Source organism: Musca vetustissima, unplaced genomic scaffold, assembly GCF_032173495.1.
Source record: "Musca vetustissima isolate MV318-11 ecotype Yass unplaced genomic scaffold, APGP_CSIRO_Mvet_v1 utg100715, whole genome shotgun sequence".
NCBI classification, from domain to species: domain Eukaryota; kingdom Metazoa; phylum Arthropoda; class Insecta; order Diptera; family Muscidae; genus Musca; species Musca vetustissima.
Genome location: NW_026884975.1, coordinates 1 through 62491, shown reverse-complemented (window position 1 = coordinate 62491; position 62491 = coordinate 1). Strand labels below are relative to the sequence as shown.

The 62491-nt window shown below is 34.6% G+C and overlaps 1 protein-coding gene and 1 pseudogene across 1 annotated transcript; both read right to left on the bottom strand.

Annotated features, from left to right (window-relative positions):
- Nucleotides 1-12703: 12703 nt before the first annotated feature.
- Nucleotides 12704-36285, bottom strand: LOC133332091 (octopamine receptor Oamb-like; annotated as a pseudogene).
- Nucleotides 36249-37320, bottom strand: LOC133332092 (octopamine receptor Oamb-like). The gene has a single exon (XM_061540471.1). It carries the CDS (start codon nt 37318-37320, stop codon nt 36292-36294), a length of 1029 nt encoding a protein of 342 aa, XP_061396455.1. The 3' UTR covers nt 36249-36291.
- Between the last annotated feature and the right edge of the window lie 25171 nt (nt 37321-62491).

Sequence of the window (62491 nt, the reverse complement as noted above, 5' to 3'; positions counted from 1 at the left end):
TAATTTATATAACATCAGTACGTTGTGTCAATCGGCCTAGCTATGAATCTTTTCACGAAGCTTAGTAATATCATTCTAAACTACCAAAATTCGTGCAAATCGAAAGATATATAGGGTCTTTGGTGCACCAATTACCTTAAATCGGATGAAAATACATATGGCAGCTATATCTAAATCTGAACCGATTTTCACAAAACTTGGCAGACATCATTCTCGATCTTAGTCATAACTCTGTGCCAAATTTCGTGCACATCCAAAGATTTGCAGGGACTTTAGTGGAATATTTTCCTAAAATCGGGCGAAGCTATATATGAGAGCTATATCTAAATTTGAACCATTTTCACGAAACTTTGCACACATCATTCTATACTTAATTTAGTACGCTGTGCCAAATTTCGTGCAATTCGAAAGATATATAGGGACTTTGGTACACAATTAACCTTAAATCGGAAGAAGGTATATATGGGAGCTATATATAAATCTGAAGCGATTTTCACGAAACTTGGCAAACACCATTCAAGACCTTATTCATTACGCTGTGCCAAATTTCGTTGAAGTCAAAAAATTTCCAAGGACTTAAGTGGACTATTTACCTAAAATCGGGCGAAGCTATATATGGGAGCTATATCTAAATCTGAACGTATTTTCTCAAAACTTTTCATCCATCATTGTAGACTTAATTCAGTGCACTATGCCAAAATTCGTGCAAATCAAAAGATTTCCAGGGACTTTACCTTGTGCCAAATTTCGTGCAAATCGAAAGTTATATAGGGACGTTGGTACACCATTTACCTTAAATCGGACGAAGATATACATGAGAGCTATATCTAAATCTGAACCGATTTTCGCGAAACGTTGCACACATCATTCGTGACCTTATTCAATATGCGGTGCCAAATTTCGTGCAAATCTAATGATATATAGGGACTTTGGTGCACCATTTACCTTATATCGGACGAAAATATATATGGAAGCTATACTTAAATCTGAACCGATTTTTCCCAATTTCAATAGGGTTCGTCCTTGGGCCAAACAAATGAGCTGTGCCAAATTTCATCCAATTCGCATCATAAATGCGACCTGTACATTGTTTACAATTTAACATGGACAGACAGACGGACGGACGGACATGCATAAATCGACTTAGGAAATGATTCTATGCATATTCTCAAAAGGAACCATGGGTCTATCTCTATTATTTTTGCCTGTTCCAAACATATACACAAAGACATAATACCATGTACCACAGTGTGGTGAAGGGTATAAATACGGAATACCATCCCTCTCGGTTGGAAAACGAGGATAAAACATTCAAAATTCCCAAAAAGGAGTGGGTCTTTGATAGCCATAGCCCTCATAGCAAAACATAGACCGATAAATCCCATTTACATTACCCTGCTAAGAGTAGTAGCAATGGTGTGGATCTCTATCTTAAAAATCGGTTCAGATTTAGATATAGCTCCCATGTATATTTTCGTTCGATTTAAGGTAAATGGTGTACCAAAGTCCCTTAATTTCTTTCCGTTTGCACGATATTTGGCACAGCGTAATGAATTATGTCTAGAATGATGTGTGTTAAGTGTCCTGAAATCGGTTCAGATTTATATATTCTATATCTGACCAAATGAAAAATTTAGTATATGTTGCAGAATTAAGTTCTCCTGGATTAAAATGGGGTCTTTATATATGTACTATGTTAAAAAATATATTGATTGAATATTTTTAGAGAGGAATTTGAAAATATAGTCGAGGCGAAAATTGATGCTCTCATAGGCCTTAGTGACCTCTGTTCGTTAGTTTTCCAACGATTTCCAGGCTATTATATTTTAGCAGAGATTTGCGGCGCTTATCTTAGACTTCGTTGCTCCTGCAATAAAAAAGAGGTTATTCATGGACTGCAAATATCATAACGCTATATAAATTATGTATATGGAATTTTAAGATTTGGACGTTCCAATGATCGGTATGATTGCCAACGGAAAGAAGATTTTTTTAATTACAAAAAAAAACGACAACTTAAAGTTGGGACCGAATAAATACTTGTTCGTTATATCCGTAGTTCACGATAAGAATAAAGATTTATATGAAAAATGTGTCTTAAAACTTCGAGGAAAAGTGTTTGCTACAAACATAGTTCGTTATAACTGGTATTCGTTATAAGCTTAAAAATATATGAGCAAAAAAATAGTATAATAATAGTATATCGGCTTGTTCACTCTAATACCTTCCTCTCAAAGAATCAACGTTTTGAGCATTTGTATGCATCATATCAAGCCAATTTCGGAATATCGGAATTAACACAAAATTTACTAACATAAAATTAATAAAAGGTCCATTTGTACAAGCCTTCTGGTACCTTTCCCCCAAAATGTAGACATTTGAACAATTCTAGGTAGTATATGTTTGGAATATGTTTGCCTAACCTATATATATTTCTTCATTACACTTTAACAGCTAACAAGTATTAAGTCTCAGTGAAGTTGTGGTTCAAAATAAATCGGGTTTCGTAATTAGGAATTCATCGTCTTTACAAATTAAAAAGTATGTAAAGTATGTACAATTTCAGGTAAATGAATGCAATTTAATATTTCATTAAAACCCTAACTATATGAAACCAGGCAAAATAATGCATTTGTCTTCTGTTGTACATCGTCGTCTTTAAAATATTGCAAAAGAATGCCGTCGATTATATTTACATATGTTTTACTCCGCTGAAAGTAAATATGCACTTGACAATTCTTAAGAAATATTTAGCTGTGGATAAGTATGAACATTTGTGGATAAAATGATGATGGTGTATATAAATTGCTAAATCCAAGTCTGGTTTTCGAGATGGCCATTTTGAACACAGACCTTAAGTCTTTGATGTATATGTAAGCTATGTTAAAGACTGAATCGAAAATTGCTACAGTTAATAGACTGAATTTGTGTATGTGAAAAATACAAGTCAATAGCCCAGAAGAATCAAACATGTCACACGTCATTTCAAACTCTGTACATAAAATGTGTGAGAACTATATGGACGTTAAATCTAAATCGGGTTTGTGGAACCGGATTCCAAAGTAGCATAAAAAGATATATTTTCGTTGCATTGACCTTTTAAATATCTAAAAGCCTTTCATTATCTGGAAATGTTAAAAAAAACAGCCATGTTGGTTAGAAAAAATGTCCGCCTGGGAGCTAAAAACTTATTTTGGGGCATGGCCACAAATAAAAAACGTTTCTTTTATAACTAATCTTTCAAGGATTGTTTGGACTTCGATATACGCATATATTAATAATTCGTCGGCTCTATTTCTGTTCCCTCCATTTTAATTATATCCTCAGCCTTACTTTCCCCCACAAAATGGGCAAAATTTCACCTAAATTTAATTTGTTATGTAAGATCCAAGCATTGCAAATAATATTATTTTTACCAAACATAGATCAACTTCGAAGTTAAGACTTCTCGGTCTTCTCGTTCTGTTACCTTCTCACAAAGGGTCAATGGTTGTTTCATTTGCAACTCTTCGTATTATTCTTATGTTCTTGTTAACGATAGATATTTCATTTCATTAAATTTGGCATTATAGATTCCAGGAAGGGATATACGCAGATAATTAATTTTCTTCATACAAAAAAAAAAAAAAAACAGTAAGGAACGTAGTAAAGTCGGACTGGGCCGACTATATGATACCCTTCACCATTTTGGGTATATAACGAACTTAAATATTTGATCTTTATCTATATATGAACCGACAAGCATTAATCTCTACACATCTCATTCTGCAACCTATGCTAAATTTTGTAAACCGATGTAAAGCATACTTGACACACGCTATTCGGTATGCTGCACTGTTTATACTTTAATCTCAATCAGACACTCATTGATTATTTAATGTACAATTAACATGAATAAGTCGAAATTATATATGGAAGCTATGCTATATCTATATCTGAACCAATTTCAAGAAAACTTATCAGAGACTATTTTATATAAACTTCAGTACGTTGTGTCAATCGGCCTAGCTATGGATATTTAGTGCACCATTTACCTAAAATCGGGCGAAACTATATATGGGAGTTGTATCTAAATCTGAACCGATTTTTACGAAACTTAGCACACATCATTCAAGACTTAATTCAGGACGCTATGGCAAAATTCGTGCAAATCAAAAGGTTTTGAGGGGCTTAGGTGCACCATTTCCCAAAAATCGGGCGAATATATATAGGAACTATATCTAAATCTGAACCGATTTTCACAAAACTCAGCACACGTCTTTCTAGACTTAATTCAGTACGCTATACCAAAATTCGTACCAATCGAACGATTTTCAGGGACTTAGGTGCACCATTTACCTAAAATCGGGCGAAACTATATATGGGAGCTATATCTAAATCTGAACCGATTTTCACGAAAATTGGCACACATCATTCTAGACATAATTCGGTACGCTATGCCAAAATTCGTGCAAATCAAATGATTTTCAGGGACTTTGGTTCACCATTTACAAAAAATCGGGCGAAACTCTATATGGGAGCTATATCTAAATCTGACCCGATTTTCACGAAACTTGGCACACATCATTCTAGACTTAATTCAGTACGCTATGCCAAAATTCGTGCAAATCTAATGATTTTCAGGGACTTTGGTGCACCATTTACCTAAAATCGGGCGAAACTATATATGGGAGCTATATCTAAATCTGAACCGATTTTCACGAAATTTGGCACACATCATTCTAGACATAATTCAGTACGCTATGCCAAAATTCGTGCAAATCGAACGATTTTCAGGGACTTTGGTGCACCATTTACAAAAAATCGGGCGAAACTATATATGGGAGCTATATCTAAATCTGAACCGATTTTCACGAAACTTGGCACACATCATTGTAGAGTTAATTCAGTACGCTATGCAAAAATTCGTGCAAATCGAATGATTTGCAGGGAGTAAAGTCCGTAAATCGGACAAAAATATATATGGGAGCTATATCTAAATCTGAACCGATTTTTCCCAATTTCAATAGGGTTCGTCCTTGGACCAAGTAAATGAGCTGAACCAAATTTCAGCCAAATCGGATTATAAATGCGACCTGTACTTTGTTTACAATTTAACATCAACAGACGGACGGACAGACAGACGGACGGACGGACATGCATAAATCGACTTAGAAAGTGATTCTATGCATATTCGATTCCCTTTGCCTGTTACAAACATATGCACAAAGACATAATACCCTGTACCACAGTGTGGTGAAGGGTATGAAAAATATATATTATTGTACTTATAATAGTACTTCAAATATATATCGATATACTAAGAGGTAGATCAAGGACCAATATTTCGTACCCTCAAGGCATTGTTGTTTGAGGAATAAAAACTCCAATTCAAATATCCACCTTTTTAGCGTGGAAATTGAAGCATTACAGACTATACCTTAAACCTTAAGTCGACCTAATGCAATAAATTTATATATATGACTGTTCCATAAAATGCTTCCAAACATTCACGTTCATAGCTGAAAAAAATTTAATATTTAAAAAAATTGTATCTAAACAATTTAAGTTCTGCCAATGTATTAAACAGTATTTATAAAATTTCTTTAGCATACCTCCTTGCACACGTAGTATTTCCGACGACGACGCATTTCCAAAGAATGAAGTTTCATTGCAACAATAATACAAAATAATAAAACGTGCCACCAAACTTAGACGGCAAGGTTTCGCGTTAGGGATAACAATGATGACGACACTACAGATGTCTGTGCAACTACAACAAGACGACGATGGTGATGAGAATGATAAAAGCTGTGACAACTACAAAAAAAGGAAGAGTGATTTCCGCGTGATATTGTCGTCGTTTTCACCGTTGTCGTCTTGCGTCGTCGTCTCCTTCATCATCATCGCCATGTGCATTGCACCATATGGCTTTCCTTTGCTTAAGATTTCTTAACCGGATCTTGGCATTTGAATGTCTAACATTTAGAACACGTGAAGCGTTTCTGGATTTACGTAACTTGTTCAGCATTTACATATTCTTCTACTGTTTTTTTTTATTCGAAGCTATTCTAAAGTTTTTATATTTTGTTTTATATAAAAATAACAGAAACTTGTTTTATTTTTTTTCTTCGTCTTTCCTACGACATTCTGAGAAAATGTCTATTATTAAATAATGCATATGGAAAATGTGCTCCGTGGCTATGCAGAGAATATTATTGCTGCTTGTAGTTTGTTATTCATTACTGAGAATGAATAAAACTTTTGTGGAATATTCGGTTGTGGTAATTTTGAAAGAAAGAATATCTTTAATAAATCCACGCCTTGTTTAGGTCCTTGAAAAAATATTCTTTAATAAATCCACGCCTTGTGATGATAGTCCTTGAAAAAATATTCTTTAATAAATCCACGCCTTGTGATGATAGTCCTTGAAAAAATATTCTTTAATAAATCCACGCCTTGTTTGGGTCCTTGAAAAAATATTCTTTAATAAATCCACGCCTTGTTTGGGTCCTTGAAAAAATATTCTTTAATAAATCCACGCCTTGTTTGGGTCCTTGAAAAAATATTCTTTAATAAATCCACGCCTTGTGATAGTCCTTGAAAAAATATTCTTTAATAAATCCACGCCTTGTTTGGGTCCTTGAAAAAATATTCTTTAATAAATCCACGCCTTGTTTGGGTCCTTGAAAAAATATTCTTTAATAAATCCACGCCTTGTTTGGGTCCTTGAAAAAATATTCTTTAATAAATCCACACCTGTTTGCGGTCCTTGAAAAAATATTCTTTAATAAATGCACGCCTCAGTTGGCCCTTGAAAAATATTCTTTAATAAATCCACGCCTCAGTTGGCCCTTGAAAAATATTCTTAATAAATCCACGCCTCAGTTGGCCCTTGAAAAATATTCTTAATAAATCCACGCCTCAGTTGGCCCTTGAAAAATATTCCACGCCTTGTGAATAAATCCAACAATCCATTTAAAATAAAATTTTATTTGTCGGAAAGTCCTTGGGGAAATATTCAATAAAAAATTAACGTTTATTTGTCTGATAGTCCTAAAAAATCATCGCTTATTACAGTGATTGTCCTTTGAAAAATATATTCCTTCCAGTATTTATGTGATAATCCCTGTAATACTTACTGTAATCACCTTTATTGAAAAGTAACAAAGATTTTTAATGTTTTATTTTTTTCAACTTTTCATTTATTTTGTTTTTCATTTTTTTTTTAAATAACAGCAAATATGCAATAAACATTTGAAATATATTAACATAAATTATTTATATCGCTAGTTAGGCATATTGAACATTATACAAAAGTTTTATATATCATAATCATATCATACATATACGAGAATATATGGTATTTACATTTAGTTTATCATATTATATCATAGATTTAAATTACAAATATATTATGCACATAGTTATGTATGTACGTATTGCGTATAGGCATAGATTGAAGAAAATCTGATTATTTTGTATTTTTGCAATTAACAAAATTTTGAAATCATTTACAATGATAACTACTATAATACAATTTTGTTTATGTTTGATAATTTGCGTTATATTAAATATACAATTTTGTTTGTTATTATTTTAGGTAATTTTGAAATATTTATATATTGGAAATGGAAGATCAATTATTTGAAAAATAAATTAAATCAATATTATTCGTAGAGCTCTTTACTTTACTTAAGGCATCAACCAATAGAGTAGAGATTCAACGCGATTATGAATAAAATTTTAAAATTTCAAAAAAATCAAAATTTGGATTTTGCGGCAACATAATGACTTTACGAAGTATAACGCGTTATTTTTTAGATATTTGAATTCATACGCATTGAAAATTAGTAAAATCGAACGGAGAGTTGCCAATGAATATTAGGTTAGGTTGAAAAGAGGTATGGTTTACACCATCAAATCCAATATTAGGACATACACTTAAGCCTGTATGTGGTCTGTTATGCCCTCTAGAGAAGGAAGAAATTTAGAAGAAGTGATCTTTGGATTTGACCAAGACTATACCAAAGCATGGACAAATATCGAACATTTTCTTAAAGCATGTCATTCTTCCTCCAAGTAACCGAAATTCCAAATTGAAGCCTTTGTTTAGGAAATGCTGCTATAACATTCAAAATATTGAATTGACATTTTATATGAGTCTATATCAAAACTTAGACCAATATATCCTATTTGCAGTACAAAACAATTTGCAGAAATAGTAACAAGTGTGTGCAAAATTTCAAAGCCTTGTCATAAATATTTTTTTCTATATCAATCAATTAACAAAAAGACATATGGTTATGACCAGATCAACATGGAATTTTAGTCTAGTCAACAAAGTATAAAATCTCTTTATTAGGTCTCTGCCAAATATTCGATTGCAATTTTTTATATACACTCAGTCTTACGGTCTTACGGAGATTAGAGTAAATCTTTAAAATGGGATGATACCATTATGATACCAAAACGGAAGAGGAAGCCTATATCTATATCAATACTAGGTATTGTTTGATGGAATCTGATATTTCCATTGGGAAGTTTGACCTTTTTTAGCATCATTCCCGTGAACAGGTTTTGTTTCCGTTAGATCCTGCCCGAATTGACGATTGCACAATAATACTCATGGCGATTTGTGCAAAGGAATATTGAAACATGTAAAAACGGCGTTAAGTTCACCCGAGCCGAATTTATTATACCCTCGACCATAAGGAAGGAGGTGTAATTTTTTTTCTGCCATGTATATTAAGAGTGTAAATTTAAGTTACTTCTATTAAATAATGTGTTTAAGTCCACAGAGACTTTAGAATTGCTCGGATCTATGGATCGATGTCACAATACGGACCTATATTGACCTTTTTCTGCAAATATGTTAGTCAGTCATTAAATCTGGGCAACTTCTCTGAGAAAATGCGGCTAAAACATAAAAATTTCTGAAAATGGTGCGGTAACTACTCCGTTAGAACATGATGTCAAAACCAGGACCTACATTAAACATAGAAGTCTGCCAGCCTTCAAACCTATGGAATAATATGTTACAACTTCGGTATAAACCTTCCAAATATCGAAAATGATGATATTGTTAGATCCAGCACAAAAACTCTTTTAAGATCTCATTTGGAAGAAACTATGATTACCGAAATTGATAACTATTTTGAACAGTCGTACCACGAACATGATATCGAAAATATGGAGGGTGGCCTGTAATGTTTCATACAATGAGGAACATTTCGATTAGGACGTACTGTGTATACGCCACATTAAGAGGTTGAAATTATATTGGGGCATACGCCATATTAAATTGTTACCAGACGAAAACGAAATACCAAACTACAGACGCACAGATTGACATATTTTGCTAAGACCTTGAACACACCGAAAACGGTATAGGGTTCCGTGAAGAAGTTGATTATTTATCAAGGCCCCGGAATGTTAGAGTAACTTCGATTAGGCCTAGAAATCATAAAAATACTTAAAAAGGGGTTGACTATCGACCTACATATCGGTCGATTTTGGTAGATTTTTATACCCTACACAATTATTTTGAAAATGTTTTACAGTTTTTGTTTTCATAGATACGCCCTTTGGAACACCGATCAGTTAGACGATATAACTGTGTCTATCTAGACATGGGTGTCCGTCCGTATGTCCATTATATGGGCCAATCGTCACGAAATTTTGTATCTAGGTTCGGTTCGTGCCAAAGAAGACCCATATTGTTTTTGTTTATGGTCTGTTAATGTCTGCCAAATGGACCAATATTCTGCAAAAGGACCCATATTTTTATGTGAAAAATTGCAACATTTGCATTCTATGGAGTATATAAAAACTTCTGAAGGGCAAGGTCGGAGTAGTAGATAGTACATATATATATATATATATATATATATATATTCAAGAGGATTGACAATTAAATTGATACCAATTATATTATTGTACGTACTCGGATGTGATAGTTATACGTAAATATTTACAGGGGCCTACCTATTGTGTCGCGCTGATCGCTGTGAAATTTTACACGGTTATGGTCAATGACAATGCTTATAATTTTCGGTTATGATCAGATGATATTTGATGGATGATGGACCGAAAAGAGTTCAGTGGGGTATCATATGGTCAGTCAAGTTCGTCTATACTGCTCTGCTCACTGGTTTTGGTATAACTTTTGGGTTTGGAAAAAATCAAAATACCTAAAAGGGCATGGTTTTATGGTTTACACAATGATATTGATAGGGTACGGTGACCACACGTCTTCTTTTTTATAGCACAATCATCTATTTTAACTGACGGTCATCAATAAAATGTATGTCTTCTATCTGTTATCTGTTTCTATAATCTGTCATTTTGAAAACTTAGATCAATATATACTTTTGTAAATTAAAACAAATTAGTAAATACATTTTATGAAGTTTCATTGAAATATTTAGAATATAGGTCTGAATTTGGCAGGGGAAACCATATTATCCACCTTATCGGTATTTTCAGGATATTTAAACACTTTGTCCAACCGAATTATCTGTTATTTTATATTTTGAGTTCTAATTATTCCAATTATTAATTATTGAATTTTGGTATTTTCATAGTTTCTAGACACGTTTTGCAACCAGATTGACTGTAATGTGATATATTTTTATAATTTACTCAATTTTGAAAATATCCTAGGAAAACATTGATCCCAAGATCCCAAGATTATTCGCTTCGGACCAAAAATTTGGCCCGGTCGTACATAATTACATTTAACTCATTTTATATATTTATAAAAAATTTTAAATGCAATTTTTATACACATACTATTATTTTTATTAAAAATATATATGTTTTTGTCATCCATTTTCATTTTCAAAATCTGGTTGCCTTTTATAAAGAGAGATTTGGTATCTTGAGCTTCCAACATAAAAACATACAGCAAACTTCGTTGAAAAACTTATCTAAACTATCGAAATTTAGAATTATATTTTAATAGGATGATTGACATACAAATGAGAACCAAAATAAAAAAGTACAGTCAATAAAAAACCGCCAAAATCAGAATATTAAGGACTACATTTATATGGGGGCTATACATAAACGATTGGGCCGATATGTCACATTTCCAATACCAAACTGTCTAGGAGAGGTAGTATTGTATGTGTTTGCAAAATAGCAAGGTTTTCTCTTATTTAATACGTACTCTGTTGAGATTTCAACAGACAAGCGGACAGACGGACATTTATAAATTGGTATAGAATATTATTCTGATAGAATATAAACTGTGTAGGATATCCGGTAAATATTTCGAGGTATTGCAAATGGTATGACACATATAATATGCACACCACCTTATGGTGTGTGGTATAAAAACTATTTAGGTTACAAAAATTGATTATGATATGCCTAGAATTTTCTGATGATCTGTCATCGGTATTTTCGGAAATTGTTTCTTCTGAGACCATATACATTGCCAGATTTACTAGGCACATCCCCAATAGAACGTTGTCATCCTATCTTAACAGGGATAACTTAAACGTCTATGTAAAGTTTTTATCGGGATTTGGAAAATAAATGAACATCCACTCTGTTTGACGAGAGGGGCTAGGATTTTTAAAGTAATAAAACTACAAGTGATAAATCTCAGGTTGGAATATGCCAGGATCTATATTGCATTTGTTATGTGGAAGCATCTATAGTGGTGAAATTCATATCGGTTTCCAATTCCAATACTCTCTCTCTCTCTCTCTCTATGGTAATCCAAAGAATAAGGACTTGCCTGTTTAGTAAATCCCACTCACTTGAAGTGACATCACTAAATTTTCTGCAGCTTTTCTATTCAGTAAATAATCTCACTCTGAATTGAAAAAAATATATATATTTTTGTAATTAGTTTTTAATAAGTTTTTAAATCCAAAAATATAACACTTTCGAAGACAATATTTATTTAATTTTTTTTTATAATTATATATAACTATTTATATTTATTATTTAATTAACTAATTTAATATTTATACAAAATATTTAACATTAAGCTAATTGTTGTTATTGTATTATCCTAATAATAGTAATAATAATATTTGTCCCTAGTTAAGAGTTTTTCTTCTTGTAATTAGTGTATTTTGTTGTTATTGTTGTTGGTTTTTGTTTATCATCATTAATAATAGCTAATAATAAATATGGTGTCATTTTCTTCTTCTTCGTCGTCGTCGTCTTGTTTTTCATTGACGACAATAGAAAATTGTAAAACAATAAAAAAATGAGGGTTATTACAGTTCGTTCGTTTGAATTGGAGAATAATAAATTGCAAACATAAAACCCCCTGTTTTTTTAACAAGCAACTCTATCGAAGAAGGGTTAATAGCAAATTGGAGGGTGGGGTTGGAGGAGTAGGCGGTATGCAATGTAATTTCTTAATTAAGTTTGTCATTTAGTTAATTACACTTACATATACATACACAGTTTTAATTAATTCTTTGTTTTCTTTCTATAAATATCAATTGTTTTTTTCCCTTTATTTCTCATTTGTTTTTTTTCTTCTTGTTTTTTTTTTGGTTGTTGTTGTTGGTTTTTGTCTCTATATTATTTACTTTAAGCGTATTGCCCTGCCCCTTTTACTTTTGCTTTCTTTACATAAGGTTTTTATACTAACACTACGACTATTGCTTTCGGCGGCTGTAACTGTGTCGTCGTCCTCGTCGCCACAGTTATTCGACTTCGACGACGAACTGAAACATTGCATTTCCATTAAGGGCTACAATGGTGTGCGTTTACCATTGGCATTACTGCACAGGGAGTTGCTCCCACTGCCAACTCCGCCAACACCACTGCCACCGCCGCCGCCAATATCCATTACCAATGGATGGCATATCTCATAAACAGGAACTTTCAAACTGGACTTTCGGACCCCCAAGCTATTCTGTGAACTGGAATTGGTGGGTCCGAATGATGGTCATCTGTGCTCATGATCGCTGTGATGAAATTCCGATTCATCACCAAACGAATGAGCCGCAGCACTGGGCGTGATGCTGGGCGTTCGTCCCCTAATGCGTATGGCTGACATATCACTGCCACGTCGTGACGTTTTTAAATTTATCGATTTACCGGAACAGAAGCACTTACAGATGATACGCTTAAAGGCAAAACGAAAGTCCTTGGAGAACAGGGCATAAATCATGGGATTCACCGCCGAATTACAATAGCCCAGCCAAAAGAGTACGGAGAAGAGTAGCGGATCGATGCAGTCCTGGCAAAATGGCCGTATAATATACATGGTAAAGAATGGCAGCCAACAGAATATGAAGAGGCCAACAATAATGGCCAATGTTTTGGCCGCTTTCGTTTCCATGCGGAATCTCTTCACCTGGGCTTTTATGTTACGCTTGCCCATTTTCTTGTTCGGCCTCGTTTGCAGCATTTGCTGGTTATCACTGCTATTCGAACTTCTCCGCATCATATCGGGCATCGATTTGCCCACCTGCAGAAAACAATTGCCCCCGTGCTGATGCCGGTACAATTGAGTCTCGGTACAATCACGGCCATTCTGGGTGCCATAATGGACGGCAAACAGCATGTTGCCTCCGCTAGCCGATGCCGTACGGCCACGTTCATGATGATGCTGATGATTATGGCTGTGACTAGCATTACCCGTCTCATGTACGTGCTGGGCCATTTCCGATATATTATCGTTGGATGGATACGAGACGGAAATCTTTATTTTATCGTGATTGTGCAATCGGCGGGTGGAGTATTTACTCATGCGCTCGGGCGAGGGGGTGCCCAGGGTCGTTGTTGTGCTTTGGGTGCTGCCGTTGCTGTGTGTGGAGTCATGTTGATTAGAGCCACGGCCACGATGTATTCTCAGTGTCAAACGTTGTTCATCGAAACGTGATCCAATGCCCTTCGAACCTGCAAATGCAAAGTGGAGAAAAGAAAATAAGAAGAAGAAAATCAGTACATTACCAAGAAAAGGAAACACATGTTAATGAAGGCTAAATAGAAGCTAGCAGAGGATAAGGACATGATGATATATTCAAAAAGTAAATATTCAATGGCATCTGTTTGGTTTGTGGCACCACAACTAAATAAAACATAAAGACTAACTGCAATTGTAGTTCGATTCAGAACAACAAGCTGCCATAGAATTGTCATCATCATCGTCGTCAGCGGCAGCATCAGTAACATTTATTATCAATGATTCCATGTGCAAGTTCATGATTTAATTTAGTTAATACGTGAGCGACATAGGAAATGAATATTATTTGAATTTTACTTACTTATCAATGAGGGGGAGTTATAGAATCTGTCTGTTCTAATGTGTGCATATTGCGTAACGACTACAGAGAGAAGTGCGATGTTTCTTTCTTAAAATATTCGTCTGCTGCATATTTTCAATTTCTGGGTCGGGTTTTCCCTTACTAATGGATATAGTTTATATAGAAAGCAGATTCTTCCTTCCAAAGCGATATTATTTAAATAAAAAGCATACTTTATGGAGAGCATTTTCAGGTTAGACAGAGGATAAAAAATATTTGTATTGTAAAAATTGTACAGAAATAAACGGAGTTCAGAATTGTCTACGAAACGACTTGCTGAAATTTTTAGTCATTCAACCCTCTAGCCAGCAAACCCACCTTTAGATTCGAAGTAAATTCGTTTCTATGCAAAATTTTTATTCGATAGTATGTTGTGGCTATAAATATTAGTTATGTGACTATGCACACTCTTTCTAAGAAGAAAAAGCTGTGAAAATTTATAAATTAATTAAAAGTTTTTGAGCTTCAGAATTATTTCTTGAGAGAGTGTGTTGAATAAATTTTGGCCGATTAGAATAACTATTGGTTTGCCTTTTCGAATGCCCTTTCACGAAAGCTTGTTATGAAAAATAAGTAATTTGTTGGGGCCTGGTAATTTCCTTTAGTCTCGGAGTTCGAACATTCTAAGTCTATTTTTATGCGCTTATTATAATTTGATCTAGAGCATACTTTCAGGCTCTTGTAATGATATTGTCAGGCTGATAATACTATTCTAATTTCAGTAATCAAAAGACGATATGACGTGGAAAATATGTGGAGAACCATTGTGGGAATTTTATTCCGAAAACGTTGTGGTAGATGCGTAAATTATCAAATTAATATTGCTTGGCGTCGTTTGGCATTAACATTGAATGGTTGGGATCTTTATATTGATCCGTATTGATTTTATTCTCGAAATATTTTAAAACCAGTGAGCGGAGCAGTATAGTCAGATGGGGGCCGACCATATGATACCCTACACAACTACTACGAAATTCTAACTGGACAATATTTACCGATATTTGCACCCTTTTGGTCGATTAGAGGCTAACAGCTCTTAACTCCTATATCCCATTATGAATGGTTGGGATCTTTATATTGATCCATGTTGATTTTATTTACGAAATATATTTAAACTAGTGAGCGGAGCAGTATAGTCAGATGGGGGCCGACCATATGATACCCTACACTTACTACGAAACTCTAACTGGACAATATTTCCCGATATTTGCACCCTCTTGACGGATTAGAGACTAACAGCTCTTCTTTCCTACACTGGCATATTTTCCGAATCTTGTTTTCCCGGGATAAGCATTTACGCCATAAGATGTAAAATTTTTTATTTTACACAGAACAGTCTTGGATGATTTGATCTACTGAATATTGTCCGATAATTATTAAAACATTCCTTCTAATTAATTGGTCAGTTTCCCTGCCCCGTGTAATGTGTTTTGATGATCGGCTTATAATTGTAGAATATATAGCGATTTGAAATAGGAAAAATAAAATAAATAAAAATAAAGTTTTAGGTCAATTTTACATCCTAAATAACATCTGATCATCATTGGAAATTATAGGCCTCAGTCTTGACCATAGCCGGAAGCTTAAGCAAAATTTCCTAGCAATTAGAGCTGCATTTCCGCGCCTAGTTTGGTATTAATAAGCAACATCAGAATTTGTCGACTCCGGTAAATATTAGTATAACTCCTATATCCCAGTACACACAACAACAACATAATTGGTGTCAATTTGAAGGACAACCACTCCTTCAACTTCTCCGTCAGTGTTCATTTGACTTGCTTGGTCTGATACCCTTCTCCATGTAAAATTTCGTAATATTCGGGTCATAACAGCGGCGTCTGGAGCGACCAGAAAAAACAAACAAAAATAAATTTTCCGGTTAATTTCATCCCCTAAAAATTAAGCGATAATTACCAAGAACAACAGGGGTCTTCTTTGGTCAGAACCCGCCTACATATACAATTTTGTGACGATTGATCCATAACTGTGGCCTGCATCCTGATTACAAATTAGTCTAGCTGGCCGAGATATGACGATTGGGGGCCGATTTTTGGGGCCACACAATGCAATAATGCACTGACAACATAGTTGTGTAGGTTATAAAAATACCGAAATGGGTGGGAAATATATAAAAGCAATAGTCGTATTTTTCTGTTACTTCTTTTTGGGAGCATAGGGCATCATCATCACCACTCGAATACATTCTCTTGTTATACCCTACTCCACACTTTGGTACCGGGTATTATGTCTTTGTGCATATGATTGTAACAGGCAAAAGGAAACGAGATAGACACATGATTCCTTTTGAGAATATGCATAGAATCACTTTCTGAGTCGATTTATGTATGTCCGTCCGTCTGTCTGGCTGTCTGTCCATGTTAAGTTTTAAACAAAGTACAGGTCGCATTTATGATCCGAATTCGATGAAATTTGGCAAAGCTCATTTATTTGGCTCAAGGACGAACCATATTGAAATTGGGAAAAATCGGTTCAAATTTAGATACAGCTCCCATATATATTTTCGTCCGATTTAATGTAAATGGTGCGCCAAAGTCCCTATATATCTTTCGATATGCACGAATTTTGACATAGCGCACTGAATTATGTCTAGAATGATGTGTGTTAAGTTTCGTGAAAATCGGTTCAGTTTTGGATTTAGCACCCATATATATTTTCATCTGATTTAATGTAAATGGTGCACCAAACTCCCTATCAGGGATGATCCGTATGACGAATTTTTAGGTTTTCGATTGTCAAAAAGGTGTAAACGTCGAAAACGTCATATACCTGTATAAAATGTAGTAAATGTAGAAAACGTCATTTATTCGAATATTTTTATTATCATATACCGTTATTTTCGAAAATACATATTATTTTTACATATATCTGTCTGTTCCTTACTAGAACTAATACAAAATTCTAAACTTTTTTAGAACATTTTTTTGAAATTTTATATGGATTTCAGTAAAGCATACGTAATTTCCAAATTCGTTAATGGAAATAGGTATTTTGTCAAAAACCTAATGGTTTTGGTGGGTTTCCGACGTTTCTGACGTATGTAATATACGTCGAAAATGTATGTCATTTACGTCACTGCTGCTGACGGACCATCTCTGCTCCCTATATACCTTTCGGTTTGCACGAAATTTGGCACAGCGTACTGAATTGAGTCTAGAAAGTGGGGAAGGGTATAATATAGTCGGCACGTCCGACTTTATTGCTTTCCTTACCGGTTTTTTTAATCTTTCCTAGGGTATTCCATTCAAGCGTCAGTGTGGTTATGATTTGGACATTTTTTCTTAAGGTTTGGTCAATCCATTCCCACTTCCTTTATTTTTATGGGTTCCTGGTTTGTTATGATCCACATCTCTACTAGGGATACGTAGTCGGACGCAAAAGTCGCCTTTAGGCTTTTCGATTTTTGCCTCTGACCAAAAAGTCGATTTTTAGACTTTTCGATTTTTGGATTTGACTAAAAAGTCGACTTTTCGAACTTTAGATTTTGTCAAAACTGTTTAAAAACGATTTTCGACTTTTACTGACTTCCGAAAAATCGACTAAAAATTTTATTTTTTATATGAATTATTATGAACAGATAATGTAAAGTTCCGTAAAGTGCAATTTTTGGGCAATTTGAGCTTTGTGATAAGAAACCAAGTATTTATGAAGAAAATCGAAAGTCGATCTTGAAAAGTCGACTTTGCGATTTTCTCATAGATCAAAAGTCGACTTCCATTTTTAGACTTTTCAATACAAAAAGTCGATTAATCGATTTGTCGAAAGTCGATTTACTTATCCCTAATCTCTACGTCACCTATGGTGTTGGACTAGAATAGTCTGCATATGATCCTGAAGTAGTTGCTTATGAATATCTGTAGCTTTTATTTGATGATGTTTGACACGAGCCAGATTTCCCTTTGGTCTAGCAGAATTTTATACACGCCTTGAATATTTTAAGCTTTGTTTTCCTGGATGCGAGCTTCTCCTTGCAGTTGTCCAATTGCAGCCCATTGATTACGTATGTATCTACATCACCATTTGTCCAACATGCGAATCAGTCTCTGTTATGGGGAACCCGCATTGCCGATTTAAAATTTTCAAGATTTTCAACTGGCTGGTATATGGACGTATATTGCCTTGAAGTCTTGTAACTTTGTATATATGTAAGTACATGAAGGTTTGAGGGATGAGAAAGTGAATTGACAAAATTAATTAATTAAAGAAACCCTTTCTTCGACGATTTCCGACCACTGTAACGTCCGAATCCAAAAATGTCAACCTTATTCTCATATTAACTAGAATGTTTAAAATGAAATTTCCTATGGAATTTGATTTTTAGAAAAATTTTTACTACAACAATTTTTTGACTACAAACCACGTTAGATAATAATGAAACGCTTTCCTCTTTATATGATACAGGCTATGTTGGATCTTTTTAGTATTTAAAAAGGTTGTTCCTCATAATTACAAATAAAAAATTACATATATTGACTTTACCTCTTGGGAATGTCCCATCGTCCAAGAATTTTGTTGCCCAGTGTTATAAGCCTGATAAGCTACAGAACAAAAATCTTCCCACCCTTCTTGAAACATATGACGTTTTATAACTTGCACACAAGGCAAAGGTGATAGTATATTCCCCACTTGTTGTCCAATTTTTATTTTCTCAATAGAATACTGACTGAACTTATTTCCTACAAAGAATTCCGCTCCAAGACATTGGCCGAATCTTTAACAATATATTTATGTTGGTGTAATAATCATTCATTAAATAATTGTCCTATTCAATATTATCATCCTATTTAATGACTTAATTTCTAGCTCCCCTCCAACAACCAACTCAAATAGAAATCCACCTACGAACTTTTTGTTAGCCGAATCCGTAGTTGCTGAAGTTGATTCCTCGAATCAATTAAATAATTTCCTAACTCTTCACTAATCTTAATTGACAGTACTTGTCACTGTGGTTGTCATTATGTCTCTTGGCCTTGTTGTGTTTGTGGTTGTTTTTGTCTGTCTGTCTGTCGGTTGGTTGGTTTCCTTTCACAAAACATAATAAAAGTTTTTGTTGTTGTTGTTATGATTATTATTGTTGTTTTGTAATTAATTCAAAGAATTATCGACACTCTACTACGACTTCTTAATGTAATTCATCATCATCTAGTACAACATCATAATCGTCGTTATTGTCATTTAAGTGTAATTTCAATTATGAAATTTCATTTGGAAATAATTGAATTGAAAAAAAATTGAAATTAAATGAACACATTCAAAAACAATTTTAATTTAACTGGAAAAGGGGGAAATATTTTCAAAGGAAATGGCTGGATAATTATGGAGAAATTCTCATTGATAATTATAGGGGAAATGTGATGAGAAATATTAATTGTAATTTATGAATAAGAAATGTGATATTTGAGGAAGTAATAAATTAAGATTGAACGATGACAGTGTTTTTCAATTACTCGAATTGGATAATTAGCATGGGGCGGGGAAGTTTTAATAAGTGTGAAGTTATTCATAACTTATATGGTAATACTGATTGCCGAAGAAAGGGTTGGTTTCTTTAAAGTAATTGGTATTAATTTATATATTTATTATAAATAATTGAAGTTAGTAATAATGATAAAAACTTGTAAAAAAGGGTATAATACCCCTGTTCCACAGTTTTGTGGAAGAAAAACAAAATAAAACCAGTGAGCGGAGAGGTATAATCGGACGGGGCCGACCATATGATACCCTACACAACTCCCACGAAAATATACTGAGCTTGGGCAATATTTTGCGATATTTGCACCCTCTTGACGGTCTAGAGGTCAACAAATATTACTAATATTCAGTACAGCCCTTCTAATTACTTGTGCAGATTCCCTTAACCGTGGGTTGTTTTGTGACGTTCAGCTTTCAATTGTGGCTATTGATCGACTCGAAAAACACAAAAAATTAAGTTATCGGTCCACTTCATATATCTCCATTATCATCGAAAATTATAGGCGTTGTCCTTGACCATAACTGGAACCTCTTGGAAACTTTTAAAGTAATTAGCGCTATATTTCTGTCCTCTAATGTTAATGGGTTACTAAATAATATCTGAATACGTAAGCACCTAGAAATATTTAAGTTTTACTCCCACATACGACAATATAATTGGCATCAATATAAAGGCCAACCACTCCTCTTGGATATACTGTAAACTTCTCGGGTCTATGGAGTAAATATATACGCCATAAAATATATATTTTGTAATTTTTCACACAAAAGTCAGGGTCCATTTGATCCGCTATATATTGACCTATCTTTATCAAAACAGACATGTTTATTCTTTCGCCCGATCCCATTCTACATGCAAAATTTCAAGATGTTCGAGCCATTATTGCGGCCTCTGGAGCGACCAGAAAAACCGACAAAAATTTAGTATTTGGTCCATTTCATCCCCTAAATATTAACCGACCTTTCCCAAAAACAATAGGGGTCTTCATTGGCCAGAACCCATCCTACATGCAAAATCTGGTGAAGATTGGTCCATAACTGTGGCCTGTATCGTGTTTACAAATTATAATGGACAGACGGACGGACGGACACACATGTCTAGATCGACTCAGCTAGTCGAGATATGACGATCGGTATACTTAAAGGTGGGTCTAGGACCAATATTTCGCGGCGTTACAAACTTTTGGGGCTACACAAAGCTATAATACCCTGACAACATAGTTGTGTAGTATGTGCTACAAATACTAAAACAGGGAATTTTATTGTACATTTTATGGGAAGATTTTTCTTACCCTACACGATCTCAGAAGGTAAAATACGTAAAAAAAGGTAGAAGTGGATGACCCATCCATTCCACTTTTTATCGATCAAAAGGCGCTGGTTTAAGAAGATGTGTGAAAGCTTGAATTTCTCAGAAGATTTTGGCAAATAAATTATGGTATACCACTCGCTGTAATTTGGTATACCAAATGCAAAAAAAAAGTTCGATGAAGAAAGAACCGGGTTTCAAACTGTTGAACCATATCAACGCCTATTTATAAGGTCATCTAGGGAGACCAGCTGGATATCAGCTTCCTCTCAAGTTTGCTGTCAAAATCCATTGTGAATTGACTTCCATCATAAAAACGTAAACAAAGTCCAAATTTTTGACATTAGACTTTCGAAAAAAAATCCCAGCACACGGAACTACCGTTAAAAGGGGGCGAAAAGTCATAATTTTTGTTACCATATACGACTACAAAATACCAAATTACAGCGCATTTGGTTGAAAATATCGAAAATGGGAACCCGATGGATGGGAAATGAATGGATGGAAGATGGACCTTTATTTAAATTTTTTGGTGGAGAAATTGTTTACCCAATAAAAAGCCAATTTATCAAATTTCAGCGAATTCAAGAACCCCAAAATACCGGAAATTGGGTGGTAACCTTATATGGGGGCTACCAGAAAAAATTAACATATATTTATAATTATACTCTAGACCCACCTTTTAGTATACCGGTCGTCATATCTCGACTAGCTGAGTCGATTTAGACATGTGTGTCCGTCTGTCCTTTATAATTTGTAAACACGACACAGACCACAGTTATGGACCAATCTTCACGAAATTTTGCATGTCGAATGGGTTCTGGAGAATGAAGACCCCTATTGTTTTTGGAAAAGATCGGTTAATATTTAGGAGATGAAATGGACCAAAAACTTAATTTTTGTCGGTTTTTCTGGTCGCTCCTGAGGCCGCAATTATGGCCCGAACATCGCGAAATTTTACATGAAGAAGGGGATCGGGCCAAAGAATAAGCATGCCTGTCTTGATAAAGATCGGTCACTATTTAGCGGGTCAAATGAACCCTGACTTTTGTGTGAAAAATTACAAAATTTGTATTCTATGGCGTATATATTTGCCCCTGAAAGACCAAGACCCGAGAAGTTTATAGTGTGTGCAAGAGGAGTGGTTGACCTTTAAATTTATACCAATTATATGGTCGTATGTATTCAGATGTGGGAGTTACACTTACGTATTCAGACATTATTTAGTAACCCAATACCACACTAGAGGGCGGAAATATAGCGCAGATCGCTTTGAAAATTTCCATGAGATTCCAGTTATGGTCAAGGTCATCAGATAATAATTTTGGGATGAAGTTGACCGAAAACTTAACTTTTTGTGTTTTTGTTTTTACTCAATCTATAGGCCACAATTGAAAGCCCAACATCACAACATAACCCACCGTAAAGAGAATCTGGACAAGTACAGCCCTCGTCTACTGAATATTGCTAATATTTGTTGACCTTTAGTCGGGTATCAAGAGGGTGCAAATAACGCAAAGTTAGATTTTCGTGGAAGTTGTGTAGGTAATTATATGGTCGGCCCCGTCCGACCGTACTGCTCCGCTCACTGGTTTTTAATGTAGTTTAACGTCAAGTTTCATCGAATTCAGTTGAAAAAACGTGCTCGAGAACCTCAAAAATTTGGGGGTACCCCTATATTGGGGTTATGCCTAAACGTGACCCGATATAGCTCATCTTAGAACTGCCTCCAGACAAAAGACAACCCTATGAAAATTTTCAGCACTCTATTTCAATTCCTTCAGAAGAAAGCGTGATTGCAACAGACGTACGGACACGGCTAGTTTGTCTTAGAATTTTACCCTGATCGGGGTCGGAAATGAATATTTCGATGAGTTTCAAACGGAATGACAAAATTATTGTGGTGGAGGGTATGCATGCATCCAATAGCTTCATATTAATATATGTGCATATTTCTTCATGTATAAAAGGATCGCCATATTTTTCCTTCTGGGCTTTTCATATACTCACCCAGGTTTTCATCTCCAATATGAATTTTTAACACCCAACAATTTTGTCGCACAGTGATATAAGACCATAACATGTCGGCAAGAATGCTCACAATGTATTTGTATTCTCTAAACCATGCTTCCACATAGGATAAATATCTTCATGTTTGAGCTTTCTTATGCGAAAGTTTTAACACAATTCGTTTATCTGTACTCCAAAGTGTAATTTCGTAATGTTATTTATTAATAATAAAATTTTATTTTTGGTCAAAAATTATATGACCAGCTCAAATGCAATAATGAAATAATAATAACAATAAGGAACTGATAACAGGGTATTACGCACGCAACTCCACGCCAATTATATCACGTGCTCGAGTATAATATTTATTATGAACTTGAGGAAGAGCGAACGGAAATGAACCAAATGCCATTACATTAACAACTTTTTTAGATTTTTTTGTTAGCTGTTGTTCATAAGTAATCATGATTCAAAAAAAGTAATTTTTGAGGGTTTAGAGTTTAATAACCTCAAGCAGATAGTAAAGCAATGCTATTAAGGGTGACTTTTTAAGGGAAATATCTAAGAATTTGTTTTCATATGAAGAAAAAAATTCCAGGCAACATTGAATAAAAAATTGAGGACATTAAGGGGTTTTTTTGTTGGTGTTTATGGAAAACCTGTTAGAGATACCGATGAAAGAAAGAATTATAATTTGTATGGTAATAATAGGAATATTTATGATTTTAATTTAAAATGAACCGGTGTAATGTTGTCCATTTTTATACCCTTCACCACACTGTGGTACAGGGTATTATGTCTTGTGCATATGTTTGTAACAGGCAAAAATAATCGAGATAGACCCATGGTTCCTTTTGAGAATATGCATAAAATCACTTTCTGAGTCGATTTATGCATGTCCGTCCGTCTGTCCGTCCGTCCATGTATTTTTGTTAACAAAGTACAGGTCGCATTTATGATTCGATTTGGATGAAATTTGGCACAGGCCACTTAATTGGCCCAAGGACGAACCCTATTGAAATTGGAAAAAATCGGTTCAGATTTAGATATAGCTCCCGTATATATATTCGTCCGATTTAAGGTAAATTGAGTACCAAAGCCCTATATATCTTTTGATTTGCCCGAAATTTGGCATAGCGAAATGGATTAGGTCTAGAATGATGTGTGTTAAGTTTCCTGAAAATCGGTTCAGATTTAAGGTAAATGGAGTACCAAAGCCCTATATATCTTTTGATTTGCCCGAAATTTGGCATAGGGAAATTAATTAGGTCTAGAATGATGTGTGTTAAGTTTCCTGAAAATCGGTTCAGATTTAGATGTAGCTCCCATATATATCTTCGTCCGATTTAAGGTAAATAGTGTACCAAAGTCCCTATATATCTTTCGATTTGCACGAAACTTGACACAGCGTAATGAATAGGGTCTAGAATGATCTTTGTTAAGTTTCCTGAAAATCGGTTCAGATTTAGATATAGCTCCCATATATATTTTCGTCCGATTTAAGGTAAATGGTGCACCAAAGTCCCTATATATCTTTCGATTTGTATGAAATTTGGCATAGCGTACTTAATTAAGTCTAGAATAGTGCACGTTAAGTTTCGTGAAAATCGATTTGGATTTACATATAGCTCCTATATAAACTTTCGTCCGATTTAATGTAAATGGTATACCAAAGTCCCTATACATATTTCGATTTGCACACAATTTGCCATGGTGTACTGAAATGTGTCTGGAGTGATGTGTGTAAAATTTCCTGAAAATCGGTTCAAATATTATATATATAGCTGATATATATTTTTTCTTCCGATATTATGTAAATTGTGCACTAAAGACCCAAAGTTTGTCCGATTGCCACACAATTTTGTACAATAAACTGTAGTTAATATAAGTTAACCTCTGCCATTCTCATTAAAATCGGTTCAGATTTTGATATAGCTTCTACATATATATTTTCGGTCGATTTCACACAAAATTGACGCAAATTTAGGTAATTTTGTCCCATTGTAAGAAGCAAACCTATATCTGAACAAATGAAAAATTTAGTATAGGTTGCAGAATTCGACGTCTGTTAGCATACATCTGTTGAATATACCCAAAGTGGTGAAGGGTATCACATAGTCGGCCCCGCCCAACTTTAGTACTTTCCTCACTGGTTTATTGTTGCAGGATTTAAAAAATATTATAATTATAATACATTTTTTCTTCAAGAGGAAACTGATTATCTTTGGTAGAATATTATTTATGTTGATGAGTAAATAAACCAAAAATTATACTTGTCAGCTCGGTTCTGAAAATAGTAGTTACATTATCAAACATATTACTTTTTCCATAGTATTTTATACCAGAAGGAAATTTTCCCCCCGCGGACCATCATATCAATGTTCGTACAAGTAGTAATTTTACATTGTAACATCATACATTCAATATTATTAGTATAATGAAATTTGATAAGTTTATTGGCCAAAAGCCAATAACATACAAGGACAACTGCCATAGTTATTCCAATTAATTTACCAAGGGCTAACATTAAATGTTGAACTTTCACCCAGTTACAGCTTTACTATGTTGACCAATGTGTTATGACCCTGTAATAAATTTTTGTTAGACAATATATATGTATGGCATTACAACGGAAATATTTATTTTGAGATTGTGATACATACACGCACATATTTATTCAGTTGTAGTTGTCAATTGCAAACATCAACAAATATTGATACGGAGGTATAGAATATACACTTTAGGGGATGAAATTACTGAAAGCGGAAGAACACAGTGTCATAGGTGAAACTTTTTATTTATTTTTTCGGAAAGTAATACAGATTTTTTGGTTGCCCATATCGTAATACCTATATATAAATTATAACTAATTTATCTTCCTGAATATAATTCATTGTTGTAATGCTAGCCTTCCTTATATAGGTTGTCTGTGTGTGGAAAAATATTAATTTGTGTAAGTTGAATAAGGATAATTCAAAAAGATTAGAAACAGCTTCTCACTTATATTTTCTAGTTGTTGGGAGACTTGTTTTATAAATTGTATTTCTATTCGAATTATCATGCAAACAATGAGGCACAGTACCCCATACTTTTACTGTCGGATTGGCGAACATCATATTTTGGATTTTGTTTGATTGTTATGGACTCCGCAAAAGATGAACGGGATATTCAATTATTCGTTCAGGGTATTCAGACAGGCTTACTTTACAATGACAATAACCGATTTTAGGTATGCTTATGGTCCAAATTTTTCCGCCGAATTGGCTGCATTTGTTTCTCAATAAATAGGATAGCCTGCCTTTTTCTACCCTTCACCACACTGTGGTACAGAGTATTATGTCTTTGTGAAAATGTTTGTAACAGGCAAAAGGAAACTGACTCGTGGTTTCTTTTGAGAATATGCATAGAATCACTTTTTAAGTCGATTTATGCATGTCTATCGGTCCGTCCGTCTGTCCATGTTAAATTGTAAACAAAGCACAGGTCATTTATTTGGCCCAAGGACGAACCCTATTGAAATGGGGGAAAATCGGTTCAGATTTAGATATAGCTCCCATATATATTTTCGTCCGATTTAATGTAAATGGTGTACCAAAGTCCCTATATATCTTTCGATTTGCACGAAATTTGGCACAGCGTAATGAATAAGGGCTAAAATGATGTGTGTTAAGTTTCGTGAAAATCGATTCAGATTTATATATAGCTCCCATATATATCTCCGTCCGATTTAAATTAAATGGTGTACCATACTCCCTATAAATTTTTCGATTTGCACGAAATTTGGCACAGCGTATTAAATTAAGTTTAGAATGATGTGTGCAAAGTTTCGTGACAAAGTTTCGGTTCAGATGGAGATATAGCTCACATATAGAGCTTTGTCCGATTTTAGATAAATATTCCATCAAATTCCCTGGAAATATTTTGATTTGCACGAATTTTGGCATAGCGTACTGAATTATGTCTAGAATGATGTGTGCAAAGTTTCGTTACAATCGGTTCAGATTTAGATATTGCTCCCATATATATTTTCATCCGATTTAAGGTAATTGGTGCACCAAGGATCCTACATATCTTTCGATTTGCACGAAATTTGGTATAGCGTACTGAATTTCGTCTATAATAATGTTTGCTAAGTTTCATAAAAAACGGTTCAGATTTAGATATAGCTCCCATATATATTTTCGTCCGATTTGAGGTAATTGGTGCACCAAAGTCCCTATACATCTTTCGATTTGCACGAAATTTGGCATAGCTTACTGAATTAAGTCTAGAATGATGTGTGCAAAGTTTCGTAAAAATCGGTTCAGGTTTAGATATAGCTCCCATATATATTTTCGTCCGATTTGATGTAATTGGTGCACCAAAGTCCCTATTAATCTTTCGATTTGCACGAATTTTAGTATAGGGTACTGAATTAAGTCTAGAATGATGTTGCTAAGCTTCGTGAAAAGATCCATAACTAGGCCGATTGACACAACGTACTGATGTAATATAAATTAGTCTCTGGCAAAGTTTCCCTAAAATCGGTTCAGATATAGATATATAACAATCACGCGTCGTCTTTTAGGATACATATGTAGAATATACCCAAAGTGGTGAAGGGTATCATATAGTCGACCCAGCCAGACTTTACTACTTTCCTTACTGGTTTATCATTAAAGAAATTTTGCAATGCAAGAAAAAGATTATAATCGCTTGGTGCCAATTCCGGAAGGTATGTCGGATGCCTTAAAACTTCCCAACCAAACTCCCGTTTCTGGCGAGTCACGGTAGATGTGTGTGGCTTAGCGTTGTCCTAGTGGAATACGACACCTCTCTCAAAAAAAACAAAAAAATATATATATATATATATATATTCCAACGAGCATAAATCTGAAATTGTTTGATCGATACTTTACGAGAAATATATCAATACAGCCATCTGCCGAAAAAATAAAGGATTTATTTTCCCAAACTTAATATTTTTGGTGTGTTTCGGGTTACAAAAATGCTTTTCGAATAAAATTTCGGCATATGCTTACTTTTTTCTTATCCCGCATTATTCATTTACATACAGTACGTCCCGCCCGTTTTTCTTTCCATCGGAAGTTTACTCACTCGTTCCATAATCAATAGCTGTGGTATGAGGGTTTTTTTAATTTACTTCGAAGTAACTGTATGTATACATATGGTGGAAGGTATAATGCCATAAAGTCTTTTGGAATATGATAGAATTGAAACCAGTGAGCGGAGCAGTATAGTCGGATGGGTCCGGCCATACGATACCTCACACAACTACCGCGAAACTATAACATTCTGAGGATTTGTATTCCGAGCCTGGGCAATATTTCATGATAGTAGCACTCTCTTGCCCGATTAGAGGTCAACAGCACGTCTTCCTTACACTATCAACTTCTTGGGTCTATATCAAAACTGGCATGCTTATTCTTTTGCCCGATCCTACTTAATGTAAAATTTCGCGATGTTCGGGCCCTAATTGCGGCCGCCGGAGCGACCAGAAAAACTGACAAATATTAACCGATCTTTACCAAAAAAATAGGGGACTTCATTGGCCAGAACCCATCCTACATGCAAAATTTTGTGAAGATTGGTCCATAACTGTGGCCTGTGTCGTGTTTACAAATTATAATGGACAGACGGACGGACAGATATGTCTAGATCGACTTAGCTAGTCGAGACATGACGATCGGTACACTTAAAGGTGGGTCTATGACCAATATTTCGAGGCGTTACAAAGTCTTGGGGCTGCGCAAAGCTATAATACCCTGACAACATAGTTGTGTAGGATATAATTAGCTTTTTAAGGAAACTAGACTCGATTCTCTTTTTTTGAAAATGAGCAAAATTTAATGTTGTTTGCCCGAACTCTTTGAAGCAATTCGAAATACAAAAAAGAACAATGGGAACTCTCACACTTTGGCTCAGACCATAGCTTTTTTACCCGTAAAATGATGGATTCGGGTCAACTGCCGCACACCGATAACAAATACGAGGTGAATATTTTTTCTCTTGAAATTAGCCTTTTAAAGTTTTCGGAAACTTTGTTTCACTCACTGATTTTTTGATGGTTTTTAATATCCATCAGGTTTTGAAGCATAGAAGTAGTGATATTGACGTAATTATTCTTAAATTCGGGACACGGGCGCGTGTATTCGTGTGGTCGTAATACATTTTCTGGGCAACCTTATTTTTGACGAGCATCACTCGCCACCTTAAACCCCACAAACCAGTATCGTTTAATGATGCAGAGGATTCTCAAATTCTTAAGTTTCCCGAGTCCCAGATATGTCAATCTTGTTTGCTAACGTAGCCACTGAGATGGAAATATACAGGGTTGCCCATATTCGACGGACCCATGTTTTTTTTTTTTAATCAAAGAAAAAAATAAAAAATTGGCGGTCATTTTATTTGTTCCAAGTAGATTTGTTTACATCAATTTTTGAATATAATACCTCTCAAATGGCCGCATCTGGCGTTGATGACGTATTGTGCCCTTTTTGCTGCATTTTCCATCGTTTTTGCCAACATTTCGGCCGGAATAGCGGCTATTTCTTCGCGAATGTTGTCCTTGAGCTCTTCTACGGTCCTTGGCTTGTCAACATAAACCTTTGACTTCAAATATCACCAAAAGAAAAAGTCAGGCGGCGTCAAATCGGGCGAACGCGGTGGCCAATCCAAATCACCACTTTTCGACATCAAACGGCCCGGTAACAAATTCTTCAGAAAATCGATTGTTATGCGACTTGTGTGCGGTGGAGCGCCGTCTTGTTGAAACCGGAACTGCCTCATACGCTTTCGACGAATAATTGGCATCACAAAATTGGTCATTATGTCACGATAACGCTCCTGATTGAAAGTAAAAGCATGACCATTTTCATTTTGGAAGAAAAATGGTCCAATGACCGTTTTCGCACTAACGCCGCACCAAACTGTGACTTTTTCATCATGAAGAGGCACTTCTAGATTTTTTTGTGGCGTAAAAACGGCAATTTTGCTTATTTACGGTCCCATTCAATGTGAAATGGGCTTCATCGGACATGATAATTTTGTTCCAAAATTGCTCGTCATCTTCGGTCATTTCGATGACTCTTTGGGCCCATTCCAATCGACCAGGCTTGTCCGCAGCCAACATTCTTTGCGTCAATTGAATTTTGTACGGGAACAAATGTAAAGTGGACTGAGCCATGCCCAACTGCTGAGGACGGCGTTTTTTTGGGATGTTCTTGGGGACCTCTCAACACTGGCTCGTACGGCAGCGATATTCTCGGACGATCGCCTTGGTCGACTTTTATATGGCCTCTTCGGATTAGAAAGAGCCTTACCAGTCGAAAATTTTCGTATAAACGCTTAATGGTGTTCTTAGAAGGCGCACTTCTGACATTTTAAATGTCTTAAAAGCACGTAGAGTTTTCACAATTGACTTCTTCTGTTGAATGTAAATTTCAACGCGTGGCGTGTATTGGTTCATGGTAAAAATCTGCTTGGACTGACGCTTCAAATGCGGTATGTCATTAAGCGATGTGACATCTGTGTCAAAAGTTATGGCGTTGCCAGATGGGTCCGTGGAATATAGGCAACCTTGTACCTCACTTAAGAAGAATGAGATTCCGGATAATTTTTAATTCCTATGCCGAAGTTTATATGCCTTAATATTCAAATATTTCTATGAAATACGTCGTAACGACGTTTCTGAAAACCATATACCGCAGAAACAAATATAGGTGTTCTTCAGCACTTTGGGCGGAAGCAGAAATATTCTCAGCACAATTTGATCCACCATATTTCTGTTACGCTTCGACAAGGTGTTTCATTGAGATCCAAAATGCTTCTCCAGCATTTTTATAGTGAATTTTAATAATCTAATAAATATATACCAATTATGTATGTATCACTTGGTATGTCTCCAGTAAATTTAATTTAGATTTTTAGATATATTTCATATAGAAATATGTGTATACAATTTATAGTACACTGTGGCGTATGATTTCTATAGAATAAATAAACACAATACTCATTCTACCCCATGGACAAATAATTTCTTGATTCAAAGGATATGACAAATGTAATATTAAAACATACCTTTGGATTTAAACTGGACCCACACTTTAAATTTAATTACTCTCATTATTACCTTTGTTACTCGATGTTCTACTTCGAAGCCTCCTTCTTAAAGTTTGCAATACCATTGTTTTTTTTCATACACAACAATAATAATATAAGTTTTTATTTGTTTTTAATTTTCAGTTTTTTGTTTGATCCTTTGTTTATCTGTACGTTTTGTTGTTGTTTGTTTGTTTCTTTGTGCTATAAACTAAAAATTATGTTATTTAAATGACAATATATGTATGTATATAATTTATGTTTCTGTTTATACATTTTAAATAAAATGCCAATGGGCTGTTTTTATATACATATATGTGTTTCTTTTTTTTACCTGCTGCATTTTTTTCTTTGTTTTATTTCTATGATTGTTACTTAAAGACTAGATAAAATGTATTTATACACATAAACTTATATAGATAATAAAAATACTTACATTTACATACAAGTATACATTTATAGAAAAAACGAAACTAAGTCAAGTGTGATGTACACATAATAATATGTTTTACTTAAGACTATATCAAAATGAAAACTATAAATTAAAACATATATGTATATTTGATAAAAATTGTATTCTCTTAATAACTATTTTTGATTTTATTTTATTTATTTTTATTATGTTTTAAAAATATTTTTGTTTTTTATTTTCAGAAAATTATGACTAAAAAATTATTGCCATTTGTTTACAACTTCGTTTGAATTGTTCTAAATCAAATTTTGTTGTAACAAAAACAAAATATGGAAAATATTTGATTGTGGTAAGTGAGTGATGTTCGGTACAAAAAGTAACTTAAATCTAGGAAAATAATTATTACATAGTTATTTATTATTGTATTTAATTTCTTGTTGTTTTGGGGAAACTCATTGGTTTTTGTGAATTCCTGAATTGCGAATTCCTGAATGCAAAAACTATCTCGGAGAAGAAAATTTTTTTGAAAGTTAGTTAAATTTAAAAGTATAAATAGTAAGGGTTTCGGAGGTTAACAACATGTTAGACAATGCAAATAAAATAGTTTTATACAAAGACACATATTTTTTAAAATGTATTTTCACCAATTTACTAAAGAATCTTGAAACGTGAGTCAGAAGTTATGTATAGATTAAGTTATATTCATAAAAATTATATTTTTCTCTGGAAATATATTTTTTATGAATTATGTTAGGTCTGAACAAGGTTCATATATAAGGCCATCTTCTATTTACATTTCAAAATCTCTCGAAAAGTATTTTAACAACTTTCCACTATTTTTCGACTTATGACTTGACCATTTTGTGCAAAAATTATTAATGTATCAACTAGAATCAATCCAATTTGTGATTTCCTTCCTTAATTCTTAATATGTGTGTTGTTGAAAAAGTTTAATCGTCAGAAACAGTTTTTTTTTTTTCAAAATTCCGACATTCTGTAACAACACCTTCTATTTTGGTAGAGATTTTGGTTTTCAGATATTCCTGAGAGCGGAAACCATGTCCGCGCGGGCATGAAGGACTTTTCTTTCATAAAAACGAAAATGTAATTTTTTTAGTATATCCTTCAAATAATAATATAAAAAATTAACATGTACATTCCCATTTAAAACAGAGAAAAATTTTAAATCGTGAGTGGGAGAGGTAGTCCCCATATGTTGAATAATTTGAAATTCGTAAAAGTATTTGCCAGTAATGTTACAGGATTCCATTAGAAGACTTTATCAGATATGTCCCATTCTATGGAGCATGTGAAATTCTCTTCGATTTTGCCAAAGTTTAGCAGTTAATAAAATATCGTCTTGTGGACGATCATAACTGACGAAATCAACTCAACAAAGAAAAGCGGTCAGATTTCCTCAAAAAATGTGCGTCAACGGAAATAGCTAAGAATATACAAATATTACAATTATTGCGCCGGAGTTCGAGAAAGTAAAACTCTTGCTCTTTTGCCATCAAATCCTAATTTTTGTGCAGACGGAGAAAACTAACTCTTCATAAAGAGGAACACAAAGGCCATAAAACGGCGATTCAATAAGTTCGTAAGGACAACATGATCATTAATCTTGTGGACGTCGGAACGTCAATATCCGTTTTTGTAGTATCACAGAGGAATGGAATTCTTAAAAAAAATATTTCCAAGTCTAAATTGATCTGCGACAGATACCAGCCCAGGGACACCTCAGGTCTGAGTCTGCTTACAAAATGAGATATACGACGGACCAAAACTACTGAAGTGTTTGTAGGAAATTCGTATGGAAGAGAGAATAATTATATAATATCAGAAAGAACTTTAGTGATTCGAATTCCGGAGCGTTCCTCATAGTGTCAACACTGAGATAAGACGTCTCCCAGCATGTATGGGTTATATTAATCTGATTATAATTCATACGAGGGCATAGTAATGAAATGTCGAATATTAATCATAAAAAAAGTTTATAATTATTCAATTTATTCTCCAGCATCCTTAGCATCCGTTATACAATTTTTAATGTTCTCAAGAAAATTATAGAATCACTTTTTCCATCCGATACCTCTAAAACAGGAACACTTCAACAGCATCTTCTGGCGACGGAAATGTCTTATGTGGAGAATAAATCGAAATCAGTGGGTGACAATTCAGGATTGTAAGGTGAATTAATCATCACTTCCACATGAATTGGGCAATTTAATTCCTAAGTCGGCAAAAGGGACTACGTTATTCGTCAAGTTCCATAGATCTTTTTATGTAAGGGAACCCCAATCAATACCAATGCTTGTTAAGGTTTGTAACTTTGCACATATATATTTGAAGATTTAAAAGAGAAGAAAAATAATATACAAAACATTTTTGTTATTGTTTTGTTGTTGTTTTTTGTAATTTAAGAAAAGTCCTTATTTTTAATGGCGAACATGATAACTCCTCACTGGAACATCGGAATCCGAAAATTCCAACAGTGTTAGAAAGAGTACCTGTCTGGCTCTCGTATGAACTAGGATTATTGACTTCGCTCTAAAATTAACAAAATGGTGGACCTTTGTAAAAATATTTTTGAAAAATCGCCGAATTTTGACCAAAAACCAAGTTAAAAAATAAGGAAGATCTTCGCCGATTGGCTTTATCCTAGTTCATACGATAGCTATACACTCACAGAGAAACGTGTAACAATTTGCAATCGATTGGGTTATTATTATTTTTTGAGTTATCGTGCCCGCCATTCGCAAAAGAGAAAAACGCGTTTAAAGTTGGAGAAGCCCTTTAGCCGTCACTTGATGCTGACACAATAAATCGGCTATATCTTCAAGGGTTCTTGAGATTTTCACTTGAAATGTTGTAGGGACATTCTTGAATTAGTGTAAATTCGAATTAAATAAAAAATTTGACCCCGAGAATGGATGGGGTCCCCTTAAATCGTTAAATCGAACAAGAAAATCTAAATGAACGATTTGGATCAAAAGAAACTAGCTGAACGAGAGGAACAAAGAATCTATATGAAGAAAAGAATCGGACCTAGTACAAATCGTTCCTTTTGAAGAATTGATAAATTGTTCGTTCCTAAACGACCCTTGTTGAAGTTAATGTGATAGAGCTCGCATTATCGTGGTGCACAATGATTCTATTTCTCTTCTTAATTGTTTGAATTACTCCGAAGACTTCAGACAAGCAAATTGTGGTATACTACTCCTAATTCACCGTCCTACAAGCGGAAAAGTCGTCAGATGACCATTTGTTTCGATTTTTTTTTGTATTTGTCTTTTCTTAGAAAAGCCTTACTGTCGATTGCGGTTTTGTGTCAGCCGCATTCGCATTGATGATTATCGTTGATTCGAAGAACCGTGATCGCTTTCTTTTCAAAATTTATTTACATCATTCCACACGAGTCGGTTTTGGGGCGATTGTCAAATTTTGCGGGATCTAAGTTGAACAAACCTATTTTACGGCAATACAAATGTACAGCCTGGTGGCAGAAATGTCCAAGGATGGCTCTATCTTTCTCAAGGATGACTGTATGTCACATGATGATCTAGCATGTTCTGTGGCACAACGCCCTTTTTTGTAGACCTTTACATCTTTGAGCGAGCCTTGACCACGATTGAAGTCATTGAATCAGTTTTTACAGTGTTTTTAGGATGGCGCTTCATCGTTACATACAAAAATGTATGCCCATCTATGTTATATTTCGGATATTTTTATATGCTAGCCAATTTAGGGTCGTTTAAATATCTTTTATATGGAATTGGACAATTGGCGTTTTATATCATTACTCATTCTTTTGAACTAAACTTTGTTGTATGAGAAAATTTTCGTGACAAGAGGGCTGTCGTATCTTCTCTTCTTGAGTGAAAAAGTCAAATATTAGACTGGTAAATCTTTTGTTGAATTTTACATTTTATCAAGTCCAAAAATACTTATATTAACCATAGAGCGGTCCTATGAATATTATGTGATATTTAAAGCCAGCAAGTTTTTGATTCGATGAGTTTACTATCAACTTTATATGACAAATGCGAGAGCTATCGTGCACACCCCACAGGCAGACGGCGTGCATTTCTAAATCGATTCCTGATTTGGTCCAATGACACGTAGTGTCTACAAGGAATATTTCAATTATGTTTTCGGCCAAAATATAGTCCTGATTAACATTAGAATAATGTCAGATAGTGGCAATGTATGCCTATTCATACATTTCGATGTAACATTGTTCCTGGAGGTTTAAAAAAAAAATTTTAATTTGCAATTTCAGACTTCTCTGTCTGTATTTTCAAGCCAGATATTCACTTCATGGTCGACATTTGAAATAAATAATTGAAAGCCAATATATAACAAAATATTCCTCTTCCTGAGATAGCTTTCTTTGCAAAATAATGGGTAACTCAAAATTAAAATAAATTTTTCCCTTTACAAAAACCACCACGGCGACCACTTCTGATGCTACTTCTCGGATCATTTCGGGGCATTTGTTGTGACTCGGACTTCTCATTTTGCATTTGTGTTTGATTTTTCTCCGCTCTCTGCTTTGGTGGGGATACCTTTCCAACTTCTTCTCCGCCACCATCATCTCCTCCCCCATCATTTTCTTTATTTGGCAGTGATATGACTTTTTGCATTGGTGTAGGTGTTGGTGTAGGCGCATGTTGTGGTGTATCGTCGTCATCCAACATCATTAGTCAGCTAAAATCCGGTCCGTCGCCATCATCCGAACAACCTGATATTGTTTTGTGGAATGTTGCCGGTGCCATGAGAGCACGAGCCGCAATCATTTGGAAATTCTCGGAGGCTCTGAAACCACTGCGTGTACAAACACAACGACAGACGATGCGTTTAAAGGCGATGCGAAACTCGTGAGAGAACAGGGCGTAAATGAGAGGATTTATGGCAGAATTGCAGTAGCCCAGCCAGAAGAGTACTGAGAAGACGGTTGGTTGGATGCATTGTTCGCAGAAGGCTCTTATCAGATACATGGTGAAGAACGGCAACCAGCAGAAGATGAAACCGCCAACAATAATGGCCAGCGTTTTGGCAGCTTTGGTCTCCACTTTGAAACGTTTCACCTGAAATTTGACAGATCTTTTACCACGATGTTTTTTATTATCGTTCTTTTTGGCCACCATATTAAAACGATTTGGATGTGACTCCATGGGTCGGGCATTCGGTGAGGTGGATGAATGTGAGGCGGCTGGTGATTCTGCTGTTGATGTTGCCGAATCTACATTGAAGGTGGTTTCTCCAATATCCAGGAGGCTACTTTTAAATGAACTACGTCGTCCATTGGTCAGTGGCGATACATTGGAGGCCGCTGCCACTGTTGTACTAACTACCGAAGCATAGGTGGGTGGTGTACTGTTTATGGACATATTTGAGTCCAATACATTTTCCGACGAGGGAAATGACACCTTTATCGAGATTTTCTCATGTCTCTGTCTAGGAACTCTCATTGATGTTGCCCTCTTGGGTATTGTCGATGCATGCATGTGGCCACCCATGCCAGCCGACTGGTGGTGCAGTGGCAACATTTCCTCATTATTACTATTGACACTCAGTGTTGAGGACATCGAGTGCACTGAGAGCGGGGTACGCTGCGGTGTCGAGCACGGTCTTCCCCTGTGTATTCTCAGCACCAGTTGTTGTGATTCTTCTTCACGATTGGCACGACTGGATGATGATTCCTGAGTGCATCCTGTAACATAGTAACACATTGTGGAAGTGGTTGATAAGGGTAGTTGTTCTTAAAGTCATTTCATAAATTGGAACAATTGGATGAATGCAAATGGGGAACAATTTAGAGAAAGATACAGAATTAAGAAGTAGGAGAATCAAAAATTACAACGTTGACAACATTACCAAGACAAAATGGAAATGGAACAACATTCAGATGGTGAACACTGGGTTAGAGACTAGATAAAAAATGTCTAATTTTATTATAAAAAAACGTACTTTCAACCACAACATTCATAAGAGGGACATACAGAAAAAATGGTGTTAATAAAAACAATTTGATTTGGTTTTTGTATGTTATATAATAAAAATGCATTTATAAAAATTGAGGACAAGAGAAAAAACATGTTTACAAAATATGGTTTTCAATATGTTTAGTTACAAATGTACAAAATTTGTTACAATTAGAGATTAATAATACAAAAAAATATGAAGAGAAAAAACAACAAATAATAACTATTAAAAGACATTGCTATTAAATTTAGATTCTTTGGATTTGGTATGGGTAAAATGTGTGACACACAAAAAATGGTTTAAATTACAAGGTTTAATATTCAAGGCAAAAAGGATTTTTATTGGAAAAAAATAATTGTTACTTACTTTCTTGATTTCAATGAATATCATACAATACTGAATATTTTTCGAATTAAAGCTCATATAATTATAAATCAAATAAAATACCTATTAAACTATCATACGTTTCGTTTGAGTTCCTTCAAACCCCCTAATAGTAGTCTGACATTTAAATGGGCCCATTTTATTTTATACCGAGCTATTACAGGTATTTTAAGTTTCGACCTTTTGGCAGAGGGTATAAAAAGTACGGTCCGGCCAACTTTACTACACAAATTCCCATATCACAAGTTCAATAATCTAGTTCTAGTCGTGAACTCAATCTACCAGTACACTTTGAGTGCGAATTTCTGAAAAACACCATATATATAAAATATACAAATTTTTTACGATCACCATACCAAAGTTCGAGATTCTTAGTACTATTTATGTATTTCGTTTATTTTAATACACACTTTATAGCCATTTCGATAAAACGACTCTTTTTCATATCCCTAATCCATCCAGCAATACCCATACTCAGTTCTTAGATTTAAACTTCATCCGTTCTCCATTTCAATTAGACATCATCGTCTTATCTCAATTCCAGACACAATCAGTTCCAAGAATTCCACCCATATTTTGACCTAATCCGCCACCTCGCTTACCCAATACTTATGGTAGGAAATGTAAATGTTTCGTACACTATTAGCACAAATTTTCAAAACCCCTTTGATTCCTTCACCCTACACTATATGTTAGATTCTTATAGGTATAAGGAACTAGTAGGAATTTGATAACTCTGATATATTTCGAATACAAACTAACTTTTGTCCGGATTGTCATCATTATATAAATTTGTAGCAAGTTCGCTATAACCGAATTGTAATAAATTAAAAAAAAAGTTCGCTACAACCGAAAATCGTTATAAGAGTAAAGATTTGTATGAAAAAATATATGTTAAAACTTCGGGACCAGGAAAAGTGTTTGCTACAAAGAATGTTCGTTATAACCGTTGTTCTTTATAAGCGTAATCGACAGTACCAATTTCTCTCTTTCAAAAAAAAAAAAAATCGACAGATTGTTGAAAAGTGGATCATTAAACCTCGGAATTTGTCTAAATTTACCATTTTTAAGTTTTAACCCCTTGCATCTACGGATATGATCGGATAAATATACCGCAATTTCAACTAAAAAGGAATACTGTGGAATTGGCCTACGATTAACCGTTTTGCACCTAAGTGCTTTTTATGCAATGTACATTATAAGACTAGTCGAGACTAGGTCAGCCAAAAGATAATAAATATTTTATTAGGCATTCATTGGTAAGATGTACATTTCCAACACCACACAAAGGTTAAAAAATTTTAAAAATGTTGACACTGGGTGCGATACACCAGAGGGTACAAACCGACAGGTCCCATCTTCGGACATAATCTAGGCGAGGAAATTGGAAAATTTGACCCTTTGTAGGGCAGACACCAGAAGTGAATCAACGGGTCCCATCATTGGATATAATATCGGTAAGCTAAACATGTTACAATGTGCAAAATTTCGATAAAATTGGAAATGCAGTTCGTTTCATATAAGATTTACAAACTTTCCAAATGTTGACCCTCTGTCGAGGATGTACTATAAAATGCTTTTTCAGCACACTTTTGACCATTTTTTGAAGGAGGTACCAAAATGAGTTTACCGATATTCCCCAATTTCAAACATTATTTGAGTTTGAAAGAAATATTACGATGTGCAAAGTTTATATCAAATCGGTCATACCATTCGCCTTATATAGGATTGTTATATATTGAAATTATGACCAGTGTGTGGAGGAGGTTGGAAGAAATATTATGATGTGCAACGTTTGGGTGAAATCCGTTACTCGAGTTATCGTGCGCACCAGCCAGACGTCTGTTTGTCTGGCTGGTGCGCACGATAACATTTTTAAATCTCCAGATTTTTTGAAACGAATTTGGACTAAAAAACATGGGGCCTAAAACCAATATGTCGTATATAGGAGCTATATCTAAATAAGAACCGAGCCAAATAAATAAGTAGTGCCAAGTTTCATTCAATTCGGATCATAAGTACGACCTTCTTAAATGGACTCAAAAAATTATTCCATGCATTTATTCAAAAGTAATCATGTCTTATTCAAAAGTCTTCTTCTTGGCATAACCGCCATTTATTTTCGTCGTCGATTTTAATGGAATTCGATAGTAAACATTTTGAAACTGAGGAAACCCGAAAATTAAGCCACAATATTGACAGGTGTGAGCGTGACAAACCCCTTTCTACAATTTGGAAAATACACTTTTTTTCAATTTTTTGTAATTTTTTTTGTTAATTGCAATTGACCTATTTTTTCTCAGATACTAAATTGTAGGAAAATTCAATCTGTAGTGGACTAGAACGTTTTGGGAATAATAAAGAACTAGGTTTCTTATTTGCAAAAGTTGACTTAGAGTGGATCTTTCAGCCCATTTATCTTTACCAGGTCGTTTAAAATTTGTTTGTGTTTCCCTTACAATTTTGCATGTCTATCTGTTTGTTGATATCACGCAATTTTCATATGGAAAAATAAATTAAACTTTTTGGAATTTTGGATTCGCCGGAAATCGGGTTATATTACCATTGGAACAAATCTTAATCCGTTCAAAAGTTACAGACGTTTGGCCAGGAAAAAACTATGTGATCTATTTTAATTTCCAAGGAAAAAGAATTGGGTTTAATATGATATGTTGGGTTTCCTACCGAAAATTTAATTATTATTTTTTTTTTTTGCATTTTGGATTCACCTGGAAGCGGTTATGTTAACGATTTAACATGTTGACTATGCCCTATGTTACCTTTGTTAGGGTATTATCGAAAATGTCAATGGGAATGATAATTTTAGTATTATTTGTCCTCAGTAGATCAAGTTTTTGGCAGAATAAATCGACTTCATGATAAACTTTGTATAAATTTTAAATTCTGAAGTGTACTATTTTAAAAGTCGTCGGAAAAATTATCCGCATACTAATAACAATTTCTTTAAACTTTCCAAACTGAATTTTAACATTCTTGATACATGTTCATCCAAAACAATTGTAATAAGTTGGCATAATCAGCTTCTTATTAAAACATAGTAATCGCCGTACAAAAATTCTAAATTCCAGCTACTTTCGGTAACAGAATATTTTTTTTTTGTCCCCTTTACAATATTTTGTGTAGTTAAAGTAAGAAATTCGATGATTCCAAGTTTCAAGATTCTATGTCTATTATTTTACTTAGTACTAAATGCACTAATTCCTCTTATCTCATCATTAAACAGAAACCGCATTCTATGTACTCAGTTTATAGATTCCAGATCTATACATTCGCGCAATACTTATTATAGATTACTTCAATGCAAATCACCAAACCAACATCTCCATCTTTACTTATATCAGAACTGATGATAATAAATGTGGATAACTTTTTTTGTTCTCTTTGTATAAATGTTGCTCCTTACCTCAACCCAATAGACCAACAAAGACAATCATAGCTTCAATAATACACAAACTTTTTAATCCAACTTTTTACGTTGCTTATTGTAATGCCAAATTTTATTACTCTATTGTGTTTTTCATAAGACACGTAGAATATATGCCCTGTGGATATGGTATGTCAATTATGTTGAAAATTCTACATATTAATTGCTGCAATAGATAGTTGTTCCTCTTGTCCTATAAAACTCCCTAAAACTGAAAAAAATACCACCTTACGTATGAGTATTATTTAAAATATTCAGTATTGCGTATACGCCATGAGGTGCATATTATGAACCACAACAATTTTTACCTCTTTTTGAAACAAACAAATATTCATTCATTACAAAGTCGGATTTAAATACAATAGCAAAAGTTTTTCTTTTAACCGAAAAAATGTCTCGTTTAATTTGTTTTCACTCCATAAAATGTTACCAAGTTTAATTAAAACCAATTACCAAAGAATTTTTTTGCACAAAACAGTAAACAAACAAAAAAAAACATAATTAAATTTTGAAGTTAAGACAAAGCATGTTTTGTGTTGTTGTTTTGGTGGAACATAAATTACGAAATAAATTTGTTTGTAAAAAACAACAAAAGAAATAAATTTTTACACTTCTTTTTTCAAGAAATTGCACGCCAATGACAAGATGAAAATAAAAACGAATAAGATTTCAATTCAAGGACAAAATTTGAGAATGCAAATAAATACAAAAATTTTGATAAATATTTAACAAAGTATGAAATTTTTGATTGTTACACAATTTTGTATTGTTGTTGTGTTGTGTTGTTATGTCAGTTATAATGTTCGTTTTTGTGTATATTCCTCTTCTTCTTTGCTTTATGAATGCTTCAATTTCCACATAATTTTCCTTGGAATGGAATTTTTTGTATTATTACTATTTACAGATTAGTCTTAGGCCTGATTCAATAAAAAAAATATTAATAAAATTCATTGTTTTATTCGTTCGTTTGGCTGTTTTCTATGCCGGGTTCACTACGGGTTTTCTATTTTATTATTTAAGCAAGGTTTTGGTTTTAGCTGGTTCTTCGTTTTTTTAATTACAAATGTTCAGGGATTTTTTTATTTATTTATTTTATTTTACATACTTACATTAGCTTGTTTTTTGTTATTGACAATATTTTTTATATGAGATTATTGGAAAAAAAATCTTAGCTATACATTGGATGTTACAGACATTATCTAGTAATTATATTAAAATATTTAATGCATTTTTATGAAAAACAAAAACAAATAACTAAATATTTAATTAAAAATTATATACTTACAATTAGTTTTTTTTTTTAATATGTTTTTGTGTATATATGTATAATTGTGGTGTTATGTACGAGTATGCAGCTTAAAAAATAATTATTCATTCATGTTGACAATGTTGTAAATATGTTTACATTTTTTATGTTGTGTATGAAAAGAATGCAATGGTGTTATTTTTCCTAATAATATTTTTCAATGACTTTTTTATGAGTAGGTATTGTAATATTTAAGGTTTGGATTTCTGATGGTATAATTTTATAACAAAAAATAGATTTATAACTTTCAATAAGTCCCTTATTCCTGAAATGTATGGCAAAATTGTATTTTTTACAATACCCCTCCCAATCCATTGATGGCTCTACTAAAATTAAATGTTTCAAACGGTCAAAAATTTTTCCGGAATCAAACATTACAAAATTTACATTATAATCTTAAATTGAAATTGAGTGAAATATTAGGAACAACCTCTATATGATATTATTCACCAATATATGGGTTAGTTATTCGGAGGATATATATATATACAAATAGTATTGTTCAATATGTGGTTATGGGTAAAATATGCGTTCACTATTTCGCTCCAAACTTTACACGAAATTCCAAGTGAAAAGAATCACTATAGAAAAATACTACAAATGGTATTGAATATTTTAATTTTTGGCTGAGCTTGGGATAATTTTCTATGGCTATATTGTAAATATCGTCCTATTTGTGTACATAGTTGTGTAAGTTGTCAGGGTATTATAGCTTTGTGTGACTCGAAAAGTTTGTAACGCCGCTAAATATTGGCCGTGGACCCACATTTTAGTATACCGATCATCATATATCGACTAGCTGAGTCGATCCTAGGCATGTTTGCTCGTTTGTCTGTCCACTATAATTGTAAAATAGATACAGGCCACAATTATGGACCAATAGTCATTACAAGTAGGATGTGTTCTGGCCCAAAAACAAAACATATTGATTTAGGTAATGATCGGTTAGTACTAAGGGGATGAAATGGACTAACAAGTTTATTTTTGTTGGTTTTTCTGGTCGCTCTAGAGTCCACAATTATCCGAACATCAAGAAAGATAGGGGTCTGGCTCTAAATAAGAATAACAGTTTCGATGAAGATCGGTCAATTTTAGCAGGTTAAATGGACCCAGAATTCTGTGTGAAAAGTGACAAAATTTGTATTCTATGGCGTACGTATTTACACTGAAGAACATATATCCGATTATATTGTTCTATATACTCGGATATGGGAGTTATACTAAGATAGTTAAAGGCGAATCGCTACGAAATTTTACACGAAGTTCCGTTTGTGACAGTACAAATTTCGGTGGTCAGATGATATTTAGAAACTTTTTTCTGTACAATTTTCTAGTCGCTCTAGAGGCCACTATTGTAAGCCGAACAATATATTGAATTGTATGGCGTAAATGTTTACTCCGAGTATCCATGATTCGGAAATTATGCCAGGGTTCGGTGGTAGTTGTGTAGGGTATAATATGGTCGGTCCAACCGACTATACTGCTCCGCTCACAGGTTATTTTTTATTTTTTCAAGGACTATCAGATTTATAGGCGTGGATTGTTTAAATTTTGTCTTATATAGTCGTACAATTTTTTAACGAGTATTTTGCAAGGACTAACTTACATATATAGGCGCAGATTTTTTAAAGTGTATTTTTGAAGGACTGTCTGACATCTTTTAAGGAGTATTTTTGAAGGACTATCTGATATAAAGGCGTGGATTTTTTTAAGAGTATTTTTGAAGGACTATCTGATATATAGGCGTGGATTTTTTAAAGAGTATTTTTGAAGGATTATCTGACATTTTAAAGAGTATTTTTTAAGGGCTATCTGACATATAGGCGTAGATTTTTTAAAGAGTATTTTTGAAGGACAATCTGATATATAGGTGTGGATTTTTTAAAGAGTATTTTTGAAGGACTATCTGACATTTTAAAGAGTATTTTTTAAGGCCATCTGACATATAGGCGTAGATTTTTTAAAGAGTATTTTTGAAGGACAATCTGATATATAGGTGTGGATTTTTTAAAGAGTATTTTTGAAGGACTATCTGACATTTTAAAGAGTATTTTTTAAGGCCATCTGACATATAGGCGTAGATTTTTTAAAGAGTATTTTTGAAGGACTGTCTGGATAATTTTTTAATGAATATTTGAAAAACATTTAAAAGCCTATCCGATTTTTGAAAATATTTTCAGGGACAAAATTAATTTTTGTAGGAATATTTCTCAAGGACTAGTAGACATATTTAAAGTACTAGTATATAGATATATTTAAAGATAGGCATAGCTTCCATATAAGGTACCCCCAATTTTCCATATTTTTTTTGGTTCTTGAGGGCGTTTTTCAACCGAATTGAATTGAAATTTGGTACATTGGGTTCTTATTGGGTAATTAATATCTCCACAAAAAATTATTTGGTAACAAATCTCCCTACCAAAAATTTTTAATTTTAGCCCCCTTTTTGGGGTAGTCCCCATATAACCCCTTTTTAATACCCTTCACACACTGCATATTATGTCTTTGTGCATATGTTTGTAACAGGCAAAAGGAAACGAGATAGACACATGGTTCCTTTTGAGAAAATCCATAGAATCACTTTCTGAGTCGATTTAAGCATGTCCGTCTTTCCGTCCGTCCATGAATTTTTGTGAACACAGTACAGGTCGCATTTATGATCCGATTTGGATGAAATATGGCATAGGTCACTTATATGGCCCAAGGACGAACCCTATTGAATTTGGGAAAAATTGGTTCAGATTTAGATATAGCTCCCATATATATCTTCGACCGATTTAATGTAAATGGTGCACCAAAGTAACTATATATCTCTCGATTTGTACGAAATTTGGCAAGACGTAATGAATTAGGACTAGAATGATGTGTGTTAAGCTTCGTGAAAATCGGTTCAAATTTAAATATAGCTCCCATATATATTTTCGTCCGATTTACTGTAAATGGTGCACCAAAGTCCCCACACATCTTTCGATTTGCACAGCGTAATGAATTAGGCCTAGAATGATGTGTGTTAAGTTTCCTGAAAATCGATTCAGATTTCGATATAGCTTCTAAATCTGACAAAATGAACAATTTATTATCGGCTGCAGAATAACATGTTTATGGATCCAATTTCATTTTACTGGTCCTTTTAAAATGCGACGTCTTTTAGGATTCATCTGTTGAATATACCCAAAAGAGGTTATGGGTATCATATAGTCGGCCCCGTCCGACTTTACTTTCCTTACTTGTTTATATTAAAATAGTTATCTGATTTGTTCCTCGTTTTGGGTTTGGTTCTAAGGGGTTTGTTCATTTCACCTACGGAGGATATCAGATAAAAAACTAGAATGTAAGGTTCGATAATGAACTATATATAAACTATAGCCCGCATTTAGGTCTAACCCTCATATAATGATAACTACCGATTTGCGGTATTTTTATTATTTAGCGTAAAGGAAGTAATTGTGATGGAAAAATGTTAGTTTCGAAATGGAGCTATATCAGCCATCAATTAGACATAGCCCCTCATATAATAATAATTACAAATGTTTTCCTACACGATGTAATCAACATTGGTTCCGATTAAGGTATTTAGCCTCCAGGGACGTATTTACACATTTTGTTTCTGCAATACCAATTTTCATATAGCAACAGCAGCTTCCATCCAACCTCCTGAAATAAAACCTGGGTTCGTAAAGATAATAGTTTGTACAAAGTTTGGTTCAAAACGTGGATTCAATTCGCATGTATTGGATATAAAAATATTGAAAATTTTGACCCTTTGTGGGGAAGGTACCAGGGTCTTTTTTTCCTATTTGTTCTAGTCTTAGTTAAGATAATAGATTATACAAAGTTAGCTTCGAATACCATGCACAATTTTGAACATTTTGTGTGGGAGGTACAAGAAAGAGTGGACCGATATTCCCCATCTTCGAACTTGAGCTAAATTTGGAATGAATAACAAGATTTGCAAAGTTTATATGAAATCCAACTTTTCTGTAACGGATTTGGTGTCTAAAACCAATATTTCTATGAGGCACATTTTCACCTTATTAAGGTGCTTACATTTGCCATAAGACTGAGGGTATTAATATCCATTAAAAATTGCTGAAATTTGAATTTTGTGTACATTATGGTTTTTGGTATGTTCCCTATTTTTCCATTTCAAGTACCTGTCAGTATACCTATGTGAGGAAGATGTTTTCGAAACCTTAAAAATACGCAACTGGATGTAACCTTTTTAACAAGCATGGACATATGTAGATCATTCTCTGTATAAATGGGTTTTTCCTTACAGGAACCCGTTAGGTGAAATTACCTTCAATACTGAAAATCGGACATAACTGGGACCGTTATTAATATTTTTAGGGGCAATATTTGACAGATCATTATAAAAAAATTACACCATTATATCAGTTTTCAGTCATTTCGGTTAAAAAACTTGCCACCAATTTGAAGGGGATATTGGACCACTATGTATAATTTTTAGTATAATAATTTGCAACTCAATGTACACGCAAAGTCCCAAACTACAGCCAATTCGTGTAAAAAACGTGTCTTATATTGGTTAGCCTAAAAATGGGGACAAATATTGATTGCGCTATACCAACACATGAACCTATATATCCACATTCAATACCAAATATTCTTGAAGAAATATCAATGTATGTGCAAAATTTTAAAGGCCTATATCCCGAAGGGAGGTTTGTATAAAAAAATATTACTAGGAAAAATTTAGTAATCACCCTATTAACGGCAACGTTTTATATATTCGGGGTTTCACATCATAAAAATGTCACAAAAATCATCATTTGAATAAAAAAAATACTTCCATTGGAAATATATTAATAATGAATATTTAAAAATATATTCTTCGGAAGTCGGATTAGATTTTTCTCATGAATTCTTCTTCGGAAGTCGGATTAGATTTTTCTCATGAATTCTGACACTGAAGTTCTGGTTCATATTTTTTTTAAATGTACACTTCAAAAATTATTTGTTCTACAGTTGCAATTTATTTGGTTATGGGATATTTAGATTAATGTTTTATTTTTATCGCATATATATCTGATTTTATTCGAGTTCCGCCACTTTAAAAATGTCTATAAACACTCCTTTGTAATTCAACATAATTAATTTCAGTATAAATATATTGATACTTAAAATATTTTCACTTTAATTATAACATTCCACCACAGAGAAAAAATAAATCCCTATTGGCTCAAACAAACCTAACACCAATACAAACACAAAAAATTTAATGACTAACTAAATCTTGGAGGGGTTTAATGTTCTCTTATCTAATCCTCCGCGCACATCCACACATCAACAACAGTGTTATGTTTTTATTTGTTTAATTTATTTTCTTTCCATTTTTTTTTTTTTTTGCTTTGCCCAGCCCCAACGGCATTTTCTTTTGTTTTTCGGATTCAAATTCATTAAAGCTACTCGGCCATGATGTTTGCCATCGAGCGTAACTGGTATTTCTACAGCTAAAAATATAACTATAAAGACCAGCAGCAACAACAACAAAATCGACAGAGAAAGGAAGGAAATAAAATCACTGACTATCTTCCTTTGGTTGGTGAGTGAGTATCCCTCTCCCTCCCTTCCAAATATACGGCTAATGATGAAGGTTAAAATTGGTTTTGTTTACCGATGTGACCCATATTTAACTATGGCTAGCTATGTGTTCATGTTTCTTATTTTTATTTGTTTATGAAAGCCTTTGTTTCAATATTCTTTGTAATGAAAATATATATGTGTGTGGAAGGGAGGGTGGTAGCGAAATTTATAGGGATGTAATGGCGGCAGACAAAAATAATCTTAAATATTATAAGTCAATTGGGTAATATTAAAAAAATTAACAAAGAAGGCGATAAGCAGCAGTTTAACAGTCTTAAGTTTTAATGGAATCATTTTCAAAATTAATGAATAAATTCCTTTGAGTATTTTTAGTACAACCTATTATCTGGTCTTGATTCATGGAATTCACCCATAAACAACAATGAATACGACACACACCCGCATGAACCCGAAAAGAACCATCCTTCCGCGTATAACAATAGCAACAACAAGTTGTATACCCATAGGCAATGTTTTCTATTAACAAATATAAACACCATCCAACATATGTGGGTCTATATGTATATTTACATACATACTTGTATATGTAGGTGACATATGTGGGTTTACTCATATGAATATATATGTGATACTAACGTTCATATATAACCTTTTTTCTGTCTTTTTTTTTAATGTACATAAGTATCTAGAAAGTGTTGTCCAAACAAATAACAACAGCAAAACAGGGGAAATATTAACAGTCTGCAATAATTGTGTAACAAGTCAGAACAGTGCTGGGACATGATTTATGTACTATGGAAATATTTACGAAATTTATACACTGGGGTCTGTTTAATTCCATATTATCATAATATAAGTTGATGATAGTTTCGTATGTGTAAAATGTACTCCAAAGGAAAATTTACTCTAATGTGGGCGCGCTTGCTTGGTATTCCTGCAAAATTAATACGGCTATAAGGATAACTTTAACTAGTACAAGGTCAGCAGTTAAAGTCGGAAAGGACCTCTCGGAGCCCTTCAATACCCAACGAGGATTCAGACAAGGTGACAGTTTGTCGCGTGACCTGTTTGACATCCTGATGGAAAAGGTCATATGAGTTGCAAATGTGAACAGAAATGGCACCCTGCACTCCAAACTGCATATGTTACTTGCCTACGCCGACGACATCGACACAATGAGTCGAATATTGCGAGAGATAACACACACCTTTGATCGAATTGAGAAGGAGTCTGCCAACGTGGTATCAAAGCTGATGATATCCACGCGCAAGACGTCCAGTAGACTCGGACCAACTGTGAAACTTGAAAACTACAGATTCGAGGTAGTGAACGATTTTATATATCTCAGTACCGCCATAAACAAAACTAATAAGATCTACTTTGAAATCAGGTGGGCAATAGTGTTTGCCAAGAGATGCTACTATGGTCTGAGTAAGTAACTCAAAAGCAAGGCCACCTCTCGCCAGACCGAACTCATACTCTACAAGACGTTTATATTTCCCGTGCTGTTGTATGGATCTGGAACACGGGAACTTACGCAAGCAGAAAAGTGTTTTAGAGAAAAAATTTGCGGAAGATCTGGGCCAATCTGCCTCGACGATGAATATAGCTGTCGAATGAAGAATACATGTTCTGACATCGACATAGTCAGAAGTATCGAGCTGCAGCGACTACGTTGGCTAGGCAATGTTGTGAGAATGGATGAAGTATCATGAAAATATCCCGAAAACTCCGATTGGCTTTAATCGAATATAAAAATGAATTATACAATTGTTCAAATTTACCCTTTGTATGGGATATGAAGGGAGTGAAGCTATAGCTCCACCGTCGAATAAAGTCAAAGATAATATTACGATGCTGCATTGTTTTAATTAAAGAATAGAGATGGGATATATTTTCTGAAGCGAATACTATCTAAAAATACCTTGGATTTACAACCGATACTTCAATGGGGTACATATTTTTATTGAGTCAAAGTGTAAAGTTTTCCCTTTATAACACTGTGACACAAAATCGAGTTCATGGTCTTGGGGTAGAAAAGCCCATAAGGACCAGAAGAACTAACACACCACCGGTCAAGTTTTTGATTTATATTATACCCTACAGCCCCAAGAGTTTGTAACACCATTAATTACTGGTCCCACCTTTAAATACACCAAGTTTCGACTAGCTGAGTCGATCTAGAGATGTGTGTCCGTCCATCTGTCCATTATAATTTGCAAACACGATATGCACAGTTATGGACCAACATTCACGAAATCTTGCATGTAGGATGGGTTCTGCCCAATGAATACCCCTATTGTTTTTGGTATGTATTTTATAGCGAATATATTTACCCCTGAAGGACATAGACCCAAAAAGTTGATAGTATATCAAAGAGGAGTGGAAGTTGTGTAGGGTATCATATGGTCGGCCCCGTCCGATTATTCTCACTGGTTATACCCTTCACCACACTGTGGAACAGGGTATTGTGTCGTTGTGCATATGTTTGTAACAGGCAAAAATAATCGAATCACTTTCTGAGTCGATTTATGCATGTCCGTCTGTCCATCCGTCCGTCCATGTATTTTTGTTAACAAAGTACAGGTCGCATTTATGATCCGATTTGGTTGAAATTTGGCACATGTCACTTAATTGACCCAAGGACGAACCCTATTGAAATTGGAAAAAATCGGTCAACGTTTAGGCATAGTTCCCATATAAGGGTATTTTGAGGTTATTTAGCGCGTTTTTTAACTGAATTCGCTGAAATTTGGTACTTTGAGTTCTTATTGTGTAGCAAATCTCCCTACTAAATTATAAATATAGGTCCATTATTTCGCATAGTCCTCATATAAGGGTACCCCCCATTTTTGATATTTTGGGGGTTTTGATCGCATTTTTCGACCGAATTCTCTGAAATTTGGTACTTTTAGTTCCTATTGGGTAGCAAATCTCACTACTAAAAATTATAAATTAGGTTAATTTTTTCGGATAGTCCCCATATATGGGTACCCCCAATTTTTGGTATTTTGGGGTTCTTGAGCTCGTTTTATAACTGAATTCTCTGAAATTTTGTACATTGGGTTCTTATTGGGTACCAAATTACTCCACTAAAAATTATAAATATAGGTCCATTTTTTCGGACAGCCCCCATATAAGGGTACCCCCAAATTTGTTGGTGTTTTGGGGGTTCTGATCGTATTTTTCGACAGAATTGACTGTACTTTAGTACGTCGAGTTCTTATTAGGTAACAAATCTCTCCACTATAAATTATAAATATAGGTCCATTTTTTTGGGTAGCCCCCATATAAGGGTATCCCCAATTTTCAGTATTTTGGGGTTCCTAAAGGCGTTTTTCAACCAAATTTTTTGTAGTCGTATATGGTAACAAAACTCCCTCCCAAAAATTAATAATATTCGCCCTCTTTTAGGGGTAGTCCACATATAACCCCCTTTTTATACCCTTCACCTAACTGTGGTACAGGGTATAGTGTCTTTGTACATATGTTTGTAACAGGCAAAAAAATCGAAATAGACCAATGGTTCCTTTTGAGAATATGCCTAGAATCACTTTCTGAGTCGATTTATGTTTGTCCGTCTGTCCGCCTATGTATTTTTATTAACAAAGTACAGGTCCCATTTATGATCCGATTTGGATGAAATTTGGCAAATTGGAGAAAATCGGTTCAGATTTAGATATAGCTCCCACATATATTTTCGCCCGATTTTAACTTATTGATGCACCAAACTCCCAATAGTGATCCGATTGATACACAATTTTGCACAGAGTATTGAATTAGGTCTAGATAGTTATATGCCAAGTTTTGTTGAAATCGGTTCAGATTTAGATATAGCACCGATTTTTAGTTTCGTCCGATTTAATGTAAATAGTGCACCAAACTCCCAATAGTGGTCCGACTAATGCAAAATTTTGCACAGAGTACTGAATTAGGTCCCGACTGATGTATGTGAAATTTTGTTGGAATCGGTTCAGATTTAAATATAGCTGCTATATATAGTGTCGTCCCATTTTATGTAAATGAAGCTCCATACTGCCAATATTTATCCGATTGAGACAAAATTTTGCACAGAGTACTGAATTAGGTCCCGACTGATGTATGCGAAATTTCTATATCTACAGGATATTGTAGATATTAACATGTCTTGCATGGACCCATAGTGGTGAAGGGTATCATATAGTCGGGCCCGTCCGACTTTACTACTTTCCTTACTGTTTGTTATTTTTATACCCTCCACCATAGTATGGAGGGTATATTAGTTTTGTTTTTCCGTTTGTAACGCATCGAAATACTCATTTCCGACCCTATAAAGTATATATATTCTTGATCAGCGTAAAATTCTAAGACGATTTATGCATGTCCGTCTGTCTGTTGTAATCACTCTAGCGTCTAAACGAATTGAGATAGAGCCCCAAAATTTCGCATAGAGTCGTCTTTTGTCTGCAGGCAGGTCAAGTTCGAAGATGGGCTATATCGGTCCACGTTTAGGCATAGCTCCCATATAAGGATACCCCCCAATTTTCGGTATTTTGAGGTTCTTGAGCGTGTTTTTCAACCGAATTCGGTGAAATTTGGTACTTTGAGTTCTTATTGGGTAGCAAATATCCCCACTAAAAATTATAAATATAGGTCAATTTTTTCGGACAGCCCCCATGTAAGGGTAACCCCAAAATTTCGGTATTTTGAGGTTCTTGAGCGTGTTTTTCAACAGAATTCGCTGAAATTTGGTACTTTGAGGTCTTATTGGGTACCAAATAAACCTACTAAAAATTATAAATATAGGTCAATTTTTTCTAGTACCCCCCATATAACGGTACCCCTCAATTTTCGGTATTTTGGGGTTCTTGACCGCGTTTTTCAACGGAATTTGCTGCAATTTGGTATTTTGTAGTCGTATATGGTAACAAATCTCCCTACCAAAAATTATTAATATTCGCCCCCTTTTTGTGGTAGTCCCCATATAACCCCCTTTTTTATATTAAAATAGTTATCTGATTTGTTACGCGTTTTAATAGTTATCTGACTTGTTACGCGGGCTATATCAAATCTTGGACCCAGGGACCCCATGTTGGATTTCTATATTTGCTTTGACATTAGAAACATGTGTGCAAAATTTTGGGCGCCTATGTCAAGTGGTTCGTCAGTTAATGAGTTTATACTTAAAATAGGGGTACCTTTGTATGGGGGCTAACAGTAAACGTGGACCTACATACATAAAATTTTGCATGGACATTTTGTACTCAAAAAGAACACTCTGTGCCAAATTACAGCCAGTTTGGTTGTAAAATGCGTCTAATAGACAAAAAATACCTTAAATCGGGAGATATGGTTATATGGGTGCTATATCAAAACTTGGACCCAGGGACCCCATGTTGGATTTCTATATTTGCTTGGACATTAGAAACATGTGTGCAAAATTTTGGCCGCCTATGTCAAGTGGTTCGGCAGTTAATGAGTTTATACCCAATTTTTGGGTAAAAACGGGTATTTACCCAAGTATTTACCCACGTCTTTAAAGTCTCGTAAAACTATCCATTCTTAATCGATTTGATAACAGAAACCCGGAAATAGTGTGTAAGATGTTGTATTACCGATTCAATATAGTAAATACCCAAATATATACCCACAAATAGGTATTTACCCAATTTACCGGGTATTTACCCACTGCCCATCTCTAATAATGAACTATAACCCTCATTAAGACCTAGTCCCTGTATGGAGGTTCCAGACAAAGTGGACCGATATTCCCCATCTTCGAATTTGAACTAAGATTGAAAGAAATAATAAGAAAGACAAAGTTTGGATGAAATCTAAATTTTTTGAAGCGCATTTGGTCCAAAGATACATGGGGTCTAGAATCGATATTTCAATTAGCCACAGTGTATAATTATCCGTTAAAAACTACTGAATTCTTTATTATGGTTTACATAATCCCTGTTTAGAAATATCGGTATAGGTCCACTTTTTGGTATGTTCCCATTATTTTCATTTCTAGTACCTGTCAGTATATCTATGGTGGAGGATATCCAAAGTTCGGCCCGGCCGAACTTAACGCTTTTTCACTTGTTTTTTTTTAATTTAGGAGCCACCTACAAAAACCGGGAATAACAATAATTACAGCGTTGGTGAAAATCTGTTTTTAGAACCTTTAGCCTCCGTAATGTGCCAGAATCTCTATAGGGGGCTATGCCAAAATCTGGACCTGGACTTTTCTGTAAATTTCACCCTCCAAGAACCTGGAATACCTAATTAAATAATTTCAAAATACCAAAAATGGAGCGGAACATTTATATTGAAGTTATGACAAAAAAACAACCTATCCAACTTTTCAGAAACAAATTTTGCCATACAAAAATCTGGAATACCTAAAATACCCAAAAGAGGGGTACTTATGTGAGGAAAATTAGTATTTCATGCTTATAAGATCATGAGCCCGAATGTCAACTAGTTGTTGGCGGAAAAAAATATTTCGAAGCAAATGTTCGCATTTCTGTTGCAAAACTGGTCTTGTGGCGACTGCTATTACCGGCTATGTAGGTACATCATCTCCCTCTCACCTTTCCCACAACTAGTTATGCAATTAAAAATATTGCATCTCTAGTTTTTGCGGCATATCAAGGATAGAAATAAGTCGCAAAAGATTTTCGCCACCAAAAGATGCTATGGATGATGAAATTGATGAAGCGTTTTAACAATACATATGGATACAAATACTGAGTCCATTTGCTTTCTAACTCTTCAAGTATATTTACGCATTTCCCTCATTCCTGAAAAATGCCTCCTCCCTTGTAAAATTTGGCGATTGTAGATAAACTATAACATTAAGAGCAATATCTTTGCTTCATTGGATCCCCTAAAATTTAAAACCCAAAATATTCACTTCCTGTTCTGTGACGAGATAGCATTATAAAGTAATACCTCTAATTTAATGTTCCCTTGCAAATTCCTACGTGTTTTGTGTACTAATTTAAAGTACACACCCACGAAAATTTAAATACAAACAATTTCTTAAAATTACATTCTGCCATCCGCTACAAATGAACGTTTAAAGTAAATTTAATTTCATTAAAGCGCATTTAAAGCAATCAAAATCCTTTTTGTAATTTAAAATTCCTTGTCGTTTCAAGGATACAAATCTCACTTCGCAGACACAACCTAGACACTGCTAAATACAATTTCAGACTCTTATCTCTTTAATAGATCACAATTTACCCCGCATTGCGAGGGTTGGCAATTTAAGTACACACCACCCATCCACCCCTTATAATTCGGTGACATTAAATTTCCTGTTAATGTTGATAAACAGAAGATATTACCAAGAAGCAGAACAAACGAACGAGTACATTGGAAGTACCACAAATTCATTCACATTTGTACAATTATTTATTTTAATTTGGCATCTTTTAATCCGAACGAGAAGACAAAGTTGGTGCTGCTACTGCTCCTAGCGCTGTTGCTGTCGCTTATGTGACGGCTGTTGCTATTCTTGTCGTTTTGCGCATATTTACATTTCCAATTAGTCACAATTTATACGAGAAACCCTACACTGAAATATACAGCAGCTAAGCTAAGGATTCATCAAGCAGAAGCTTGCAAACAAACACACATACTGGTAGAAATGTATTTTCACCCACATCCTTATAGTATTTAACACATTCTTCTTGAATGTACGTACATTCTAACACACACTCACACAGTCATACACTTGTTGATGGCATCCTTTTTGTCTAAATCCTTTTTCCCAAGAATGACTAGAACAAACATCGAATAAATTAACAACAATAGCAATGGCGACGAAGAAGGACTATGACAACTTTCTCAAGTTCGAAATTAATTAAGCACCCATCCATCCAACCATCCGTCCACCGAACCTTCCAGTCAGCCAGCCAACAATTCAGTCTCTGTCTTGGAGAATGTCTTGAACAAACTATCATTTGTTTTGTATTTGGTTTCATTGTTGTTGTTGTTTGTTAGCTACGAAAATGTGACATGAACAAATTCTTAATTTCATTTGCTCACCTTCACTGAATGACTGACTGACTACCTTCCAGTCTGTCTGTCTGCCTGACTGGCTGGTACATGAATGGAATTCAGATTATTTTTCCTTGTTGTCCATGTCTTTTACGTTTGTATGCCGTCTCTCCGTCTGTCTGTTTGTCTATTCGCCTGTCTTGTTTATTTGTTTTCGTTGTTACCCTTGAAATCTCTTCCAAGTACCACTTGAGTTTTGTGCAAGAAAAAAATCCGTGTGTGTATGTGTGTGAGCCATCATTGCCATGCGGGAGTTGGAAAAGTTTGTTTTTCTTAGATATGAATTCAGGTGCATTTATGTGTATAGCAAACGGTATGTAGAGGAAAACTGTGTAGAAACTGGGGAAGAAAATAGAAACACAATACGAAAATGTTTATATCCGGCTTTGACTATTTTAACGATCTCCATTAGAGGAGAGGTATTGCGGTACATTATAAATGAAATGTGTCCTTATAGACGAGGATCTGACGAGATGATGACAGTCTTTATGGAGTAAGTACAGGAAGACTCATCTGAAAGGTATATATCACGGTGTCTTTTTGGATGAATGTATGGGATCTGGAGGTTAGGCAGTCTTTATACCAGAGGTGCTGAATCGAGTCTTTATAGTCAAATAACAAGTTTTTATGTAGTCTTTCTAGACCAACTGAAGGAATAGTATATAAATGTTATAAATGTGCTGAGGAGTATTGTAGACTAACTGAGGGGTGTATATATCTGCGTTATGAAAGGAGTACATATACCAGATGCAAGAACAACAGGGATCTGGAGATAAACACAAGATTAGTCTCAGATCCTCCTAAAATAACAAGTGATGCAAAATAAATCTTTTTATGAAATCATATTAGAATATAATATTAAATCATAAATTCAAGATCAGCCAGATGGTATTTCATACACTGGCAGCTTTTTCATCATGCCAGGGTATACAAATGGAATAATATACGCTTAAACAACGTAGTCGAATTATTAAAATTAGTCACAGAACGAACGCATTTATTGTTCGCCATAAAGTATCTTATCGGACCGCAATACAGAAATTAGTACAAAAATCGAGTTAGTAATGTTATATCGCTCAAGAACACCTGAGAATATTACTGCTGTAGCCTTCCTTCTCCTTCTTCGGAATTGAACATTCCACAAAAGTCATTGCACCGTATTTTACATAAAAAAGTATCAGTCGGTGTTGCCGACAGATATGTACCTTCAGCTCATGGTGTGCGGAGGTCTTCGGAATTACACACAGGTTTTATTATTCGCTTTATATAAAGTGTGTTTCTATCAAAGAAGTTTCAGATTTAATCTTGATCAAATTAGTTATTCAATTTCTTTCAATTTATTTACAATTTTATAAAATATTGACCCTTCCTGGGGGAGGACCTGATCTAGTCCTCATAAAGATAATAGAATCGCCTGTTATTAGATTTATAAATATTGAACATCTTGAAAATTTGTGGGAAAGGAGTGGTACTATGGATCCGATCTTCGAACTTCATATACGCTTGGTATTATAAAATTAAATTTTTGCACAATTTTGATCCTTTGAGTGGGAGGTTCAAGAAAAATTTGACCAATTAGTGCCATCTTCTGACTCCATCTATGCTTGATAAAGATAAACAGTTGTGCAAGATTTGGTTAAAATCGAACATGCCAATCGCCTGAAATTAGATTTATAAATATTGAATATTTTGACCATTTGCGTCGGATGTATCTGGGGGTGTGGACCAATTTGTCCAATCTGGACTTGGTAAAGATAAAATAAGATTTATAAATAAAGAAATAAGATTAATAAATCTTGCAAATTTTTTAAAAAAATTTGGTTCAAATCCGATAGTCTGTTCGCTTGATATACAATTAATTTTTGGCATAAATTTGTCCATATTCTGGGAGACATAAGTAAATCGACTCCAAATTTTCTGAAACGGATTTGGTCCAAATAAACAAGGGGTGTAAAACCAATAACACTATGTTTCTTTGAACCAAATCCCTTTCAGACAAGGCTGAGGGTCTTAATGTATATTGGCTCCATTAAATGCAAGAAAATATTAGGGTGGGGAAAAGGAAATCCATTATTATTATTTTTATACCCTACACAACTATGTTGTCAGGGTATTATAGCTTTTTGCAGCCCAAGAGTTTGTAACACCGCGAAATATTGGTCCTAGACCCACCTTTAAGTATACCGATCATCATATCTCGACTAGCTGAGTCGAACTTGGCATGTGTGTCCGTCCGTCCGTATGTCCATTATAATTTGTAAACACGATAGAGGGCACAGTTATGGACCTATCGTCACGAAATTTTGCATGTAGGAATGGTTCTGGCCAATGAAGACCATGAAGAGGGGATGAAATGGACCAAAAACTTTATTTTTGTTTAAGTTTGTGGTCGCTCCAGACGCCGCAATTATGGCCCAAACATCGCGATTTTTTACATGGACAAGGGTATCGGGTCATAGAATAAGCATGCCTTTTTTGATAAAGATGGGTCAATATTTAGCGAGTCAAATGGACCTGACTTTTTGGTGAAAAATTACAACATTTGTATTATATAGCCTATATATTTACCCCTGAAGGACATAGACCCGAGAAGTTGATAGTATGTCAAAAGAAGTGGTTGACCTTTAAATTGATACCAATTGTATTATTGTATGTACTCGGATGTGGGAGATACACTTAAATATTTTCAAGTGCTTACGTATTCATATATTATATAGTAACTCATTATCGCTGATCGCTTTGAAATTTTCTATGAGATTCCAGTTATGGTCAACGACTACGCCTATAATTTTGGGTGATGATCAGATAATCATTTTCGGATGAAGTGGACCAAAAACTTATTTTTTTAAGTCGATCTATAGGCTACAGTTGAAAGCCGAACATAACAACACAAACTACGGCGAAGGGAATCTGAACAAGTAATTAGAAGGGCTGTACTAAATTTTAGTAATATTTGTTCACCTCTAATCGGTCAAGAGGATGCAAATATGGCGAAATATTGCCGAAGTTCACAATGTGTTACCACAGAAAGTTAGATTTTCGTGGAAGTGGTGTATGGTATCATATGATCGGCCCCGTCCGACTATACTGCTCCGCTCTCTGGTTTTTTCATGTGGATAATATTGTCCGTAATACGTAAGGTCTTCTACTTATAGGAGGTTTTGTATTTATATAATACATAAAATAGATGGATGGTATAAAATAGGACGGTATTTTGTATATAGTAGACCTATAGGAGACCTTCTTCTTTTAGAACAATTTTCATTGTATTGCAGATTTTTTTCAAGTCTGCTGTCTAAAGGAGATAAACATTACCCATTACCCATTTCGGTATTTAAAATGATTTAGCCGATTTTTTCCACCGACGTGGTTGCACTTTGACATTCTCGTAGGGTGAAACATATCTTCACAATAGATTTTCGATGTATAATCATATTTTGACTCATTAATTGTTTTTTATTTATTCCAGGATGTCGTATTGAATTACAACAACAACAGCTCAAGCATTACTTCAAGAAGATGGATCTATAACATTTGATTGGAGACATATTGTAATCAGAAATATGATACAACCTCCATCAGTTTAAGAATTCGTAATCTTCAGTAATTTGACCTAAGAACATCCCCACCTCACAACAAAATCCCACTATACAATGTAAACGATCTTCTCAGCTAATTCGGTCATTTGTTGTGTGTATTCAGATTCTGTATTTTGAAAGTGGCCATAACGAGCTTAACTTTCTGACAGAATATTAGCATGACTGTCAGTTCGTTTATTCTTTTGTTTAACATCTCAAGTAGCAACTGTTGTTATTGCTGTTGCTGGTTTTGCTACTCACATTTGGTAGCTATGGCCATATCTTTTGGTTTCTCATGTTTTTCGTTGTTGTTCGTGTTGCTGCTGCTCTTGTTGTTCTTGTTGTCTAAGTAGTATTGTATTGTATTAAATATTTTATGTTTTTGACATTTGCATTGTTCGACAATGAAATGCCTGGAGTAAGCTAATGGCCATCTTCGTTTTTCTTTCTATCTTCACAACACATACACACTCCTACTCACACACATATACATACATACGTATGATGAAGACATGTTATCTTCTTCATCTTCCTCATATATACATATATTGTGTTTTGGTGTTAACCTGATAAAAGGGTTAACGACAAATTGATTTCGAACACATATACACACAATGAAGGAAGAAAAAGGGTGTATATGTGTGTGGGTATGTGGCATATTAAAAATAGAAAGAAGCGTGTAATTGTTGTGGTTTAAGTTTGAAACAAAAACACAATTTTACATAAGGAAGCCAGCGTTTTTGTTTATGTAAGTGAACAACAAAACCAGGAAACCGGAAAAGTATGTTTAAATCCCAAAAGAGGAAATAATTTTATGTTAATGACATAAAACCGCCTTAAGGGGGGAACTCGGTTATATTTTCATAACATTTTATGTGGGTTTGTTTTGTTGATTACAAAACAAAAACCAATGATTAATGTGTGGGATAATTGGAATACATTTTAAAGAGTTTTAAATTTGGCAACATCCTACATAAAATTACTTCACGCTATCTAGCTGTAGGTGTAGACACACAAGCGTGGTTCTATATTTTGAATACCAACATATGGTATTATAATTATATAGGAAAAAAGAGGGTCTTTCTATATACTTAAAGCCTACAAAAGGGTTTCCGTATACAAAGAACCTATCTTTGGAAGGTATAAATTTATCCCGCATATTTAAAATTGAGCATCTACACAAAATCCTGATAAGACTTCTGTAGAAGATGTACAGAAGAGTTTCTTTAAAAGGATCGTCTGTCTATAAAAGACCAAGCAGAAATAGGGTTGACCTAAATCACACACGTTTAGGAGAATATCTATATAGAATCTGTCCCAATCTCCCCTATATACATGTCAACAACCAAAAGCCTGAAATTCCGAATTAAAGTCTCTTTAGTGGAAATATGCGGTTATGGGGTTATGGTTGGACGGGACTGATAATACGATGCCCTACACAACTACCACAGAGCTTTACGTTTCTGCGGATCTATATTCCAATATTTGGCGACATTTGCACTCTATTGACCGATTAGAGGTCAATACTCTGCGGCATTTTTTTCGAATTACGTTTATCCGTAGTAAAAAATGACTCCATAACCTACTCACCTACTTGGCCGGCTTGTGACAGAACGGTTATTCCATAAGCCGGACTTAAAAAAGATTTCCATCCCCGTCGGTCTTGTGCGCATCCCATCCCAAAGGTCAGGTTCCGAGATGTTGTCTTATACTTGATCTTTCCATCTTTTGAGTGAGAGAATCTTCATCCGTTCTCACAACATGGCCTAGCCAGCGTAGTCGCTGCAGCTCGATCCGTCTAACTATCTTGATGGTATAGCTCATAGTTCATACGACGACGATATTCACCGTCGACGCAGATCGGCCCATAGATCTTCCGGAGAATTTTTCTTTCAAACACTCCAAGCGTCTCGTAGAGTAAGTAACTGAAAGTGGCTTTGCTTTTCAGTTGCGTACTCAGACCACAGTAGCATCTGTTTGCCAACACTATTCTCCTCCGGATTTCAAAACTGATGTTATTAGTTTTGTTTATGCCGGTACCGAGGTATATCAAATCGTTCACTGCCTCGAAGCTGTAGTTTTCAAGTTCCATAGTTGGTCCGTCTCTACTGCACATCTAGCGCGTTGTTACCATTAGCTTGATCTTCTCGCCATGTACTGTCAGTCCCACTTTGGCAGATTCCTTCTCGATTCGTTCAAAGGAGGCTGTTACTGCTTGCAATGGTCCACCCATTGCGTCAATGTCGTCGGCGTAGGTGAGTAACATAGCAGGATGTTAGGAAAGGTCACACGACAAATTGTCACCTTGTTTAAATCCTCGTTCGGTATTAAAAGGCCACGAGAGGTCTTTTCCGACTTTAACTGCTGACATTGTGCCACTCGAAGTTATAATCCATAGCTATAATAATTTTGCAGAAATGCCGAACGCAGGGATGTCGAATGCGGCTTTATAGTCGACGAATAGATGGAATGTGTCGATGTGTTTTTCTTGAGTTTTTTTCCAAGATTTGGCGCAGAGTGAACATTTGGTCAATGGTGGATTTGCCAGGTCTGAAGCCGCATAAGTATGGTCCTATAATGGCATTGACCATTGGGTTCAGTCG

What these genes read in the sequence shown, in the direction of transcription:
- LOC133332092 (XM_061540471.1), bottom strand. Translation starts at nt 37,320, where the DNA reads ATGTGTTACTATGTTACAGGATGCACTCAGGAATCATCATCCAGTCGT.